The 72,089-nt window shown below is 37.6% G+C and overlaps 4 protein-coding genes across 5 annotated transcripts in view; 2 read left to right on the forward strand and 2 right to left on the reverse strand.

The window, feature by feature from the left end:
- Positions 1-4,388: 4,388 nt before the first annotated feature.
- Positions 4,389-7,582, reverse strand: LOC133606171 (dual specificity protein phosphatase 13A). The gene is made up of 3 exons (XM_061959854.1): positions 7,372-7,582; positions 4,891-5,108; positions 4,389-4,822 (listed from the first exon to the last, which is right to left on the reverse strand). The coding sequence occupies exons 1-3, from the start codon at positions 7,497-7,499 to the stop codon at positions 4,611-4,613; spliced, it is 558 nt and encodes a 185-aa protein (XP_061815838.1). The 5' UTR covers positions 7,500-7,582; the 3' UTR covers positions 4,389-4,610.
- A 4,675-nt stretch (positions 7,583-12,257) lies between these two features.
- LOC133606238 (dual specificity protein phosphatase 13A-like) lies at positions 12,258-14,565 on the reverse strand. The gene is made up of 3 exons (XM_061959978.1): positions 14,375-14,565; positions 12,515-12,729; positions 12,258-12,451 (listed from the first exon to the last, which is right to left on the reverse strand). Exons 1-3 carry the CDS (start codon positions 14,563-14,565, stop codon positions 12,258-12,260), a joined length of 600 nt encoding a protein of 199 aa, XP_061815962.1.
- Positions 14,566-20,315: 5,750 nt separating this feature from the next.
- On the forward strand, positions 20,316-43,829 carry LOC133606296 (sphingomyelin synthase-related protein 1-like). Its single transcript, XM_061960109.1, has 6 exons — positions 20,316-20,450; positions 31,667-32,296; positions 32,391-32,486; positions 36,473-36,590; positions 36,714-36,864; positions 42,691-43,829. Exons 2-6 carry the CDS (start codon positions 31,671-31,673, stop codon positions 42,993-42,995), a joined length of 1,296 nt encoding a protein of 431 aa, XP_061816093.1. The 5' UTR covers positions 20,316-20,450; positions 31,667-31,670; the 3' UTR covers positions 42,996-43,829.
- Positions 43,830-59,421: 15,592 nt separating this feature from the next.
- npy4r (neuropeptide Y receptor Y4) overlaps positions 59,422-72,089 on the forward strand; it is a 22,438-nt gene continuing 9,770 nt past the window's right edge. The window contains exon 1 of one of the 2 annotated variants that reach the window (XM_061954843.2): positions 59,422-59,577. The gene's annotated coding sequence lies outside the window, so the exon portion shown is untranslated. Of the gene's footprint in view, positions 59,578-59,927; positions 60,109-72,089 lie in introns of those variants that run through there. The other variant, XM_061954917.2, reaches the window with a different exon arrangement.

Below are 72,089 nucleotides of genomic sequence, written 5' to 3' on the forward strand. Positions count from 1 at the left end.
AAGAAAAGACCCCAATATTTGTACACAAGTGCAATTTTATTGACAGAATGTCATCGTGCAACGTTTTTAAACGTTTTGCATGTCATTTATTTGCCCAAAACTAGGTAATGTCAGGTTCAAACACTGATGACATCTATTAAACAGGACAAGAAGCAAAGAATCAAACAGAGACATAATTCAATTTGGCTCAGTGAGGAGAAACGTGTACATCTGTACCCTTGTACAGTGTCATTACGCTCTGCCAAAAGATTGCACACCACCTCCTTTTATCTGGACCTTCCCATACCACATGGCAACAGCTGTTTCCAAAGGGACGGGGTCGCAAACAGCCATCGCCTTTGATTACAAAACAGTTCAAAAGAAAAGGTCGGTTCAAAAAAGAGGTTCGTAAAAGAGCTCAAAAAAGAGGTTCGTGAAAGAGTTAAAAAAAAACGGTGCCTGGAGGGGAGTCAGGCCCTGCTTCCTCTCCGCTTTGTAGTTCTTGGGTCACGACAATATCTTTCTGTTGATTACAATACATGAAAGAAACAGAAACCCCTTCATCTTGCTTTCCATCCTACACAGTGGAGTTTTACAAGCCTTCTTCTTGGTAGGTTCAAAGACAGCTTTTGTCTTCTTGCCAGGAACTCATTTCAACACAAAGTATTGTGATTATTTAGATATAATTATTCTAACAGGTAACATATTTTTTTACGTTGTTTTTTTTAGGCTGTATGTGTGTATACAGGTGCAGACGATTGTCCTACTTAATGGCCAAATGTTCCTTTGTGTCTTTTTACCTAAGTGTACATTTTTGGTATCGTATTGGGTTTTGTACTTTCAATATTTAATGTTACTTTACGAAATATTTATTTTGTATGCATTTTTATTTGTATGCATGTCATGTGGCACACTGCAATCTACTATGTTCAGATAAATGCCATATGTTCTAAATTACTGTAGATAGTGGTTTTTCCCCCTTCAATCAGTTAACACAGGGGTCCCCAAACTTTTAGACAATATGATTTGCTTGCATGACTCGGAGACCCAGTAACAGGCGGTAGAAAATGAATTGATGGATGGGCAAAAAAGGACAGATAAAAAATAAAATAAAATAAAAATGTTTTACTTTTTTTTACCTGTAACAAGCAGTAGAAAATGGGTTGATGGATGGGTGAAAAAGGACAGATAAAAATAAAATAAAATAATGTTTGAACCTAGTAACAAGCGGTAGACAATGGATTGATGGATGGGCGAAAAAATGACAGATAAAAACAAAATAAAATAATATTTTAACCTAGTAAAAAGCGGTATAAAATGGATTGATGGATGGGCGAAAAAGGACAGATTAAGAAAAATAATTTAAAAAGAAAGAAAACATTTTTTCTTTTTCTTTTTTACTCGGGCCGGATTTTGGACGCTGGTGGGCCGTATCTGGCCCGCGGGCCGCATTTTGGGGACCCATGGGTTGACAAACATATTGACGTTAAAGGGGCTATCGAATGTAAAATAGTATAAAATAAAGAAATGAAAACCAACGTCACAGTTACTTTGCTGAGTAACTAATTACTCTTACAATGAGGTAACTGAGTTAGTAACTGAACTACTTTTTGGGAGAAGTCATTTATAACTGTAGCTAATCAGTTTTTAAGGGAAGATGACCAACATTGATAAAAAAAGACCCACAAAGGTCCCAGGTTCCCCCAAAGGTTAATCACAAAATGTATTTTGACCGTACATGCTCCTTAGCTGCACTTGTTTTGAAATGTGTCTATTATTCACGATCTCTATGTACGACCCGAACACATATGTTTGCCTTTTTTATGCATTCTAAGTGGTTAAATATGAGGTGGCTAACAATGCAGCTAATGGGAGTATAGTATACTATTCCGCCCATAAAGTCCTCTTATAAAACCATCCAAAAACCGCCAACAATACTCCATTTACATCTCATGACTTGAATATTAACCAAGTATTAGCAATATTTTTTATTATAAACACTCACATAAACTTTTTTTTTAGCGGCTGCTGGTGGTGCATCGCCTATAAATTGAAGAAAGTTCATTTTAGATTATAAATCATGACTCATCTGTAGAGTAGAAGGTTCTTGCCATAAACCGAAAAGTTGGTCAACTTTGACATCCAACACAGACTCGGGGATGGTGAAAATGACACGAAAAGATCCTTGTTTGCACATACCTATTTTTTTAACCCTCCTTGAGGATTGTGAATGTTTCTTCATCCAAACAGGAAGATATAAACATCCCCCCAGTCATCTCAGCGAGCGCAGACATTGTACAGTAAGCGATTGTTTTATTATGTTGTATATCTTTTTCTGTATTTAGCAATACTGTTACATGATGCTTAGTGCTTCACTAAAGCTGGATCTGTTTAGCACACAGCTTCTAAGACTTGTGGCTCATGTTCCTTGTATTTAAGCTAAAATATATATATATATAAAAAAATATACATAGTCGAGGTTACTGTAGTTTATCCATTATACAGTGCTCAATACCGGGGTAGAGTGGAATATACGTTAGGTCAGGAAAAAACACAGAGGCTATTTCATCCCTACAAGCCTGTTTCGCAGGTTTCCCTGCTCTCTTCCCTGAACAGCAGGGAAACCTGCAAAACAGGCTTGTAGGACAAGATATAGCCTCTGTGTTTTTTCCTGACCTAACGTGTATATATATATATATATATATATATATATATATATTCGATGAGATGGCGACTTGTCCAGGGTGTACCCCACCTTCCGCCCGAATGCAGCTGAGATAGGTGACCCCGTAAGGGACAAGCGGTAGAAAACGGATGGACGGATATATATATATATATATATATATATATATATATATATATATATATATATATATATATATATATATATATATGCAGTGTGTTATGTTAATGTTATATGTTAATTATATTCTCATTATTTATCATAATGTACTATCACAGCATTTGATCTTTTATATTTGGTTTTTTTTTTTCACCAATGTCTTTATTTTGAAAACATTGTGTGGAGGGGGGCGTGGCCTGCGGGCCTGCCGCGGAACGGGGTGTGCCAGGACCAGCCTCAAAGACAGCGACAGGTGCCTAGATGGCCCAGGTGGGCCTTGTTATCTAATCACCTGTCGCCTTTATTAGCAGCAGCCGTGATGAGACGAGTTAGTCGGGGTTGAACAGCAAAAGCCTCTGCACCTGTTATGAAAATAAAACAGTGTTATACCCTGAAATTCCTGGCTCTCCTGGCAGTGTGTGGTGGTCCGAAGAACCCACTAGAGGGCAACTTCTACACATTGATATACCAAAAATCACAAATTGTATTATTACAATCATTAGTAGTTTTGGGGATTTTTACATTGTTGTATAATATTGATAATTACTGTATGCAATACAGTAAATTATTATCCATCCATCCATTTTCTACCGCTTGTCACTTTCGGGGTCGCGGAGGGTGCTGGAGCCTATCTCAGCTGCATCTGGGCGGAAGGCGGTGTACACTCTGGACAAGTCGCCACCTCATCACAGGCCCAACACATATTTTCTTTAATTTTTGTAATTTGTAATATAATTCTTAAAAAGAAAAGCATAAATGTAAATATGCTTTGAGGCTACAATGTTGTAGGTCAGGGGTCGGCAACCCAAAATGTTGAAAGAGCCATATTGTACCAAAAATACAAAAACAAATCTGTCTGGAGCCGCAAAAAATTAAAAGCCATATTAAATACAGATAGTGTGTCATGGAATTAAGAAGACTTAAAGGAAACTAAATGACCTCAAATATAGCTACAAATGAGGCATAATGATGCAATATGTACATATAGCTAGCCTAAATAGCCTGTTAGCATCGATTAGCTTGCAGTCATGCAGTGACCAAATATGTCTGATTAGCACTCCACACAAGTCAAATCAACAAAACTCACCTTTCATGCACAACCTTAAAAGTTCGGTGGACAAAATGAGACAGAAAAAGAAGTGGCATAAAACACGTCCTAGAAAGTCGGAGAAAGTTATACATGTAAACAAACTACGGTGAGTTCAAGGACCGCCAAAATTAGTAGGACAAAACGGCGCTCGCCAAATACTCGAATCAGTGAAGCATGTTTAATATAAACATTGTGCTTTGTAACAATTAGGGAGGTTTGTGTCATGTTTGTCCTCCTACAGAAACCATATTAAAACAAAAATAGATTTTTTTCCCCTCATCTTTTTCCATTTTTCATACATTTTTTGAAAAAGCTCCAGAGAGCCACTAGGGCGGCGCTAAAGAGCCGCATGCGGCTCTAGAGCCGCGGGTTGCCGACCCCTGTTGCAGGTGAAGAGACATGAAGGAAAACCATTTTTTAATATTTTGAATATTCAATTCTTTTTTTAAAATATATATATATTACAGTTGCCTTTGAACGTCAATTAAAAAAACAAACAAAACAATGCATTGTTAAATATGTGTGCACTATTAAAAACATTAAAACAGTGTACTTTTCTAATATTTTCTTAAAAGGTTTTACAAAGTTTGTTGACATGTAATGACATCTTGTTGCATACAAATCATAAACATGAGGACCGTCACACACTCTGATGTCCATTCAGGGATGGAGAAGTTTAATGTGGTCATTGAGGAGGCCTCAGTGGAGGGGACACATCTTCCTTTTAAATGCCAGCTGTTCACCCAACTTGTGGAGGAGCATCAGAAAGTTCCTATTAGGGTAAATGGCTCTCTTTTGGACAACATGCTTCACAGCATCCTGGAGTGAGAGACGCTGCCGCATCATCAGGTAGGCCAGCACCAAAGTGGCAGAGCGACTCATACCCATAATGCAATGCACCAACACTTTTCCTAAAGAGGACGGAAATGACATGCATGGGAATCTAACACCTTCTGTGGCCGCGGCTCCGCATGCTCACCATGATCACACTTCAGGCCTTTATGGATGAAGTCTGCTGCGGATTTGAAGTACTGGCTCAGGTCAAAGTGGTCCGAGTCTTCCCCTGGTACACCGCAGTAAACACAAGCGTTGCCATAGAAACTTTGGTCACCGATGCTGCCTTGCTTGGAGTGAGCTGCGTTCAGGATGTGAGTGATGCCCAGTTTAGATAAAGTCTTTTTATTTTGTGCTGTAGCTCTGGAAAAAGCATACACAAACACACGTCTGAATATGAATATTCCTTTATTTGTTAAGCCTTGTGTACATTCTGCTGACTGTTTTGATTGTCATGCAGTCAGTTTTTGTTTATTTTTTTTATTTTGTGCTAAAGCAAATCATAGCCAGTTCACGTGTCACTGCTCAGGAGAATTCTAAATTAGGCCAATCAATTGGTTCGCTGCTGTTCAGAAAGGAAATACACGGAGGAGAATAACAAACATAAAAACTTATTTTAAATAAAAGAAAAAATACATAAAACTGTAAAAAATAAATTATATTTAAAAAATATAAATAGTTTTAGGGCTCTTAATATTTAGTCCCATTGACTTCCATTCCAACAGCATATTTTTTTAAATACTGCAATCTTGACAAGTTGACACATAATAATGCCTTACCCCATGCATGGATATTTAATGACTTTAAACCTCGACCTTCAAAAAAAGGGGGAAACCTGTTTGAGACGTCAAACACCATCTCAAATATTCCCCCATTGCACATCATTTTAAGAACATTTTTGAATACTGTGTTTATTTTATTTTATGTTGACAAAGTCAGAGATCCTTGTGACAAGAAAAGGCATAAAAATATAAGAATATTTAAAAAATATATATATAAAAACTACATCTGAGGCAGGGGTGACCAAATGCAATCGGGGGGGAGGGTTGTTTGCTTTAAAATTTTTTGCCCCTCTGCAAATTGAAAGAATAAAATAGTTTATTAATGAGATGTATTGTAAAATACATACACCTTGTAACAGACAGCTCAGCCGTGGATGTTTTGTTCAGATAGCTTAGCATATTGACCTATTGCACAGGTGTACAACTCAAGGTCAAACCAAACTGGCTGTTGCCAGAATTTCACCGTGAAAAACAGTCGTACAGTTTTTTCATTTACAGTAATGTTATGTAAAAAAAAAAATACTGCACATTTTACTGTAAAATTCTGGCGACTGGCCTGCCATTTTTGTGACATAAAATCTACAGTGTAGATAGAATATAAAATAGAATCATTAAATGCATAGACAATTGTGTAATATCATGAGGTGATTCCTAATACATTTCTATTTATTAATATATATATATGTATATATATATAATTAATTACATATACATACATACTGTATACATCTATACATATATTTATACATATATGTATAAATAGATATATATATGTACACACACACATATATATACAGTATATACATATACATATATACGTATATATATATATATTTCATCATATATAAAAACATTTATACTGTATACATCTATACATATATGTATACATATATACACACACACATATATATGTATACATATATACACATATATACACAGTATATTTAATCACATACATACATTTATACTGTATACATCTATACATAGATGTATATACAGTATATGTGTATATATATATATATACACATGTATATATGTATACATATATACACACATATATATACATATATGTATGTAGGTGTATATATGTATACATATGAACATACATACATATATACATACACACATAAATATATATACACATACACATTAATATATACGCACACACACGCATACACTTGTGTGTGTTTTATATATATATATATATATATACATACACATACATACATATACTGTATATACATATATGTATACATATATACACACATATATACATATATATGTATGTAGGTGTATATATGTATACTTATGAACATATATACATACACACATAACTATATATATATACACATACATACATATATACACACATAACACACACACGCGTATATATATACACACACAAACATACATATGTATACACACGCACTCACAGACATACACTTTTGTGTGTGATATATATATATATATATATATGTGTATGTGTATATATATACATATATAAATAAACATATGTATATATGTGAGTGTACGTGCGTGTTTGTAGACACATGTTTTTGTGTGTACATGTATGTAAATGTGTGTATGTATGTGTATATATATATATATATATATATATATATACATACATATATATATATATACACATACATATACATATATTTTTTCACATGAATAATAGTTAAGCGGCCCAAAAGTTACACAATTTATAGTTCAACCCAAATTTCCTGGAAAATAATTCCTCAAAGTCAAGCAAAATCTGGAGATCAAGCCATCACTCAGCTCAGTGAGCATGTAAAGAAAGCAGTAGAATATTGGACAAGCCATATTGAGGCAGGACTCACATGTTCCCTATGAACAGGTTGGGCCAGACTTCATCCACTGCTGCGAGCCCCAATGTGCAAGAATCCAAAATGATCTCCAGTTCTTTAATGAGCACCAGGTCGTATTGCTGCTGTTCGCGCCCTGACATTCTCGCCTCACACAGACAGGAGGACCATGGCGCGGTCGAGTCGAGTGCACGCTTGCTGCCAAAGACTGCTCGCTGCACAGTGAAGGACGTCAGCAGGTGCGTGTTTGAATGCCATAATTAGCTCAGTGTTCTCTCACTTTTGACGTTGCTTGATGGCCAAAGGTCAACGTCTGGAGCAGTGAGGTCACTCCAGCTGTACTGTATAGTAGATGCACGCAGTGAATGGGACAAAGGAGTATTGTTGAGAGGATTTTCTTGGGCGCAAGATCCTCTCTACAGCATTTTATATTTGAAATAAATAATGTCATTATAAACAAATATTTTCAAATTTGAATGAGTGACTTTTTAAAATAAACCCCAAACCCTCCTATGTTTGTGTTGGGAATTCTCATGAACTCACATGGCAGTTTTAACTTTGTTCACTAATTTCCTGTGTTTTGTATCGTTTCATTTCCCTTTTTCCGTTTTACTTCCTTTTGGATTCCTTGTTGTGCTGCACCTACACTTTCTGCCAGCACACCTGTTTTCCATTAGTTAATCTAGCCCAGGGGTCCCCAAATTACGGCCCGGATCCGGCCCGCCAGCATCCAAAATTCAGCTGGCGTGAAGTCCCAAGTTTAAAAAAAAAAATAATAACATATATTTTTTTATTTTTTTATGTATTTATTTGTATTATTATTATTTTTTTAATCTGTCCTTTCTACTCCATTTTCTACCGCTTGTTACTCTTGGTGTCTCCTAGCCGCTCAGGCAAATCATATTGTTTAAAATTGCATTTTTCCATCGATAACGTGACATCAAGTGCGCACTCTTTCAGTCAATTAGTGTGCGAGGAATTTATATATACTGTATATATATATATATATATATGTATATATATATATATATATATATATATATATATATGTATATATATGTATGTATATATATATATATATATACACAGCCCGGCCCCCAGCCAAATTGTTTTAACCCAATGCGGCCCCCGAGTCGAAAAGTTTGGGGACCCCTGATCTAGCCTATTTGATTTCACTTGTTGCTCCTTGCCAGTGCTGGATCATTTTGTTTTGCACTACATTTGCGCTACATTTGTTTAGCCTAATTAAACAGACTTATTGACTGCACATCACCTTCCTTGCTCTGCCTCTTGGAATCCAGACCATAGAGTGTAACAGGTAATGCTAATAAAAGAAATCAAAAATTGGACTACATTAATACAAAAATATAAATGTATTACTTTTTTTTTTACAGTACATACAGAATAAGTGGTAGAAAGTGTTTTTCTTTATTCAGAACATGCTACAAAAAAGAGCTTAAATGCTTCTGTGACGGAGCGCTTAACTCAAAACAATTGTATCTCAAATCATCGTCTTCCAGTGAAATTAATTGAGATCAATTTGATAAGTGCTGGGCCCCCTCAATACAACACAATTTTAACATGTAGCATGCCTTTTTACAGAAAAACAAACGTTTGGATAAGAAATGCCGTATGAAAAACCATACAATAAAATAATTGCAGCACATACAACTACAATAATTTTATGAAGTAACGTAATAATGTATAGCATTTACCTTGGAGAGTGGACTTCTACATGATCTCCTTCCAGTTGCTTCTCCGTCAAACACTATGAGCCACTTTTCCATTTTTTCATTGATAAATGTTCGCCAATTAGACATTATTTGAACATTTTGGCTGACTTTCGACTCATTCTGCTTTAGTATTGTGCAGACTAGCAGTGACAGTCGACAACACTTAGTCTTTATTGATGTATTTCTTTAATTCAGTGAATATCATTCACAGCACTGTCCCTCACACTCAATTTCTTCCTTTCCATGGCTGGAAAATAAAGTTATGTCCATCTCTAGCTATAAGCTACTGTCAGCGAGCAAGACCAGATGTTTTGGTCAGATCTTATGTGACATTTGCTAACTAATGGCGAGGAATCTTATAACTACAATTTTTGCTCGCAACATAAAGCATGACAATTAGCCAAGAGACAGTTTTTCTCTCAAAACACTCTTAAGTTGAAGTACCACTGTGTTACTATTAATTAAAATATGTTTAATATAAATTCCCTTTACACTGTTTTCCTCCATATCAGTTACTGAAATCGGGTGTTTAATGTCAAATCGTATCCCATAACATGCAAAATTGAATGTCATTAATATTATTTGTATATGATATTTTTTTAATGTAAGCACCTTTAACTTGGGCAAGCTACTTGGAAAATGTAGTAAGCTAAGCTGCAAGTTATTCTTGATTAAATGCAGCTAAGCTGCAGGGGAAGCTATCCCTGGAGAATTGTAGCAAGCTACACTACAAGCTACATGGCAAAAGTAGCTTGCTATATCAAAGCTACATTTAACGGCATTTCTATCTATGGTCCCACATGTATAATATTAATGTTAATGTAACTGAGAGTCTACAAATGGACCCAATAAGGGTCCATTACTATTAACTATCTGTCATTTAGCTGGGGACACCCTACAACTACCTCTAGGGGTCCCCGCACCACACTGTATCTTTTTTTTTAGTTTGCCTTTTCTTTGGCCCACTCCTATATTGTTATTCATTTTCTCTGCCTTCAGTAAAAAAAAACAGCATCTGTCTATATCTTGACAAAGAAAACAATGACTTTTGTGTTGTTTGGGAACAGTTGGTAATGGTTGTGTGCAGTACAACTTTTCATGAACTCAACTCACCCTAATGTGTGTTCCTAAATTTGTGTTCCACGTCTTAGATGTTGTTTTCTCCAAACGCATACATTTGTCTAAATATGGCCAAGGACACGCATTATTGCGGGTTTCCTGCATGTCATCTTCATTACTAAAGGAAACATATAATCTATCGGGACAGAGTCCCTCTGCCATTTTCAAGTATGTTTTTTTTTTGAGTCGTCAGCTTGTAGCGTCCATCTGTCTCTGACTCCCACGTCGTCATGTGACATGAGTGTCTGACTGTTTATAATTTTGCTTACTAGTTTTAATGACTCACCTTATCGGCACAGCGGTGGAGATGGTAAGCAGCACCAAGTTCCTGGGGGTGCAGATAACTGACAATATGACCTGGTCCCTACACACCGGAGCTCTTATAAAAAGAGCTCAGCAGCGCGTGCACTTTTTGCGTCAGATGAAAAGAGCACAGCTCCCTCCCCCCATTCTCACCACATTCTACAGAGGCACTATAGAGAGCCTGCTGACCAACTGCATCTCTGTTTGGACTGGAGCCTGCAGTGCCTCAGACTGGAAGGCTCTCCAGAGAGTGGTGAGGACGGCGGAAAAGATCATCAGGACTCCTCTTCCTCCTATCCAGGAGATTGCAAAAAGCCGCTGCCTGACCAGGGCTCAGAAAATCTGCAGAGACTCCTCCCACCCCCACCAAGGACTGTTTTCACTGCTGGACTCTAGAAAGATTCAGCAGCCTCCGAAGCAGAACCTCCAGGTTCTGTAACAGCTTCTTCCCTCAGGCCGTAAGACTCTTGAACGCATCATAATAATCCCTTCAATTCCCCCCAAAAATGGATTAACTCGCTGGAATATAAAGACAATACAACATATATCCATAAACGTGGATGCATATGCAAAAGTGCAATATATTTATCTGTACAGTAATCTATTTATTTATATCTGCACCTTTATTGCTCTTTTATCCTGCACTACCAGGAGCTAATGCAACGGAATTTCGTTCTTATCTGTACTGTAAAGTTCAAATTTGAATGACAATAAAAGGGAAGTCTAAGTCTAAGTCTATCTTGGCCAATCCTTAATGTATCGCCCAGACCTTAACTAAGTGTGACTCATCACACGAACCCCAACCAATCATTGTAGATTTTCTCCGTATGTATGGATGTGGTTGTTTATCCAGAACATTGTATTTTCTCCATATTTTTTTTTGGTCGAGATTTTTTCAGTCCATTTTCTCTCTTTGTAGCTTGTAGCTTTGATGTACGCTACCGAGCTACATGGGTCTAAAAGTAGCTAAGTGAAGTGAAGTATATTTATATAGCGCTTTTCTCTAGTGACTCAAAGCGCTTTTACATAGTGAAGCCCACTATCTAAGCTACAGGAAAAGCTACTTGTTAAAAAAGTAGCCAAGCTACTGGGAAATGTTGTTAAACTATGTAACTTAGCTACATGTAGCATGTTACTGCGCATCACTGTATTTTTGACATTTTTTCTGATATTTATTGCATTTCAAATATTTCATTAAAGTTAAAGTTCAAAGTTGAAGTCCCAACAGTAGTCACACACACACTAGGTGTGGTGAAATTATCCTCCACATTTGACCCATCCCCATGTTCACCCCCTGAGAGGTGAGGGGAGCAGTAAGCAGAAGCGGTGGCCGCGCTCGGGAATCATTTGGTGATTTACACCTATATAGTCATATTTTGCATTATTTTTGCTCTCTGAAAAAAACCCTAAAATGCAGTTGCTAGAGTTCTTAATAACAATAATTTACTTTTTTCACTTTTAGTTTTTTCCAGATCAGAGATCACCACCACAGCAAATTTATTACATTAATCTTTATGGCCTAGTTTCTAAGTCGGATGCCTTTCCTAATTCTTGTCCTACCATTACACCACCAGGTATTTGATAATAACCAACAGTGGACCATTTCAAACACTCAACTAAGTCACTATAGTAACTTGATGCCTTGCTCAATAAAAGTCTACTTTATGCACATTTAGCATTGCAATCCCCAATACAATCGGATGCTTTTATCTCTAACAAACGTTATCAGATCATAAAATTAATTTTTCATCTTTTGCTCTGCAAGGATTTTTCAAGCGTCATAAGCTGCCTTAGGAAGCCTCTGTTTGGAAAGATCCAGCGGTTCTGTAGCACATGTTGTATAGCGGACCTAAGACTGAGGTGATGGTGAATCATCAGGTAGGCTAGGACCAAAGTGGCTGAGCGACTCACACCTACAGCACAGTGCACCAGCACCCTTCCTGGAAAAAGAATGGCGAGATATTGGATGGTGTTCAACTTCAAGTAAGTGTCACATGGTATACCTCCTGATGTGAGGGCGAGGCCAATGAAGTCAGCAGCGGGGTGGAAGAAAGGTGAAATGTCGAAGGTGGGCAGGTCATTGGCTGGCACACCGTAGTATTTCACCGTGGTTCCGTAGAAGTCATCGCTGCCTTTGCAGCACAGTTTGCCATGTGATGCATTGAGCACATGGGTGATGCCCAACGTCCATAATCCGAATTTGTCATGAGACATACACCTGAAAAAACAGCATTGGACAAAGTCACTTTATTAGGTACACTTGCATGTTGGCTTTACAGTGTGGTGGCGTACCTAATGATCTGTCCTTTGAGTTCATACTGAAGGTGGATCCAACAAGAATTGCAATTCATATTTATTCAAATCTAAATAATTTTTTTTTTTAATTAATTCAAACAAATAAAATACATATATTTTATCTATTTAAATTTTTTTAAATTTTTTTTGGTTAGTTTTTTAAAATAATTTTTAAATTACAATTTATTTTGAGGATTCTAAGACGTTTTTTTAGGCCATCTCTACGTGTCCAATATTAATAATAATAATAACAATAATAGATTAGATTTACATAGCGCTTTTCTAAACACTCAAAGAGATTCGCAGAGAACTGAGAACCCATCATTCATTCATTCCACATTTACACATGGATGGTGGTAAACTACATATATTTTTTTTCATCAAGGGTCGCATGCTGAAAAATGAAAGAATGCAGGGGGCCACTGAAGAACATCTTGTACATTAAATATGCAATTCAGTAGGGCTGCGAATCTTTGGGTGTCCCACGATTCGATTCGATATCAATTCTTGGGGTCACGATTCGATTATAAATCGATTTTTTCGATTCAACGCGATTCTCGATTCAAAAACGATATTTTCCTGATTCAAAAGGATTCTCTATTCATTCAATACATAGGATTTCAGCAGGATCTACCCCAGTCTGCTGACATGCAAGCAGAGTAGTAGATTTTTGTAAAAAGCTTTTATAATTGTAAAGGACAATGTTTTATCAACTGATTGCAATAATGTACATTTGTTTTAACTATTAAACGAACCAAAAATATTACTTATTTTATCTTTGTGAAAATATTGGACACAGTGTGTTGTCAAGCTTATGAGATGCAATGCAAGTGTAAGCCACTGTGACACTATTGTTCTTTTTTTCTTTTTTCTTTTTTTTTTCAAATAAATGTCTAATGACAATGTCAATGAGGGATTTTTAATCACTGCTATGTTGAAATCGTTACTAATATTGATACTGTTGTTGATAATATTCATTTTTGTTTCACTACTTTTGGATTGTTCTGTGTCGTGTTTGTGTCTCCTCTCAATTGCTCTGTTTATTGCTGTTCTGAGTGTTGCTGGGTCGGGTTTGGAATTGGATTGCATTGTTATGGTATTTCTGTGTATTGTTTTGCTGGATTGATTAATAGAAAAAAAATTTAATTAAAAAAAATAAATAAATTATTTAATTATATATATATATATATTTTTTAAATCGATTTTTTAAATATAAGAATCAATACTAAATCGTTCAACGTGAGAATGGCGATTTCAATTTGAATCACACCCCTAAAATTCAGTATTTGTCAGTATTTGCTAAGCTATTGGGTAAAACACATCATCCTAGTTTTTGTGCTATAGGTGACAAAACAAATAGTTGTTATATTAAATAAACCTAATTAATAATTAATTCACTACATTTTCTGAAAAAAATTGAGGGCCGAGAATGGGCTCCAGGCTGCACTTCGGACATCCCTATTTTAATACAAGCCATATTTAATTTTTTTTTTATATGTCGTGAGGTCTGGACCGCAAATGACCCACGTGCCGCACTTTGGTCAACCCAGGGGTTCATAAGTACTCACATGTCTCCCAGATATAGGTTAGGCCAGACCTCATCTCCATGGCGACAGGAGCGTGGAGCTGCATGTAAAAGCTCAATCAGCTCCTCCAGAGAGGGTGTCCCCTTTCTTGTCATCTGGTTCCTTTCCGTCTCGTCGTCCCTTTCCTTCCTGGAGTCTTCAGTTTGACACTTTGCAGCTAACACACCACTCATGACTCAGGGGACGTTTTTGAATTGGACATAAAACTAAAACACACATCACTGCCCTGTGTGCACACTTTCACTCCACTTGATTGCTGCAGACAGGTGGGGGCATTTGGCAGCAGAAGGACTCCGATGGGAATACTTCTAATTACTTTAGTGAACTGGTTTGTTCTGGTAAATCTTAATAGGGTTTTGATCGTTTTTTCTCATCTTATCAGCAAAGAAAAGGAATTACTATGATGAAAAATTTAATGTTGAAGAAATAAGTCCAGCATATAATAAGGTGGTATGACTTATCGTTATTATAAATGCATAAAAATATAATTTCAGTAAAATAAGACACTGGAAGTGTACTTGAATATACAGAATTTAGGATTTACAATATTAACTCCATCCATCCATCCATCTTCTTCCGCTTATCCGAGGTCAGGTCGCGGGGGCAGCAGCCTAAGCAGGGAAGCCCAGACTTCCCTCTCCCCAGCCACTTCGTCCAGCTCTTCCTGTGGGACCCCGAGGCGTTCCCAGGCCAGCCGGGAGACATAGTCTTCCCAACGTGTCCTGGGTCTTCCCCGCGGCCTTCTACCGGTCGGACGTGCCCTAAACACCTCCCTAGGGAGGCGTTCGGGTGGCATCCTGACCAGATGCCCGAACCACCTCATCTGGCTCCTCTCGATGTGGAGGAGCAGCGGCTTTACTTTGAGCTCCTCCCGGATGGCAGAACCTCTCACCCTATCTCTAAGGGAGAGCCCCGCCACCCGGCGGAGGAAACTAATTTCGCTTGTACCCGTGATCTTGTCCTTACGGTCATAACCCAAAGCTCATGACCATAGGTGAGGATGGGAACGTAGATCGACCGGTAAATTGAGAGCTTTGCCTTCCGGCTCAGCTCCTTCTTCACCACAACGGATCGATAGAGCGTCCGCATTACTGAAGACGCCGCACCGATCCGCCTGTCGATCTCACGATCCACTCTTCCCTCACTCGTGAACAAGACTCCGAGGTACTTGAACTCCTCCACTTGGGGCAAGATCTCCTCCCCAACCCGGAGATGGCACTCCACCCTTTTCCGGGCGAGAACCATGGACTCGGACTTGGAGGTGCTGATTCTCATCCCAGTCGCTTCACACTCAGCTGCGAACCGATCCAGTGAGAGCTGAAGATCCTGGCCAGATGAAGCCATCAGGACCACATCATCTGCAAAAAGCAGATACCTAATCCTGCAGCCACCAAACCAGATCCCCTCAACGCCTTGACTGCGCCTAGAAATGATGTCCATAAAAGTTATGAACAGAATCGGTGACAAAGGGCAGCCTTGGCGGAGTCCAACCCTCACTGGAAACGTGTCCGACTTACTGCCGGCAATGCGGACCAAGCTCCGGCACTGATCATACAGGGAGCGGACTGCCACAATCAGACAGTCCGATACCCCATACTCTCTGAGCACTCCCCACAGGACTTCCCGAGGGACACGGTCGAATGCCTTCTCCAAGTCCACAAAACACATGTAGACTGGTTGGGCAAACTCCCATGCACCCTCAAGGACCCTGCCGAGAGTATAGAGCTGGTCCACAGTTCCACGACCAGGACGAAAACCACACTGTTCCTCCTGAATCCGAGGTTCGACTATCCGGCGTAGCCTCCTCTCCAGTACACAATATTGACTATGAACAATAAAACAATGAATATTGAGAATATATGAATGTTGCTCCTCTACTGCAGACCAACTCCTTGATCGACAGCTTTTATAATCGAGTAAGAACAACAAAGATGCAACAAACACAAACGCCAAGGGTAAAAACATCCACTTATTCGTAAAAACATCACTGTTCTGCAGACTTTTGCTGTAGAAATCTGCCTCCGTCTGACACTAGCTATCAGGATTGTTTTGCTCAGTAAATAAGCCCCACTTTGTTCGTGCCCAGTCTGCATGAAGTAGAGCCTCGTAAGTCACTCAGAAGTGCATATTTTAACCATTGGAATCATTTCTATAGTTAAAAAATATCTAGCAGGCTGTATTGAAATGGTAATTATGTTGCATTATGCCAGGTAGCCCGGTTAACTGCCTTTTTTAATGCTGTTTTGCGAGACCAGTGTCATGTGACTTCAAACTTGGCTGGTTCTGAGACAGGATTGATTGCTTCAGTCCCAATTTACTGTAAGTGAGTCTTGCTTTTTGAAGCAGCAAATGTTTCGACATTGAATTTTTCAGCAGATTTTTTTTACACTGAAATGTTATACACTGTATTAGTGTTGTCCTGATACCAATACCGGCACCAACATTATTTCGATACATTTTGGTAATTTTTGGTACTTTTCTAAATAAAGGGGACCACAAAAAAATTGCATTATTGGCTTGATTTTAACAAAAAATCTTATGGTACATTAAACATATGTTTCTTATTGCAAGTTTGTACTTAAATAAAATAGTGAACATATAAGACAACTTTTCTTTTATTAGTAAGTAAGCAAACAAAGGCTCCTAATTTAGCTGCTGATGTATGCAGTAACATATTGTGTCATTTTCCATTCTATTATTTTGTCAAAATTATGAAGGACAAGTGGTAGAAAATTAATTATTAATCTACTTGTTCATTTACTGTTAATATCTGCTTACTTTCTCTTTTAACATGTTCTATCTACACTTCTGTTAAAATGTAATAATCACTTATTCTTCTATTGTTTGATACTTTACATTAGTTTTGGATGATACCACAAATTTGGGTATCAATCCGATACCAAGTCGTTACAGGATCATACATTGGTCATATTTAAAGTCCTCATGTGTCCAGGGACGTATTTCCTGAGTTTATAGACATTTTTTTTTTTAAACGGGGCGTACCGGTACTTTTCAGAGGAGGTATAGTACCGAATGTGATTCATTAGTATCGTGGTAGTATACTAATACCAGTATACCGTACAACCCTACGCTGTATTTTAAAACACTGAATTTGTAAACACCCACATTTTGCTAACAAGTTTTTTTCAATTAAATTGTCAGCATAATTTGATGTAAATAAAAATGAATTCACAAAATTCAGACGCAAATCGGTAACATAAATTCAGTCTAAAAGTATACATACAGTCGTGGCCAAAAGTTTACATACACTTGTAAAGAACATAATGTAATGGCTGTCTTGAGTTTCCAATAATTTCTACAACTAATTTTTTGTGATAGAGTGATTGGAGCACATACTTGTTGGTCACAAAAAACATTCATGAAGTTTGGTTCTTTTATGAATTTATTATGGGTCTACTGAAAATGTGACCAAATCTGCTGGGTCAAAAGTATACATACAGCAATGTTAGTATTTGGTTACATGTCCCTTGACAAGTTTCACTGCAATAAGGCACTTTTGGTAGCCATCCACAAGCTTCTGGCAAGCTTCTGGTTGAAATTTTGGACTTGTTTCTTCAGCATTGCCCACATGTTTAAGTCAGGACTTTGGGAAGGCCATTCTAAAACCTTAATTGTAGCCTGATTTAGCCATTCCTTTACCACTTTTGATGTGTGTTTGGGGTTTTGGTCCTGTTGGAACACCCAACTGTGCCCAAGACCCAACCTTCGGGCTGATGATTTTAGGTTGTTAGGAAGAACTTGGAGGTAATCCTCCTTTTTCATTGTCCCATTTACTCTCTGCAAAGCACCACTTCCATTGGCAGCAAAACAGGCCCAGAGCATAATACTACCACCACCATGCTTGACGGTAGGCATGGTGTTCCGGGGATTAAAGGCCTCACCTTTTCTCCTCCAAACATATTGCTGGATATTGTGGCCAAACAGCTCAATTTTTGTTTCATCCGACATCACATGGACAAACGACATTCTGGAGGAAAGTTCTGTGGTCAGATATATATATATATATATATATATATATATATATATATATATATATATATATATATATATACATATATATATATATATATATATATATATGTATATATATATATATATATATATATATATATATATATATATATATATATATATATATATATATATATATATATATATATATATATATATATATATATATATATATATATATATCAGTGACGTGCGGTCACTAGAGGCAGGAGAGGTGGGGCCTCACCTGCCATCATGGAAAGAAAAAAAATTTAATTATTTTTTTATTTTTTATTAAATTGTTATATGTATCCAGTGATTATACTATAAAGTTATTTTCCATTTAACATCACCCGTTTTAGATTATTTTTATTTAAAATCGCTGAATTTTCACATTTGCCGTTCAAATACTGAGAAGAGACGGTGCGGTGAACAGCAGCCAGTTGAGGCACGTCACTGCGTTGTGCCTCACCATGGATTGCGGACTCGGCTAACTGCTGGCCTGCTGTGCAGTGAAACCGTATTGCTATATGAATTATATTATACATTTCCATAGTTTAGATAGCTGAGGTATATAATGTACAGTGTATTTTGTCAACAACCGTATGTGTGTCACGTATTTCTTGTGCTGAGCGATCATAAAACGGCTGCAAAAGACGCACTGGCTGAGGCTCGCAGTAATCCGTCTCCTGCACCCCCGCCGTAGAATGCATGGCAACCCCTGACGGGAGTGTTATATCAACTAAAGCCCACACTTAAACTTTCCACGTGCAAGATTGAATCTATTTAAAAAGTTATTTAATAAGAAGCCAAAAAGTGCAAAAAATATAATGTTCGTGTTGGAGGAGTTGTGAATGACTGCAGGGCCACAACATTAGGTACACCTGCAGACTGCAGGTGTACCTAATTCACAACTCCTCCAACACAAACATTATTGTTTTTGCACTTTTTGGCTTCTTATTAAATAACTTTTGTAACCTATTTTTATGGGCTTTCCTCTTTGTGATGTTAAGTTCCTGTTATGCGCTGTACAGTATATGCCTTGAGCTCTTATTTTGAAGGCGCTAAGAGCGGAAGTGATGACACGTTGGAGTGGAGCGGAAGTTTTTGAAAGAAGGTAAATAAAGTGGTTCTCGTGTAAACTGGAGCCTCCGTGTTTGTTATTTTGTAGTTTCATACAGTATAGGCGACATTTATAAACCCTCGGTTACACTTTTTTAAATAGATTCAATCTTGCACCTGGAAAGTTTAAGTGAGAGCTTTAGTTGATATAACACTCTAGTCAGGGGGTGGATTAATCCAGCACAACAGCGGCTCATGGACTTCATTTATAAATAAAGGTAAGACCATAATAACGTTTTTTTTTATTAAATGTGCTTTTTTGTGTGCTACAGTTTGTATGTGTAAAGTTAAAGTTAAGTTAAAGTACCAATGATTGTCACACACACACTAGGTGTAATGAAATTTGTCCTCTGCATTTGACCCATCCCCTTGATCACCCCCTGGGAGGTGAGGGGAGCAGTGGGCAGCAGCGGCGCCGCACCCGGGAATAATTTTTGGTGATTTAACCCCCAATTCCAACCCTTGATGCTGAGTGCCAAGCAGGGAAGAATGCTGGTATGAGCTTTTAAACATAACCCGTTAACTGCTGCCAATCAAATGATGAATAAGATACTCTGTAGAGTTCATATGTTTGTAAATCTGACTGTGATGAAGTCAGTGCCTCACCAGCCATCAACCTCACCGCACGTCAGTATGGGAAAGAAGACTGAACAATACATTTAAGTGAAGCCACATTTTTCCATTCATTAATTTCCTTCACATACCGTAAATCGTCTTTCTACAAACTGACCGGCAGGAGGCAGTGCAATTTGAGGCGCATCCTAATATGCTGTTGCTCTTTCTTGGCGTTATTTGTCGTCACTTCCTGTTTGCTGTTGCCTGGTTGTGAAAGTAAGTGGGCATGTTCGGTTTGAAACATTCCTGGCAATGCGAGAGGAAGACAGCTCGTCTCCTCCCTCTGACAAACACTGACTGTGGTTCTTTGGTAAGAAAAACTACTTTTTTCCCTTCCAGAAAGTGTATTCTTTAAACTTCCAAACGTTCGACCTCGCCTCATTTTTAACAGCATTTGTCGTGTTGTTTCTCCATAGTTGTTATGTTAGGAACTTGACACATTCATTGTTTGTGTTGTGGTTTATAACCGAGTATTAGTTCTATAATATAACAATGCTATAATATATAGTTTTAGTTTATGTATATTTTGCGGTACACAAAGTATTTTGTTACCAAAAGCCTCGTTGTGTAAGTGTTTCATTACATCTGTGTGAGTGTGACTCAACCAGCAAAACAAGCTGATTTGGCACTTGAGGTCCACATGACACATATTTGTTCAGAAATCATAGGGTAAAATGTGAAACAACTTTTTTCTTTTTTTTTTGACCAATACTTTAATCTGACTGGCATTTTTTATTTTGTGTGTGAGATTATGTGAGAGTGATACTTGTTTTTTCAGGAGGGTAAACTAAGCATATTTAAATTGAATTAACTGGAAGAGAGAATAAAGGGCAAATGGGTTCTTTTGGATTGGTATAATAAACTTACATTGGTCAAAAATTGAAATTAGGCTGTAGTTTTCTGTTGTTTGAGGAAACTATGAATTAACTGCTAAAATAAAAATAAAAATGTGCATGTGCCAAACATCAATTAGTATTCAGAGAAAGCAAACAGTACCATTTGATTTATGTGAACTGGCAGGGGATTAAAAAAATGTGTGATAATTCAGTTCCTCAGCCGTATTACCATGAACTGATTTTATTTGATTTTTTCCAAATATTTTTATTGAATTTTGCAGACAGTACAGTATGATGGATCATGGCAACAGCAAGTTGAGGTATCTGCACATTTTACAATATGTAACATAGTAAACCCCACCCCTTACAATACCCACCCACTTTAATTCCCAAGGTAATAGTCACCTAGTGCCCACAACAAATATAGACACACATGAATATATGCAAACTTAGATTCAATCTAACAAATATATTAAAGATAAACAAAAGATAAATAAGGTAAATAAATAAATAAATAAATACTACATAAGATGTGACCATGAACTGATTTAAGTGGACTTAAACAAGTTGAAAAACGTATTCGGGTGTTACCATTTAGTGGTCAATTGTACGGAATATGTACTGTACTGTGCAATCTACTAATAAAAGTTTCAATCAATCAATCAATTGTACAAATCCAACATTTTTTGCTGTGCTACTATTGCATCTTTGATTATTAAAATCTTAAGTCATAAATAACCACCTAATGCCTTTATGATGCATGACCGGGAGCTGATTGACTTATGATGATGAGTGTAAATTGTTGCTGCATACAGTCATGTTGTTCGGGACTTGCCAACCTTTGAGTCGAAGGGAGGATGCCCGGCGAGCTGACCTGTTGTCGTCTTATCTACAGGTCAAAGGGCGACGAGAGAAAACGTGAGGACAGTTTAGTTTCAACGACATCCATTTCTGTCTGTTCGAAGCAGAAAATAAATATGTGATTTGAGTTAAAATGGGAGGGAGGGTGATGTGTTTTTTTAATCTGATAAAAAAACATCATCAGTCTAATAGAGTTAGAGTTTGCCGCCAGTGTTGTTCCAGTCAGCAGCCTGAACCTAGAGGAGTGAACAGCCTGCAGTGCTCGTGCTGCCTCATTAAGTACACAATGAGATGACCATCACATGAAACACGTTGAGCAACTCCTACAGTACTGCTACAACACTAAAACTAATGTTGTCCAAGGCAAACAAAATGTCCGTTTGTATGCACTCTATGGCTTTAGAAGGAACTGATGTTTTTGGCCTCAAAAACATCATTCACTATTATTTACCATGAATTTATTTACGTGGACCCCGACTTAAACTAGTTGAAAAACTTATTTGGGTGTTACCATTTAGTGGTCATTTGTACGAAATATGTATTGTACTGTGCAATCTACTAATAAAAGTTTCAATCAGTCAATCAATCAATCAATGCCATCTGTGTACAGACCCTTAACGAAACACAATGGGTGCGGTGAAAAAAATCTAATATTACAGTATAAATATTTTTCTGCAATTGATTTAGCAAACAAAACCCAGTAATAACCTCAAACATTTCAAGTAAGCCATGTGCAAAAGCAAGTATAAAAGCATATAAAAAATGTAATTCTGAATCAGCAAATCTAGGTGGTTTGTTATTTGTATTTTTGCAGTGAGACATTTTTGTTATTTAAACAAACAGTTATTTGTGTATATGCTGCAAAAAAGTGCACAGTATTGAATGGAATAATTCTAGTTTTTCATACACTGAAATATTAGTTTTTGAAGTACAATCAATTGTACTTTTGAGAGGACTACGAAATGTGAATTACCAAAGTATCATCCATCCATTCATTTTCTTCCGCTTATCCGAGGTCGGGTCGTGGGGGCAGCAGCCTAAGCAGGGAAGCCCAGACTTTCCTCTCCCCAGCCACTTCATCCAGCTCTTCCCGGGGGTCCCGAAGTATCAATATCATTTTATTATTTTTTTAATCCAATTGTAATGCAAAGTATAATTTTTTTGATTTTTAAACCGACTTGTACTGGTATTTTTTTTATGGAAGCTCTTGTATGTATGGCACACAAACAGCTGCTTCAACAAAATCTGAGTTTGTTTTTATCATATTATTTGTATTTTTATTATATTATTTCATATATTCACCATTGACTTTCTCCACATTTTTTGTCATGCCAAATCAAAAATATATCTCATTAAGCATGTACACACTTGGGCTAATCATGCAATTTATTTTGACGGTACAAACTCTTTTACCTTAACCGCTATACGGTCAGTGATCGGATCAATGAAAAAAAATTAATAAATAACTTTAAAATACAGCCTAAAATACCTTTTATATAAAACTTTTACTTAGTTTCATACAAATAAATGACATGCATTCAAGTAAAACGTTTAAAACGATCCCGAATGACATTCTGACAATATGGTTGCATTTGTATGCAAATCCATCTGGTGGCACGCCAACAAATCACTTTGTTAAAGTACAGTGTTTTATGTTCCTATATTCAAACAGTGTTACTGTTCAAACTGTGTGTAATGTTACAGTGGCCAAAAAACACTACACTACTGTATTTTAAGGTTGGTGAATATGGTGGTACTTGGAGAGCCAAGTTTTTTCTGAGGTGATAAAGTTTTAGAACCACTCTGTTAGAGCAATAGAATGAATGTTATGGCAAGTTGAACATGTTTTGTTTATTTCAACAATTTTTGCTAAAATACGCATTGAGGCTTAAAATGTCTTTTATCCAATTACTCTATTAATCAAACAAACTGATAGATTACTTGGTTAGTAAAATAATCGATAGCTTTAGCCCTAATCATGTGGACTTTTTTAAACACAGAAAACCCTTCATAAGGCTTTGGTTCTATTTTCATATAGCATACTTTGTAAATGAAAGTTTGGGTTGAATAATGTAAACTGTGGTTATCGCACATCTTTCTCAGCCACAATATGTCCTGATTTAATGCTAAATTAACAGTGGGCTTAGTGATTCAAAGAGTAAGTAAGAAAAACATGTTGTCGGCGCATTTAACCATTTCAATGGTTTTGAATCAATCAATGAGCGTTTCATTTCATGTTTGAACAATAAGACCTTTGATAACTTGTGGTAAAGTGGTGATGACGCCAATAGTTAGAAGGTTGTAGGAGCCTTTATTCACATCTTAATGTCAGAGCTTTTTAACAAGGGGTCCGCTGAGTCGTGAAGTTTTTGGTTGACGTAGACAAAACATTTTGGGACAAGCGGTTGAAAATGGATGAATGGATGGGTATATCTTTCCATCTAGTCATCAGTTTTTGATTTGTAAAAATTTGTAAGACTGAAAATATAAACATAAAATAAACATAACAAAAGTATAACGTACATTGTGTATTTTACATAAATAATGTCCATTGTGTATTTTACATAAATAAAATAGAAGGTTTAGTGTTAATATATCCACACGATAAACTAAAAATGTTTACACATATAGAAATTACACAACAGTCACACACCAAACATTGAATGTGACTTATCACTGTTAGCGTTATTGCCCTCTACTGGTCAAATGTATCACTACATGTATTAAACGAGGTTTGATTGTTACTCTCAGACAAAAAAACCGACCACAAATAAAAAAGACATCGCAAAGTCAGCAATTTTTTTCAAGGGTTGAATGTGTAGTCTTCTTCTACTCACCCCCACTGCTGCTTCAATGTGAAGTGATGTGAATTATATTTATATAGCGCTTTTCTCTACTGACTCAAAGCGCTTTTTATATAGTGAAACCCACTATCTAAGTTACATTTAAACCAGTGTGGGTGGCATTGGGAGCAGGTGGGTAAAGTGTCTTTCCCAAGTGACTAGGATGGCAGAAGCGGGGATCGAACCTGGAACCCTCAATTTGCTGGCACGGCCACTCTACCAACCGAGCTATACCGCCCCCTGACACATATGCCTCGCTGTTGCCCCCTGCGGGGTAGCGGGAGTACTGGTGGTTTCATCATGCCTAGGGGGAGCTCCACAAACCACGTCAAACCCAGATTCCGATATAACAAAGGTCTTAACTCATTCTCCTTCTATGCCACATCAGAAAGTGCATCTCTATCCTCCTTCAAAACCACACTAAAAGAACACCTCCAGGCAGCTCCAACCCTATCCTAACCTCCTACCCCCACCACATCCCACCTCCCCGGATTGTAAATGATCAAATGTATATACTTGTTCGTATGCTTTCTGAGCTCACTATGTTCACCGCTCGCTGTACATATCCTACGAAGTGAAACCTACACTGTTACAATGTCCATTTCTCAGATGATATAATTGTTGATGACTGAAGTATGCTGATAGCAACCCAACCTAACCCCCCCCCTCCCAACCCCCTCCACATACCACACCCCGGATTGTAAATAATTCAATATATATACTCTGATGATGATTTACTTGTGTGATGACTGTATTATGCTGATAGTATATATTTGTACCATGAATTGATTAACGTGGACCCCGACTTAAACAAGTTGAAAAACTTATTCAGGTGTTACCATTTAGTGGGCAATTGTACGGAATATGTACTGTGCTGTGCAATCTACTAATACAAGTTTCAATCAATCAATCAATTTGTGTGATGTTCGGCGGGCCAAATGAAAAGCTATGGCGGGCCGGATGTGGCCCGCGGGCCACCAGTTGAATAATACTGCGCTACACTGTGTGCTCACTGTTTCAAGTCAGACAGCTCACACAGTTGGAAGATTACAGTATTGCCACTTTTGAGCTAACCTTAGAGATTTAATTGTGTCTTCCTCGCAGCAGCGTAACATGAAAGTGAAAATAAACATAAAAAGCTCAGAGAGGATTAAACGGCCACCAATATTAGCCGCTAATTTGTTACCTATTTCTTGACTATTGCGACCGATTTTGTCATTAAAGAAAGCTAGCAGGGTCATTGATTCTGTACCGTTGCAAGATGTAGTAGGAGAGAAGGGGTGTTATCCTTCCTGCCGAGCCTGGGACTATATTTTAAGAAGGTAGTTGAAAGACAACCACAAAGATTAAAGTAAGTGTAACTGAGGGCCATCTTGTTTTATGATTGTATCTGTATGTCTTATCAATGTTATTTAGTTCAATGTAGGGCTGCAGCTAACGATTATTTTTCTATCGATTAATCTATAGATTATTTTTTCGATTAATTGGTTAATCTATAGATTATTTTTTCGATTAATCTATAGATTATTTTTCCTTTTACCGATTATTTTTTTTATTTAAAATTAAGATGAAAAAAATAAATTTAGGCCAGTTTTTTCAAAAGGCATGGCTTTTATTTCCAAAAAAAAAAAGTATGGCCACTCAGTCAACATTGAAAACATGGCAAAACATTCTGTAACACTGTAAACATTTGTGCCAATCTAAATATTCTGGAGCACTGTAAACATTAAGTATTGCTTTTAAAATGTGCAAAATAAACATCCAGTCCAACACTATAACCAATTCTACTCATTCCAGTGAGTGACTAACAGTTGTAATGAAGAAAGGTTAGCATGTCTACATGCTCTGGGGTGAGGCTGGTTCTTTTCTTGTTTACAATATTCCCAGCAGCTGAAAATAGGCGCTCAGAAGGGGTCGATGTGGCTGGAACTGAGAGGTAAGACCGAGCCAGCATTGCCAGATTTGGAAACCTTGCCTGATGTTCTTTCCACCATTTTAATGGGTTTTCATCCTTGGAAATGGGGGATTCTCCAAAATAAGACACTAACTCGTTTCTGACCATTTCAGCATCATTACTGTCATTGTTGTCTTCCTCATTGTTGCTGAGTTCATCTGAATCTGAGCCAAGAAGTGTGTCTAGTAAAGATACAGGCCGCCTGTCAGCATCTGGTCTTTCCACTTGCATTGCTGTGCCCTGTTGAGCGTGTGTCTCCTTTTCCCTTCTTTTCTCCTCCAGAACTATTGCATGCAGCTTGTATTGAACTTTTAAACACTCATCTGCAGTCAGGAATTTCAGCTTCCTGAATCGTGGGTCAAGTGCAGCTGCTAATATGCACACATTTGGTCCATCATCTTTGAATGTGGTCTCGGCTTCCCACCTGGATGTTATCTCACGTGCAGCAGTGACCTGGAAACACTTGATTGATGCATTTTCAAAAGCAGTTTGTGTAGCCTTCCGAAGCCCTTTGACCAGCAGAGGGACAGCGGAAACTGTTACATAAGATTCTCCACTCAGGTACACAGTTGCACATTCAAAAGGTTTCAGAACTTGTTCAAGTTCTTCAAGCAAGCTCCACTTGTCAGCCTTAAGATCCAGAAAATGCTTCCCTCTTTGAGTGACCTCCGGATCTGACAGAGTTGCTGTTATTGGCCACCTCTGCTCAAGCAGGCGACTAATCATGTAAAAGGAACTGTTCCATCTCACAGACACATCTTGTATGAGGCTGTGGTCTGGAGAACCCATTTGTTTTTGCTTAACCTTTAGTTTTGTACTGGATAGCTCACTTTTTCTGAAGTGCTCGACCAAACTTCTTGCTGCTCCTAAAGCTCTGCTGATGTGGTTGTCCTTTAGAGCATGGTTAACTACAAGCTGTAGAGTATGGCCAACACATCTGAGGGATGAAACACCATGTCTTTCCTCAAGAACTCTTAAAGCTGCAACAACATTTGCAGCATTGTCATGTACAATGACTTGTACTAGTTTTATGTTTATTTCAAACTTATTGACAACATCCTCAATCCAAGAGGCAATGTTTTCTGCAGTGTGCTTTTCATTGAGGGGCATTGTTGTCAAGTTAATTGAGGTAAGCTCCCACTCATCATTAACAAAGTGAATGGTGACACCAAGGTAAGCTTCAGTGGCCATACTTGTCCATGCATCAGTTGTGAGTGTCAGTTTTCCTTTCACATTTTTCAGGATTGCTTTGACTTCATTCATTTTCTTTGTGTATTTTTGCTCCATAAGCTTAGTGAAGTGGGTTCTTGATGGTAGTGTGTAGCCAGAGTGAAACCGTTTGATCATTTTTTGAAACCCTTCCCCTTCTACCATATTTAATGGCCTCATGTCTATGACCATCATTTCCAGGACACCATCAGTCAGGTCAGCGGCCACTTGGGGTGTGCATTCAGTCCCATGCCTCTTTGGAAAAAAATCCTGGACACTGCTTTGTCGTTTGCTGCAACATAAGAGACAACAATTAATTTTCATTTTAAATATACCCAAATACAGCTTACTTTAATACAAAAGGTTAAACTACACACATTATCTTGTTAAATTGGTTTAATAACACAACAATGATAGTATGATTAAAGTGAAGTTAATTGTTCGTTTGTACATAGTATATGTAACTGTTAATGTTGTAAAAGGTATTTGCACAACTTATTAACGTTAGCGTTAAAGATAGTATATGTAACTGTTAATGTTGTAAAAGGTATTTGCACAACTTATTAACGTTAGCGTTAAAGATAGTATATGTAACTGTTAATGTTGTAAAAGGTATTTGTACAACTTATTAACGTTAGCGTTAAAGAGGAGCGCGTCTTTGTAAACACTGAACAGGCACGCCAAACGCGCCTCTCAGAGCGAAACGGTGCTTTAGTTTATGAATTTACAACGCAGATACAAATGACACATTCATGTTTTTTTGTAATGATGACAACGTATACTCACGGATGATTGACTCGTTGATGGTGATGGGAAGAACGCTGTCGGATGTTTTCTTTTTAGATGCTCGTTCATAGCCGTTGTGCTGCTGTGATACGCCATTTCCGCTCGACACAGTGTGCATAAAACAACATTATTAGGCCGTTTATTAAAATACTCCCACACTTTTGACGACTTTTGGCGTGTTTTTTTCCCCTCGCTCGCATCGTTTGCTCTGCGCTCCGCCATGACAGTGGTGTGACGTAAATATGCGACGCGCCGACGCACAAAAATGACGTCGACGTATTTACGTAACCGATGACGTCGACTACGTCGACGCGTCGTTTCAGCCTTAGTTCAATGCAGTCTGACTCTGCTTTTATCGTGAAGTCCGAGAGTGAGGTGGGCTTTGAAATGCTTGACTAAAGAATGTGTGGCATCACAATGGATATTTTGGAAGTTTTGTTTATTATTGTTTCATTAAATTGTTGTAATACATTTTTTTATTTGTGTATTCTAAATGTCCTTTATGTGTTTTTGTGTACATTGTGAGTGACTTAGGATATAAATTAATGAATATTTTAGGTATGAGATGATCCCACTTGCACTAAACACGACTTAAATCACTGTCTGCAGACTCGTTCATAATCTGAGGACCATCGGTTTATATTCTGGGGCTGCAGCGATTAATCGATACAAAAAAAAGATTGGATTCATTTTTGTTTCGATTAATCCTTTCATGAGTGTAACTAATAAAAATGTATAAAATCTGGACCACATGGATTGCCCGGTAATTTAAATACTGTACAAACAGCCTCTGCAATGGAGCGCACATGAGAGCGGTGTTTTCTTTTTTTTTTAATGTTAAAAGAGAAATTTCAACGTTGCTGCATTTGTTAGAAACCTGTCTATAGCGAGTAGAATAATTGTTGTTTAGTTGAACTATTGTCCCTAAAATACACATTGGAGTTTTTTATTCGAAAAAAAAAAATTGTCGCTCTGCAGCTAAATGAACACTTAGTGTCTAACAATCTCTGTGAACCTTTTCAATCCGGTTTCAGGGCAAATCACTCTACACTGAGACAGCCCTCGCAAAAATGACTAATGATCTACTGCTAACGATGGATTCTGATGCGTCATCTATGTTGCTGCTTCTTGATCTTAGCGCTGCTTTTGATACCGTCGATCATAATATTTTATTAGAGCGTATCAAAGCACGTATTGGTATGTCAGACTTAGCCTTGTCGTGGTTTAACTCTTATCTTACTGACAGGATGCAGTGCGTCTCCCATAATAATGTGACCTCAGACTATGTTAAGGTAACGTGCGGAGTTCCTCAGGGTTCGGTTCTTGGCCCTGCACTCATTAGTATTTACATGCTGCCGCTAGGCGACATCATACGCAAATACGGTGTTAGCTTTCATTGTTATGCTGATGACACCCAACTCTACATGCCCCTAAAGCTGACCAACACGCCGGATTGTAGTCAGCTGGAGGCGTGTCTTAATGAAATTAAACAATGGATGTCCGCTAACTTCTTCTTGAAAATGGAAATGCTGATTATCGGTCCTGCTAAACACCGACATTTATTTAATAATACCACACATTTGAATACCAAACAATTACACAAGGCGAATCAGTAAAGAATCTGGGTATTATCTTCGACCCAACTCTCTCGTTTGAATCACACATTAAGAGTGTTACTAAAACGGCCTTCTTTCATCTCCGTAATATCGCTAAAATTCGTTCTATTTTATCCACTAGCGACGCTGAGATCATTATTCATGCGTTCGTTACGTCTCGTCTCGACTACTGTAACGTATTATTTTCGGGTCTCCCTATGTCTAGCATTAAAAGATTACAATTGGTACAAAATGCGGCTGCTAGACTTTTGACAAGAACAAGAAAGTTTGATCATATTACGCCTATACTGGCTAACCTGCACTGGCTTCCTGTGCACTTAAGATGTGACTTTAAGGTTTTACTACTTACGTATAAAATACTACACGGTCTAGCTCCGTCCTATCTTGTCGATTGTATTGTACCATATGTCCCGGCAAGAAATCTGCGTTCAAAGAACTCCGGCTTATTAGTGATTCCCAGAGCCCCAAAAATGTCTGCGGGCTATAGAGCGTTTTCTATTCGGGCTCCAGTACTATGGAATGCCCTCCCGGTAACAATTAGAGATGCTACCTCAGTAGAAGCATTTAAGTCCCATCTTAAAACTCATTTGTATACTCTAGCCTTTAAATAGACCCCCCTTTTAGACCAGTTGATCTGCCGTTTCTTTTCTTTTCTCCTCTGCTCCCCTCTTCCTTGTGGAGGCGGGGGGGGGGGGGGCGGGGGCACAGGTCCGGTGGGCATGGATGAAGTGCTGGCTGTCCAGAGTCGGGACCCGGGGTGGACCGCTCGCCTGTGCATCGGCTGGGAACATCTCTGCGCTGCTGACCCGTCTCCGCTCGGGATGGTGTCCTGCTGGCCCCACTATGGACTGGACTCTTACTATTATGTTGGATCCACTATGGACTGGACTCTCACAATATTATGTCAGACCCACTCGACATCCATTGCATTCGGTCTCCCCTGGGGGGGGGGGGGGGTTACCCACATATGCGGTCCTCTCCAAGGTTTCTCAGTCATTCACATCGACGTCCCACTGGGGTGAGTTTTTCCTTGCCCTTATGTGGGTTTTGTACCGAGGATGACGTTGTGGCTTGTGCAGCCCTTTGAGACACTTGTGATTTAGGGCTATATAAATAAACATTGATTGATTGATTGATTGATTACTTGATTATTCGAACAAACTAATTGATAGATTACTCGATTACTAGAATAATTGCTAGATGCAGCCTTAATATTTTCAACTGTCTGTCAATAACGAGGTACCTTTTTAGAACACAATTGTATACAAGGTATGTAAGTCGGGGGCCCTTGCTCCTGTTTGGTTGGTCCCTGGCCTGGAAAACTTTGAAGACCCCTTTTTTGATAGCATCGGTTTTAGTTATCTGTATCATCAGAGTCCACTATGCTAATTGCATCACTGTGTGTTTGTTGGTACCTGCAGTGGCATGGCGTCTGAGCACGGTGCCAGCACATGGAGGTGCAAGCAGGTGGCCCAGTGGCTGCAGGAGCATGGATTTGATGACTATGTGAAGCTGCTTTGCTCTCAGCACCGCCTGGATGGACCTAGTCTCCTCGCTCTGACTGAGGCAGACCTGCGTGGGCCTCCTCTGGGACTGACTGTGCTGGGAGACATCAAGAGGCTGGCCATATCCCTCCGCCAGCTCCAAAGACAGAACCGAGCCCAGCTGGAAGAGCTTGGTCTCCAGACTGGAGACAGTCTTGCTGCTCGGCTCCCATTGGCTCCCACTGTGGCGACCGAGGGGAGCTGGGACATATCCGACAGGCGCTACAATGAGGGAGATTGTCCCGGGAACGGCACTGAGCTGCGACTGAGGAATGGCGGTCGATTTGAAAATGGCTTTGATGGGAAACTGCAATGTCACACTCACTCCAACGGGAGGTGTCGCCAGCACTTGGCTGGACGACTGGACCCAGAAGTCTGGAAGACTGTCTTAAGCGTCGTATACGTCTTTCTAGTCTGTGGCTTAACATCTTTTGTCATGGTTATTGTACATGAGCGCGTCCCAGACATGAGGACGTATCCACCGCTTCCTGACATCTTCCTGGATAGGTATCAGCTTTTTAAGTAACATTAGGTCATTGAATGTACCTTGTCCCCATATCTAATCTGTATGCTGATACTGATGTTTTTTCATTCCTGACAGTGTTCCCAGAATCCCTTGGGCTTTTGCAATGGCTGAGGCGTGTGGCCTCGTTCTGTGCTATATGCTTGTATTGATCTTGCTGCTTCATAAGCACAGGTAAGAATCAAACCCACACATTATGACAAGCAGAGGTGGGAATCTTCGGGCTCCTTACTATTCAATTACAATTACGATTGAGGATCTATGATTTGATTAAAAAACTATTATTGATACATCGTTCATTTTTGTATATTGATGGAGTTTTACATTTCTTTTCGTTTTACTTGCAACTTTAAAAAAAACAATTAATTTGTAATAAGAAACTGTTGAATTAATTCCTACATTTATAAAATTAATGAGAGCGTGTGCAAAACGGGGCCATATGTCCCCGAATATAAAGGAGCTGGTCGGATCTCTCGGTGAGGTGGCTCGCTGCAGTCTGCCAAATTTTAGAACTGTCTGCATTACTTTATGTACAATAAATACATAAATTATTGACGTTTAGTTATTGATTCTATAATTGTCCATGTCCGATTTGCGATGCATCTAAAAATCAATTACCTATAATGACAAGTATTGTTAATGCATACTATAGAATGAAAAGAGCACACTTTACAAAAATACAGCCCAAACTTGGGCATCCTAAGGTTTAGGTCTTTTACTTCCAAACCGCTGCACACATAAAGGTGAAAACTTGTCAAAACATGCACCCATACTCAAGGGTGTAGCACTATATTCTTGGCCCCAGACAGAAGACTCCTGAAGTTCCACCCTCCCCCTTTTCACCCAACCTCGTCGCTCCATACATGTTATTTTGACATGCACTAGAAAATGATTATTGCATGGATTTGGTTGAAACCAGCTTTTTAAAACATGTAAAAACCTTAATTAGTTTTTTGACTTGTAACAGGGGCAGCACGGTGGCAGAGGGGTTAGTGCATCTGCTTCACAATACGAAGCTCCTAAGTAGTCTTGGGTTGAATCCCGGGCTCGGGATCTTTCTGTGTGGAGTTTGCATGTCCTCCCCGTGACTGCGTGGGTTCCCTCCGGGTACTCCGGCTTCCTCCCACTTCCAAAGACATGCACCTGGGAATAAGTTGATTGGCAACACTAAATTGGCCCTAGTGTGTGGATGTGAGTGTGAATGTTGTCTGTCTATCTGTGTTGGCCCTGCGATGAGGTGGCGACTTGTCCAGGGTGTACGCCGCCTTCCGCCCGATTGTAGCTGAGATAGGCTCCAGTGCCCCTCGTGACCCTAAAGGGAATAAGCGGTAGGAAATGGATGGATTGACTTGTAACAGATGGGATTAACATATGTAGATAAACTTGCCTAAATACTTTATTGTTTGAAAAAAAATAAATTGTTTTTGGAGGGGTTTCAACACAAAAGTGCCAACAAATTCAATCTAAAGAACCTGTCATTCATTTATAAAGATAACTATAATTCAGTCAAGTGTTCCTTTACTTCAGAGTGTAAAGTAGATATTAGCTTATACAAATAGGATTATCATAATACAAAATTATCATGATACATAGTTATGGGCCTGCTGCAATTCAAAGCTTTGCAAGCAGCCCATATTATTATTCCTCATACTTCAACTTTTATTATAGTTCTTCTATCTTATTATGCCGCGCTTAATTCAAGACCAACTGGCCAACGAACCCCTACATATCTTATACCGTCGGAAAGGTCTTGCTCGCGCAGACAGTGACATTTATAGCTGGGAACATTTCATGTTACCATGACGACGCTATTTACTAAAAGAAAAAAGAAAATGGGCCAATTGATGTGGTGCATACCCTTTTGATTACACTGCTATACACCTTAGTCATATAACTTGGTATATGACACATGCAAACTGTTAGCATGCTAACATTATCTGTCAATCAATCAAAGTTTACTTATGTAGGCCTTAACAGATGTCTCAAAGGGCTGCACAAGCCACAACGACATCCTCGGCTCAGATCCCACGTTATCATGCTAACATTAGCAGTCATCAGCCAATTTTACACTTTTTTTAATGTACCTCCACTGCCATAAACCTTAGAGTCATATAACTTGGTATGTGACACATGCTAACTTTTAGCATGGTAACATTTTAGGCTAGCTCTTCAGCTCATTTTTTACGGTTGCTCATTTTGAGACCGTTTACTCCAGAGTTCTATAACTTGGTATGTGACACATGGTAAGTGTTAGCATGCTAACGTTAGCTAAAGCTAGCTCTTTAGCTCATTTTTTACGGTTTCACCTAAAACTCACATATTCAGACCCTCTGCGCCATCTTAAAAGTACGCCGACCCCCGGCCAGAGGAGCACGGCACAGATAGCAGGCCCATCAAAATGTTGTAGTTATTATAATGATTATATTATTGTTAGTGCATTTACTGGTGGTTAAGCATTCCCCCGTCTTTAAAACCTAGTGACGCCTGTTTCTAACTTTAATCGAGCACCACAGTTATGTTCCTTCCCCTAAAATAACAATAATCCCCTCCATTAAGGCAAATAAACGTCTTTTCTTAGTATCTTATGTAACATTATCACTGGAGGACGAGGCTAAACATGTTACACACTGAGAAAAAGCCGGAAGCAGGCATGCTAATAGCTAAGCTAACCGCTTAGCTAGCTTTGAACAACACCAAGAAATAAGTGCTTCGGAAACATTAAGAAGTGTAGATGGAATCATGGCACAACAGAAAGTAAGCAGTTCTTAACATGAAATTAACAAGTAGATCAATAAGAGTCTAGAGAGAGGATTTTATATAACAACTGTTGGTTGTCGATACCAAGGGTAGTATCAGTAAATGATCAATACTAGAGTAAGGTCGATATTTTTATTTTCTCAAAATATTTTCTTATTTTTTTGTTAATGTTTACAAACTCTATGAACCACATTCCTGGACACAGGAGGAGTTTGAGGGCCAAAGCAAAGGATGTAGTTTTGTTTTTTTAGGTAATTGTATACTCTGGACTTTGTTTTGATTAAACAATTGTTTATAATAAAAGAGAATAGGGGACTAGTTTAAATATTGTGTTGATATTGTTACACTGTCGATAGCATTTACCATAAATACATTGAAACTAGAGATGTTCGATAATGGCTTTTTTGCCGATATTCCGATATTGTCCAACTCTTAATTACCGATTCCGATATCAACCGATACCGATATATACAGTTGTGGAATTAACACATTATTACGCCTAATTTTGTTGTGATGCCCCGCTGGATGCATTAAACAATGTAACAAGGTTTTCCAAAATAAATCAACTCAAGTTATGGAAAAAAATGCCAACATGGCACTGCCATATTTATTATTGAAGTCACAAAGTGCATTATTTTTTTTAACATGCCTCAAAACAGCAGCTTGGAATTTGGGACATGCTCTCCCTGAGAGAGCATGAGGAGGTTGAGGTGGGCGGGGTTGGGGGGGGCAGGGTATTGGGTAGCGGGGGGTGTATATTGTAGCGTCCCGGAAGAGTTAGTGCTGCAAGGGGTTCTGGGTATTTGTTCTGTTGTGTTTATGTTGTGTTACAGTGCGGATGTTCTCCCGAAATGTGTTTGTCATTCTTGTTTGGTGTGGGTTCACAGTGTGGTGCATATTTGTAACAGTGTTAAAGTTGTTTATACGGCCACCCTCAGTGTGACCTGTATGGCTGTTGACCAAGAATGCCTTGCATTCACTTGTGTGTGTGTGAAAAGCCGTAGGTATTATGTGATTGGACCGGCACGCAAAGACAGCGGTTTTAAGGTTTATTGGCGCGCTGTACTTCTCCCTACGTCCGTGTACCACTACGCACAGCGGCGTTTTAAAAAGTCATACATTTTACTTTTTGAAACCGATACCGATAATTTCCGAACCGATACCGATAATTTCCGATATTACATTTTAAAGCATTTATCGGCCGATAATATCGGCAGCCCAATATTATCGGACATCTCTAATTGAAACATTTCAGTCAATACACGTGCTCATTGGTATGCATGCTATTGGTATCGGCCGATCTCACTCATCGATGATCGGTAACGTAATTGGCAGCATAAAACCTCTGATAGTAGCATCCCTAGTTTTCACATATCTCCTCCAAATCCCATCTTGTCTTACAGGTCTATTCTCTTGAGACGATTGTGTTCTCTGATTGGGACTGTATTTTTGCTTCGTTGCTGCACCATGTTTGTCACCTCCCTCTCAGTGCCCGGCCAGCATCTCAAGTGCGCCAGTAAGGTGAGAAACTTCTCCCATTCTGCAGAGATCACAAGGCGTATGTGTTGAAGATGCTAAAAATGTGCTATTGTTGCTGTGAGTCACGACATGCCCGCCGCTAACGGGGTCCTCTTGTTCCCTCAGACATACGGTGATTCATGGGAAAAAATACAGAGGACGCTAACAATCTGGGTCGGATTCGGGATGACTCTGACCGGTGTCCAAACGTGCGGTGACTACATGTTCAGCGGGCACACAGTCGTCATTACGATGCTCAACTTTTTTGTGACGGAATGTGAGTTTGTTTTATCTAACATCTATGATGTATGAGAAAGGGATACAGTCATTATTGAATTGTCAGACTCCAGTGAAACCAGACAAATGTGGTGTTATTTTGTGGCTTCTTCACCTGGACGCCTTTTTTTTTCAAGATATAAATCTTTCATAACCGACCGACCATTTGAGTTTTCAAAGAAAGTTCAATAATGAGCAATTAAAGGCCAGCTATGTACTCGCGGAAACAAATATCAGAATGAGAAATTCTTTATTTATCCACAAGTCACTTCAGGCAGGGTTGTTTTTATTGACAATGTTTCAAAATAAAATAAAACCAGAAAATGGGTCAAAATACAGCAACAACACACAATATGGAGATAAAAAGCTGAACTATTGATACTAATGTCTGATAATGACACAAATAATATATGTATTATTTTTCTTTAAATTCAAAAAATATATGAAGTGGTCCCTCGCATCATTTTACTTTTTTCTATGTGGCCGTTGGCGGACAGAGTTTAAACACTATTTATAATCTACTAATTCTACGTATTTAAACATTTTATTAGCATAGCTGTGCTTTTAGTCACATTCAAATATGCACAGTGAGACGTATGATGCAGCGTTGTATTTATTTTAGTATTTATCTTGAGTATTTTGCTCCGACACTAAACAGTTGAGCTGAAAGTGATTAAGAGTACCTTTTTATTTGTTGAACGTGCATCTTTTAGCAAGGAATGATTCAAGAAACTGCCGAAGACCTAAAACATTGTTTAAGTAGATTTTTATTTTAAAATATTTACAATTTTTAATGTACTTTATGTTATTAAAGGTAAGTAGATTTTTACTTTTAAAAATATTCAAAATTTTTTAGCTGTTTGTTATTATTTTGATTTATTTTATGACTTGTTACTGCCTACAACTATGCCAAATTTAAATTTGATGATGTTGAAATGATTCAGGTAACTTGTAGTCTAATGTAGAACACTATCATCTTCTATACATGTAGAAAATGTGGCTGTATTGAGAAAGTGTTTTAATTATATTGGACATGGAATGATAGAAATTTATAAAAATGTTTTTAAAAAGTATATGAAAGTTACCATTTTGTGCAATGAGCTCTAACTTAGAAACAAAAGTACATATCTTGTCAATGGACGTCCTTCGTCCCTGTATTTTTTATGACCGTGAGAATAAAAACTGTCTCTAAAATGTCATCGATCGATTTGCTGCTTCACAACAGTTTGTTACAAGATAAGCCAATCGATGCCAGCGTTTCTCATCTCTCACTTATGAAACTCATTGCAGTTCAACTTCAAGAGCATCTTTGTTTTTGTCCTTTGTCCTGGCTGTCACTCTGCCTCAGCTCGGTGGAAGCTCGATAAAGTTATCAGTTTAGCTTCTGGCGATCAGATTTTAAATGTGACTCTCTCTTTTTTTTTTTTTTTTTACCGTAGTGACATTTTCACTTTAACAAACTGGAGTAGTTTGGAACGTTTTGGAATTTTGCCCATTGTCCACAATCTTTTAGCCTTTTTGTGTGTGTTCTAAATAGAGAAAAACAGCTTGCAAGTGGCGGCTAACAATGCAGGTAATGGGTATACAATCTATTCTGCTTATGAAGCCCTCTATAAACCATCCAAAAACTTCCAACACTGTTGTATACATGCTGTAAGTACTGTATGTATAAAATGTAGTTATAGGCACATTTAATATAACGGTAGCGTTTGTTGCTATGATCTAAACATTTCAAATAAGAACATAAAGCAATGAGTCACAATGGGCGCTATCACTGGAATGCCGACTGTTGGGATTGTTGTATCTTTCAGCACTTTTGCTCTCCTTGAGCTATATTATATTGTGAATAATCCTCATTTCTCAGATAAAAAATGCTTCCTAGCGATGTTGCGATGGTCTTATGCTGCATTGCTAGTGGTCGGAGGAGCAGTGTGGGCAAGGTGGAGGGACCCAACGCCAGAAAAATAGTTCCTCTGTGTTAGCTCTTAAAATAACAATGTCGCTAGAGATTGGGTAATATGCAGGTCACAGCATGTACTGTAAATGTAGCGTTGATAGCTAGATAGATGGATACTTTATCCATCTACAAAGAGAAATTTGCATTTCCAGCAGCTTGTAAGGGTAGAAACAAACAGAGGCATGCAAGATTTAAAAAAGAAGTACCACATTTTCCGGCGCAACGGATTATAAGGCGTACTGCCGATGAATGGTCTATTTTTTACCTTTTTTATGTATATAAGGCGCACCGGATTATAGGGCGCATTAAAGGAGTCATATTATAACTTTTATTTAAATTGAAAACACTTCCTTGTGGTCTACATAACATGTAATGGTGGTTCTTTGGTCAAAATGTTGCATAGATTATGTTTTACAGATCATCTTCAAGCTGCGTTCTGACAGTTGCTTCAGGATGCGCCGTTTTGTGGGCGGTCTTATTTACGTGGCTCACCTTTGGCAGCGTCTTCTCCCTGTCATCTTTGTTGTAGCGGTGTAGCATGCAAGGACGGGAGAAGAAGAAGTGTGACATTCAGACTTTACTTAAATCCAAAATGTAGCAGCATCGGAAACAAAACACCGGATATGTGTCCCGTGAAAAACCGTCCAACCAGAACTCTAATAACTAAAGTTCCTTGGGTGAATAATGTAAATTCACTACACCGGTATGTTTTAGCGCTTTCATAGCGAGTTTACTGACAGATATAAGTAAGAACTTTACACTATTTTATGTAAAAAAATGGCAACAGCTGAGGATGAATGTTCTATAACAAGAAGATAGAGGAAAAAGAAGAAGCTTATCGACTACGGGTCGCCACGGACAACAAAGGCGGATGCGCACAATTTTTCAGGACTTATGCAGATCCCAAATAGAGATCAGCAGGTACTAGAAAGTAAGAAAAGTTGCTTTTGCATAATATTGCGAAACAAAACACCAGATAATGTCTTACCTGATACACACACCATAACAATACTCGTATGTTGAAGCACATCAAACGGTGCAGCAGACACTTATCTCTTATGTTTGACTGCCATCTACTGGTCACACTTATCATTACACCATGTACCAAATAAAACCGCTTCTAGGTGGGTAAGCTCAACCAAACGTATTCCTTACATTAGGCGCACAAAGTTATAAGGCGCACTGTCGGGTTTTGATTAAAAAAAAAAAAAAAAAAAAAGATTTTAAGTGCGCCTTATAGTCCGGAAAATACGGTAGTTAGTTAGTTGGTGAGTTTTGAATGTTGTTTAGAGGGCTTTACATAGGAGAAGATTAATTCCATTACCTGCTTAATTAGCCGCCTCAAATTAGCAGTTTTTCACTACCGTAATTAGAATGGTCAGAAAAGGGAAACATGTGTCTTGTCTCACATAGAGAATGATGTGCAACACCCCACCCCACCCCCTCCAAAAAAAAGTGATGTTCCCTTTTAATTGTACCTCACATCAACACACAACGACAAGCTCCATATTGCTTTCAAATGCATTAATGACTGTTGGCGACAATTTTTGGCTGTGTATTGAAGCATATTTAGTGCCAAGAAATGGCTGTTTACAGGCAGTCAGATGGTGTATGCGCCTGACTCAGACTGAACAAGACGAAGAAAACATGTTAGTTTTCACTCATCAGTGTGTTTTAGCACATTACTCTTGCTTCAGGCTTTGACCACACAGACACATGTAGGTCGATGTTCTTGACAATAAGGTAGGGTTGGACAATTAATCGAATCGAATCGAAATTAATGGGCCGTGCAATGTGCATGCAAATTCCTGAGCTTGTGACAGGGAAACAGTTGAGAAGCGAATGAGTAAAAAAAAGAGCACTTCTACTCGAAGTCGGGGTTGCTACTTTTTATTTGACACAGTGCTAGTATGTCTAATCAATAATAATGACACTCGGCAAAACAATTAAGGCATATGATTTCCGCTTTCACGTAACCTTGAAAGGAGTCACACAATTGGCCAATAAAACATATTCCTGTAAAACGTCAAATATCAGGGGAATTGACATAAATGTAAGTGAAAGGTTTTCAGTGTGAGCAGAGGGAACATTTTTTTGTGAAAATAATGTGTCTGGTTTGTACCGCTCATTCATCCCAAAACACTCAACCGCCCAACCCTGAACTAAACAATGTTGACAAGGCCCCTTGAAACAGCGACTAAACTACGAAGCTAAAGCAAGCAAGAACAATCCATACACCAACAACACATCTCATCTGCTTGTGTTGTTGTGAACGACATCGTCAATGCACCATTAATGTACAAACAGTGGTCGCAACTTTAGAGGCTCTCCTTCTTTTTTTTTCCCCCAGTGAGTTGTCTTTTTACGCATCAAGCTGAGAGCAGCAGCACAACACACTTCTCGTCTTAACAATAATAGGGTGGTGCACCACATTCGGTCTGACTGCGCTTAACAAAATAAAGGGTTCAAAAAATACCTTACACAAGCATAATGTACTTAAAGCACGTATTCATACAGTTACACAATTATTAGGCTTTAACCTAAAATGCCGTAAATGGTAAAAAACGAAATTAAAAACAATTAAAACGGAAAAACTTTTTTTTTAATTTTAGAGACTTAGACAAACTTTATTGATCCACAAGGGAAATTGTTCCACACAGTAGCAGTTACAAAGGATGGAAAGGGTAAAGATGGAAAGGATAATGCAGGTATAAAGTAGAGTAAAAATGTCCTATAAATATAAAATATAACATATATGTAATATTTACATATTATATATACAGTATGTAATATATACTGATATATTATTATATTATATTATATTTTTATGTATTAATACAATATATAACAAATCCCAATTACCATGTACAATATTACAGTATATGTAACAGCTGCAGCAAAAAAAAGGGCAGCATAAAATAGAGAGTAGATCCAGCAGAAAATATACATTATAAACAAAGAGAGGTAGTTAATATAGAAGCGGTCAGGTAATAGACAGATATCATCTATTGCTGTGTGGCGAGTGATTATACAGCTGGATGGAGTGTGAAATGAAGGAGCTCTTAAATCGAACAGGGTGGAATTGAAGCTGAAGGAGCCTGTTGGAGTATGAGCTCCGCTGTCCCTCAATTGTCTGTTGGAGTGGGTGGGCAGGGTTGTCCATGATGGCGAGCAGTTTGTTCAGTCCTCCTGTCCCTCACTGACACAAACGCCTCCAACTACATGCCAATAGTTTGGCTGGCTTTCCGGATCAGTTTTCTCAATTTGGTTTAAGTCCCTTTTGCTGGTGCTGCTCCCCCAACAAACCACTGCAAAGTACAGGGCACTGGCCACAACAGACTGATAAAAGATCTCCCAACAGCTTGCTGCACACATTTAAGGACTTTAGCTTCCTCCGGAAAAAGAGTCTGCTCATATCCTTCTTGTATGCAGCTTTCTGTTGTCCTTCCAGTCCAGTCTGCTGTTCAAGTGGACTCCCAGGTACTTGTACTGCCCCACTACTGCCACCTCCCTGCCCTGGATGTTGATGGGCTCCACTGTGGTCATTTTCTTCTTGAAGTCGATGACCAGCTCCTTGGTCTTGTCCACATTAAGGAGCAGTTTAATTTATAGATATACCTGTTATTTTAATTGTTGTGGTTTGTTCGTTACTAATTTATACCCATGTTTATACTATATTTAAAGTTGAGTCTTGGTGGTACAATAAATACTCACATTTTCAAATTACTGAATAATCGTGTTATTAATTACGATATCAATCAAAAATAATGGTGATTGTTATTTTTGCCATAATCGTCCAGCCCTGCAATAAGGTCAAAATAGATTAATTACTGTATATCCCTGACTTCATCCCCCTGTATTCCCTGACAGACACTCCAAGGGGCTGGAATATGATTCACACCATATCCTGGGTGTTGAACCTCTTTGGGATCTTCTTCATCCTGGCGGCACACGAGCACTACTCCATCGACGTGTTCATTGCCTTCTACATCACCACGCGCCTCTTCCTCTACTACCACACCTTGGCCAACACACGTGCCTACCAGCAGAGCCGCAGAGCGCGCATCTGGTTCCCAATGTTCTCCTTCTTTGAGTGCAACGTGAACGGACCCGTCCCCAACCAGTACCACTGGCCCTTCAGTAAACCTGCCTTCATGAAAACGCTGATAGGGTAAGGGGTCGGGGGAGGGGGGGTTAGCACCGCATGTGCATGGAAGTTGAAGTTCACACTCATTGGATTTTATTTTGGTTGGTTGGTGTTATGCATACGCAGCATGAAACATAGCGTTCACCCATAGGAACCCAAATATTTGGTGAATTTAAATGGATGCATTAACTAGATTACCGGTAAGTACCTTTTTGATTTTTTTGCACATTATATATTGAATATTTGGGGGGGGGGGGTTATGGGTCTTAAGGGTGCATGCACATTTCCTGGAAGGTTTACCTTATATAATCACTTTAATGTTCCACTTTTCATCCTAATCTAGGCTATTCATCACACTCAGCATTTGCTTAAATAAACTCGGGTTTTCACACAGCTAGAACACATACCTGTTTGGTAACTATTACCAAAGGAAACTTTTTATGAAGATCAACAAGATCAAATATATATATATATATAAATGCTGCATAATCAGATTTTATTTTATTTTATGTAATTTATTGTCGTCGCACAGCATGTTGATCATGTTAAGGAACTGAAGCTTTTTTTCTGTCTTACACTTGTGTTTACGCTAGCGTCTTGCAAACACAAATACATGTTTACACTGTCAGGGTTAAAAACACAAACTATGCACGGATGCATACTAATTGTTTACGATCATTGTCCTTATTTGCAATGCAGTGATAATCTTTGGCCAAAAGTTTACAACTTCAGGAAATTTGTATGTTTTATACTGACTGGTTGCACTAACGTTTTAGTTTTTTCGCATTAATGAAAACAAATATTTAAAGCATAATGTGTATTTTTTTATTGTTTTTAATTAATAATAAAAGTCAAGCTTGTATCTCGTGTGAAAGAGGTATATCTTCTAATGTCAACTGGTTATTTGGCATTTTACTATGAAATGTTTTTCTTTTTTTCCATTCTTGTGTTGTATTACGTAGAATAATGCGGCCTGGAGGAGTTGTGCCACAATATGGATGTGCAGTATCTCTCAAATGAGTATGTTATTTACATTTCAGCGACTCTTTTTATTATACCACAGTTGTCAAACTCAAAGCTGGCTCAGATGTGGCCTGCCACGTTATTTTGTATGGCCCGCAAAAGCCTGGAAATAATATGCGTCCATAAAATACGTTATCTTTTCTTGTATTTGTTTTTCGCATTTTAACAGAAAAAAAAATTAAATGAAAATTGAATACCTTTTAAACTTTAAAATCCAATATTGCAACAAATAGTATATGCTTCCCATACTTACTTCATACTTTCCCAAAAAATTTTTGTCAAAATAAAAACGAATACTTAAATATCTGCTTGATTTAGGATTTTCCATCAAATCGTACACTGTAGAAATGACAATAGATTTTACGGTAAAATTTACGGTGATTTTTACAGCATATTTCTGTAATCTGAAAAAACTACCACGTTTTTGGTTTTTTTAAAGGTAAAATTCTGTCGACTGATCTGCCAATTTTTTACCGTTAAAAACTAAGGTTGTTGATTTTACTGTGTATGACTGTTGATGCAAAAACGGTACCACATTTTTTACGATAAAAAGCTCGTAGGTGAGTGTTTTTTACATTTACCGCAATATGTTATAAAAAAACCCACTGTTTATTTTACAGTTAATTTCTGGTGACTGCAATATGTTGTAAAAAAAAAAAAAAAAACACTGTTTATTTTACAGTTAATTTCTGGTGACTGAGTTGACAGTTTTTTACTAAATGTATAGATTATTACAGTGTACATAGAATATACAAAACCAGTGAAGTTGGCACATTGTGTAAATCGTAAATAAAAACAGAATCCAATGATTGCAAATCCTTTTCAATCTAAAGTATATTCAATTGAATAGACTGCAAAGACAATATACTTAACGTTCGAACTGGAAAACAAAATGTTTTGCAAACATTAGCTCATTTGGAATGTGATGCCTGCAACATGTTTCAAAAAAGCTGGCACAAGTGACAAAAAAAGACTGAGAAAGTTGAGGAATGCTCATCAAACACTTATTTGGAACATCCCACAGGTGATCAGGCTAATTGGGAACAGGTGGGTGCCATGATTGGGTATAAAAGCAGCTTCCATGAAATGCTCAGTCATTCAAAAACAAGGATGGGGCTAGGGTCACCACTTTGTAAACAAATGCGTAAGCAAATTGTCGAACAGCTTAAGAACAACATTTCTCAACAAGCTATTGCATGGAATTAAGGGATTTCCCCATCTACAGTCCGTAATATCAGAAGGTTCAGAGAATCTGAAAAAATCACTGCACGTAAGCAACCTTCGATCCCTCAGGCGGTACTGCATCAAAAACCGACATCCATGTGTAAAGGATATCACCACATGGGCTCAGGAACTCTTCAAAAAACCACTGTCAGTTACTGCAGTTGGTCGCTACATCTGTAAGTGCAAGTTAAAACTCTACTATGCAAAGCGAAAGCCATTTATCAACAACACCCAGAAATGTCGCCGGATGTGCAGGGCCCAAACTCATCTAAGATGGACTGATGCAAAGTGGAAAATTGTTCTGTGGTCTGACGAGTCCACATTTCAAATTGTTTTGGAAACTGTGGACGTTGTGTCCTCCGGACCAAAGAGGAAAATAACCATCCGGATTGTTATGGGTGCAAAGTTGAAAAGCCAGCATCTGTGATGATATGGGGGTGTATTAGTGCCCAAAGAATGGGTAACTTACAAATCTGTGAAGGCACCGTTAATGCTGAAAGGTACATACAGGTTTTGGAGCAACATATGTTGCCATCCAAGCAATGTTATCATGGACGCCCCTGCTTATTCATAGTAAAAGAGTGCGGGTACTAGACTGGCCTGCCTGTAGTCCAGACCTGTCTCCCATTGAAAATGTGTGGCGCAATATGAAGCCTAAATTACCACAACGGAGACCCCTGTTGTGTGAATTATATTTATACAGCGCTATTTCTCTAGTGACTCAAAGCACTTTTACATAGTGAAACCCAATATCTAAGTTACATTTAAACCAGTGTGGGTGGCACTGGGAGCAGGTTGGTAAAGTGTCTTGCCCAAGGACACAACGGCAGTGACTAGGATGGCGGAAGCGGGGATCGAACCTGGAACCCTCAAGTTGCTGGCACGGCCACTCTACCAACTGAGCTATACCGCCCCTGTTGAACAACTTAAGCTGTACATCAAGCAAGAATGGGAAATAATTCCACCTGAAAAGCTTCAAAAATGGGTCTCCTCAGTTCCCAAATGTTTACGGAGTGTTGTTAAAAGGAAAGGCCATGTAACACAGTGGTAAAAATTCCCCTGTGCCAACTTTCTTGCAATGTGTTGCTGCCATTAAATTATAAGTGAATGATTATTTGGCCAAAAAAAATGTCGTTTCTCAGTTCAAACATTAAATATCTTGTCTTTGCAGTCTATTCAATTGAATATAAGTTGAAAAGGATTTGCAAATCATTGTACACGGTGGCAGAGGGGTTAGTGCATCTGCCTCACAATACGAAGGTCCTGCAGTCTTGGGTTCAATCCCGGGCTCGGGATCTTTCTGTGTGGAGTTTGCATGTCCTCCCCCTGACTGCGTGGGTTCCCTCCGGGTACTCCGGCTTCCTCCCACTTCCAAAGACATGCACCTGGGGATAAATTGATTGGCAACACTAAATTGGCCCTAGTGTGTGTGGATGTGAGTGTGAATGTTGTCTGTCTATCTGTGTTGGCCCTGCGATGAGGTGGCGACTTGTCCAGGGTGTACCCCGCCTTCCGCCCGATTGTAGCTGAGATAGGCTCCAGCGCCCCCCGCGACCCCAAAGGGAATAAGCGGTAGTAAATGGATGGATGGATGGATGTATTCTGTTTTTATTTACGATTTACACAACGTGCCAACTTCACTGGTTTTGGGTTTTGTAAATAGATTTTTTATTTTTATTTTATTTTATGTAGGACCCCCCAGGTCCTACATAAGTTAAAGGTACAGTCACAAATGGAAAATAATTAGTACATCATTTTCTTCTCAACATAGGCAGATAGTAAACATACACCCGGAATAAATATAAATAAAATAAATGAAATGAGAAAAGAAAAAAAAGCTGGTTTATGAAAGGTGAGCTTTTCATGTGTCCTGTAGCGTCTTTAATTTAGCTATGTAGTCAACCACACAGCCCCAAACAGAATAAAACTTCCCAGGCGCTCCCATAAGATTGAACTTTATTTTCTCCAGATCTAAATACATCATAAGGTCTTTAAGCCATACGGAGGCTTTGAGGCAGACTGGTGACTTCCACTCCAGCAAAATTCTCCTACGTGCTAATAAGGATGCAAAGGCGATACTATCCTTAAATTTTCTCCTCATTTGGGGATCTGATACCGTCCCAAAAATAGCCATTTCTGCATATGGTGTCAGATTTAAATCCAATGCCTTAGCAAGGTGTTTGAAAATAGTTGTCCAATAATCCAGCAAATGGGGACAAGACCAAAACATGTGCGTCATGTTTGCAGGTGACATGCAACATCTGTTACAAGTATCCGAGATATTGGGGTATATTTTGGAGAGTTTGGAATTAGTGAAATAAATACGGTGGACAACCTTAAATTGTATTAAATTAAGCCTTGAACAGGATGTACTGTTGTTAATTCGGGTTAAGGCAGAATCCCAATCTCCATCATTTATAGATCTGCCAAGCTCTTCTTCCCAATTCTCTCTGATTTTATCAAGAGACGTTTTACCAAACTGGGATATTAAGATGTAGATTTTGGAGATTAGGCCTTTCTGATTTGTGGGAATATCTAAAATTGAGTCCATTAGCGAATTAGGTGGAGTATTAGGGAAAGAGAGACTATTTGATTCAACAAAAATACAAACCTGAAAGTATCGAAATAGGTGAGATTTTGGTAGGTCAAATTTTTCACACAGTTCACTGAAACTAGCGAAGACATCACCAATATATAAGTCCTTTAGCCTGCTAAGGCTTGACTGCTTCCATAGAGAAAACGCTACATCTGTGCTAGGAGGGAGGAAGAGGTGGTTATTATGAATGGGGCTGTGGTTGGATAAGCCCTGCAGGCCGAAAGTATTTCTAAATTGAGACCAGATTCTAAGGGTAGAAATGACAATTGGACTACAAGTAAATTGGGATGGTCGATAAGGTCATTTTGATGTAAGCAGATCCAAGAGAGAGGTAGAACAGGAACTAGCTTCAGACTTGCACCAGATTAATTCAGGTTCTTGGATCCAGAGAGTCATTTTGTGTATGTTAGCTGCCCAATAGTAGTGTTTTAGATTAAGGAGTGATAAACCACCTACGGACCTATGCCTTTGCAGGAACTCTCTCCTAATCCTGGGAGTCTTGCCTTTCCATATAAAGGATGAAATTAGTTTGTTTATTATGCAAAAAAAGGAATTGGGTAAAAAGATAGGCAAACATTGAAACAGATACAAAAATCGAGGAAGCACATTCATTTTGACGCAGTTTATTACCCTGCCAGCTATGGTTATGTGTAAATCATTCCACCTTTCCAAATCTAATTTAAGTTTGTCGATTAGAGGTGGAAAATTGTCCTTGTAGAGAGCTGGTAGCTTACTACAAATATGTGCACCTAAGTACTTGAAGCTGTTCCTAGACATCTTAAATGGGAAATATCCATCAGGGATCTCAAGGGCCAAATTATTCACAGGGAAGCATTCACTCTTAGCGAAATTCAATTTATAGCCAGAGAATGATCCAAAATTGTTTAGCAATTCAATAATCTTTGGAATGGTAGAGATTGGATCAGATATAAACAATAGTAAATCATCCGCGTATAGAGAATGTGTGTGTTCTAGACCGCATCTATGGAAATAGATTTGATTAGAAAAGGGAAGGTGCAGCAAAACAAGTTGTTCAACAGAAAGTCGAACCAAAATAAGAGCATCAGGACAGGAAATGATACAGACCACAGGAAATTAACTGACAGTCCAAACCCATGTGCGATCAAGACATCTTTTTTAGCTCATTTCTACCATAACAGTTTTCATTACTTCTTGCAAATTTCCCCGGAGCGGAGTGCAGACGTGCCATCTGCAAGCAGTATTAACTTTAGGTCTTCGGGGGTTTTACGGATGTCGTTTGGTTGAATAGTTTCAGTCCCAGAAATTGATCCCTGGAGTGCACCACAAGATGCATCCAAACACTCCAATGTGCGATATAGCCTCGAGTATTGCTGCTTCCTGTTGGTTAACACCTCCAAGATGCCTAGGGCCATGTTGAGGAAGGTGGAAAAACACAAGAAATGCCTAAAATGATCAAGGCAGTGTTAGATAACAATGGCGTTCGCACTCAATTTTGAACACTTTCATCACAATTTGGCCTTGCTCACTGTGAGGTCTCCTCGCTTGTGTGCCAACTATTAAGACAATATATGCTGTGGGTGGACTTCTTTATAGTAGACAGTAAATCCAAACGGCTATACACTAACTACGCCAAAGTGTTCCAAGGTCCATGTCTATGGCATTGTCCCTTGAGAGGATACAATAAAGTAAATGCTGTCGCTCATCTTCTCACCCTGATCGAGACTGTTGAGTCGTAGAATGTTGCTCAACATTCCATTCCTCACAGTTTATAACAATTTATCCGCCAACAGCTACTATAGTGATCTGTGTCGCCATGACAATGATTGCAAGAGACCCTGCTCTGCCTATAACAGTGGTTCTTAACCTTGTTGGAGGTACCGAACACCACCAGTTTCATATGCGCATTCACCGAACCCTTCTTTAGTGAAAAATAAAATGTTTAGTTTTTTTCAAATTCAAGACAAAGTTATATGCTTTTGGTAACACATTAGTATGGGGAACATATTCTAAGTAACAAAGACATAATTTAGAGTTATTTGGTTAGGGTTAGGGTTAGGGCCAGTGTTAGAGGGTTAGGGTTATAATAAGGCCATGCCGTTTAAAGCATTAATAAGTACTTAATAATGACTAGTTAAGAGCCAATATGTTACGAATTTGCATGTTAATAAGCAACTAACTAATGGTTAATATGTTCCCCATACTAAAGTGTTACCATGTTTTATTAATGGTGCACAAAATGAACCGTGCATGAACATCACCTTGTTCAAACAACAAAACCAACACAGTGCATAAACTCACAACAAATTACACACCTGCAAATCAGTGTGACTTCTGCTGTTGCCGTATCCGTAATACGCCCGATAGGGAGAAGTTTTTATTTACACGATGAGTCGGGTGTGTGTTGACCTCCGCCGAACCCCTAGGGTTCGATCGAACCCAGGTTAAGAACCACTGGCTTATACTATAAGCTCATCCAAAATATTGGTCATCCAAAAGCACAATTGCTACATTAATGGTGCTATATAGACCAGGGGTGTCAAACTTGTTTTCATTGAGGGCCACATCGCGGTTATGGCTGCCATCAGAGGGTCCGCTTGTAAAAGCGAATAATATATGAATTTGCCTATGCATTTAAATATTATATATATATTTGTATGCACATTGTAATATAGAATATGTGGATTTTACAGTAGAAAACTCAGTACCCAGAAATTTACTGTAAAATATACAAACTATCCGTACTGTTTTCCTGCGCCATTTTTCGAATGTTTCCGGCAAAGGAGACGACGTCGTCACGTGAGCTGCACATGACACATCATTGGCTAGCTTACCTCCACCTCATGAGACGTAGCCTCAGCGCCGCCCTGGCGCTGTTTTGTACTGTTTTTGGACTTATTTTGATTATTGTTTCTCAGCTGTTTGTAAATGTTGCAGTTTATAAATAAAGGTTTATAAAAAAAAAAAAAAAATTTAAATAAATAAAAAAGCCTCTGCGCATGCGCATAGCATAGTTCCAACGAATCGATGACTAAATTAATCGCCAACTATTTTAATAATCGATTTAATCGATTAGTTGTTGCAGCCCTAATATATATATATATATATATATATATATATATCAGTGATGTGCAGTCACTAGAGGCAGGTGAGGCGGGGCCTCACCTGCCATCATGGAAAGAAAGAAAATGTAAAAAGAAAACATTTTTATTAAATTGTTATATGTATCCAGTGATTATACTATAAAGTTATTTTCCATTTAACTTCACCAGTTTTAGATTATTTTTATTCAAAATCGCTGAATTTTCACATTTGCCGTTCAAATACTAAGAAGAGACGGTGCGGTGAACAGCAGCTAGTTGAGGCACGTCACTCAGTGCCTCAACATGGATTGTGGACTCGGCTAACTGCTGGCCTGCTGTGCAGTGAGACCGTATTGCTATATGAACTATATTATACATTTCCATAGTTTAGTTAGCTGAGGTATATAATGTACAGTGTATTTTGTCAACAACTGTATGTGTGTAACGTATTTCTTGTGCTGAGCGATCATAAAACGGCTGCAAAAGACGCACTGGCTGAGGCTCCAGTAACCCCGCCTCCTGCACCCCCGCCGTAGATTGCAACCCCTAACGGGAGTGTTATATCAACTAAAGCCCACACTTAAACTTTCCACGTGCAAGATTGAATCTATTTAAAAAAGTTAATTCATAAGAAGCCAAAAAGTGCAAAAACAATAATGTTCGTGTTGGAGGAGTTGTGAATGACTGCAGGGCCACAACATTAGGTACACCTGCAGACTGCAGGTGTACCTTATTCACAACTCCTCCAACACGAACATTATTGTTTTTGGCTTCTTATTAAATAACTTTTGTAGCCTATTTTTATGGGCTTTCCTCTTTGTGATGTTAAGTTCCTGTTATGCGCTGTTATACAGTATATGCCTTGAGCTCTTATTTTGAAGGCGCTAAGAGCGGAAGTGATGACACGTTGGAGTGGAGCGGAAGTTTTTGAAAGAAGGTAAATAAAGTGGTCCTCGTGTAAACTGGAGCCTCCGTGTTTGTTATTTTGTAGTTTCATACAGTATAGGCGACATTTATAAACCCTCGGTTACACTTTTTTAAATAGATTCAATCTTGCACGTGGAAAGTTTAAGTGAGGGCTTTAGTTGATATAACACTCCCGTCAGGGGTTGCGTTAATCCAGCACAACAGCGGCGAATGGGCTTCATTTATAAAAAAAAAAGGTAAGACCATAATAACGTTTTTTTTATTAAATGTGCTTTTTTGTGTGCTACAGTTTGTATGTGTAAAGTTAAAGTTAAGTTAAAGTACCAATGATTGTCACACACACACTAGGTGTAATGAAATTTGTCCTCTGCATTTGACCCATCCCTTGATCACCCCCTGGGAGGTGAGGGGAGCAGTGGGCAGCAGCGGCGCCGCACCCGTGAATAATTTTTGGTGATTTAACCCCCAATTCCAACCCTTGATGCTGAGTGCCAAGCAGGGAAGAATGCTGGTATGAGCTTTTAAACATAACCCGTTAACTGCTGCCAATCAAATGGTGAATACGATACTCTTTAGGGTTCATATGTTTGTAAATCTGACTGTGATGAAGTCAGTGCCTCACCAGCCATCAACCTCACCGCACGTCACTGATATATATATATATATATATATATATATATATATATATATATATATATATATATATATATATATATATATATATATATATATATATATATATATATATATATATATACACACACACACACACACACACACATATACATACAGCCCGGCCAAATTGTTTTAACCCAATGCGGCCCCCAAGTCCAAAATTTTGGGGACCCCTGTATTCAAGTTTAAAAGGTATGCAATTTCAGTATTTATTTTTTTTTCTGTCAAAATGGAAAAAACATCATTAAGTAAGAAAATATTTTATTGACGCAAATTTCCAACATATTACAAGCATTAAAAAAATGTCCAGGCTTTCACGGGCCATATAAAATTACGTGGCGGGCCTTGAATTTGGCACCTGTGCTCTCGAATGTGCTTAACCTTCTCTTCACTTTGTACAATGTGCTCTTCCTACAAAGAGAAATCAAGTGTAACATTGCAAGGGAGGGTGTCAGACAGCAGCTCCAAAGGCTTGCCCGCATTTCGGAGCGCGCATCAGCGACTCACCGACCGGCGAATAAAACAACCCATCGCCCGTCACTGGTGAGAGACTTTATAATATGTGTGTCAACAAATGTATGGAAATATGCACGCAGATGTACCGTGTTTACTCTTCCGGGCTTCCCCCCTCCAACTGTCGGCGTGCCGGCTGAGACCGGTTATCCTCACATCATTCCTTCTTCTCGAAGAGCTGAGTATCAAAGATTTTAGAAGAAAAAAAAACTCTCCAAAAGGTGGGTTGCCTTGACAACAATCATTAGGCGTGATACGGCAGCAGTGTCGCTGCTTATGTGCCAAGATTGGAAGCTTGATTTCTACTGGGAGAAGGACACAGTGGATAAATGAGATCGTAATAAACAAGAGTTTACACTACATACGGTACAGTAGTTGGAGAGATGACAATAAAGTGTGCTCTATATTTTTTATGTGTGCATCTTTGACAGTCTGGCACATAAAGGAGTAATAACCCACCGTGTCAGTTGTCATTGAGGTCACATCCGACACAGGCTCAGGATGCAGAAAGTAAACAAATAAATACAGAAATTAAAACTCCCAGCTGAAGGCCATATTACTTCATATATTCTAATCAGAACTGGTGGGAAAATGTTAATTCATATATTTTTTACTATAAATTGTATTTTGTTTCATTATTTTTCACACATGTTCACCATAAATGAAGTCACAAACTAAAACTATAGCAAGATTGCAGTATTCTAACATTCAGAAAGTCACATATATTTATTTTTATTTTTTGATTCACATTTTTACAAGTATTTTCATTTTATTTAATAAAATATCAAATTCATTTTACAGTAGTACCTCAACTGGGTTTTTGACGGCGCTTTCAACTCAAAACGGTACAATTTTTAACGTGCCTTTTAAGGAAGAAAAACTATACCAATGGAAAATACTACTAACAACTACAATAGTTTTATGAAGTCATGTAATAATAATGTACACCATTTTCCTTCTACAGTATCTGCTTCCAGTTGCTTCTTCATATTTTCATGGATAAATGTCCGCTGTGTATTATTTTAACCTTTATGGCTGGTATTAGACTCATTCTGCTTCAGTATAGTGCAGACTAGCAGTGATACCCTCGAATTGCTTCGCCAAGTTAGCGAAATGTTGGGTGACGTTTTTAATGATTTAATTTTTTAATTCAATGGATATCATCCACACCTCCTTGCCTTGATTGAAAAACATAGGTGTGTCCATATTGGTATCAAACATGCATTTCTTTAAATTGTGTTTAATAAAATAGGTAGCTCACATGTATTTATTTTAAGTTTTCCATTTGAATTAAATAAGTAAGATGTAGGGCGGCATGGTGCCGCAGTGGTTAGTGCTCGTGCCTCACAGTGGGAAGGTTCTTAGTTCGATTCCCAGGATTGGGGTCTTTCTGTGTGGAGTGTGCATGTTCTCCCCGTGACTGCGTGGGTTCCCTCCGGGTACTCCGGCTTCCTCCCACCCCCAAAGACATGCACCTGGGGATAGGTTGATTGGCAACACTAAATTGGCCCTAGTGTGTGAATGTATCAAGCTTTATTGCAGACTCCAACGTCCAAATAGACATACAATCACATGCAGTAAATAAAAACAAAAACTACAGTCTAAAAGGCGTTTTATCACATAGTTTTAAAAAACAAAAGTTTTGTGCATATTTAGTGAAAGGTATCTAATACATAAAAGTGTGAATGGTTGTCTGTCTGTGTTGGCCCTGCGATAAGGTGGTGACTTGTCCCCGAGAGGGACAAGCGGTACAAAATGGCATTTACATGTATTCATTTTCATTTCGGTGGCACAGGGGTGAAGTGCCTCACAATAAAAAGGTATTTGGTTCAATCCTGGGCTCGAGTTCTTTCTGTGTGGAGCTTGCATGGGTTCCCGCCGGCTTCCTCCCACCTCTAAAGACATGCACCTGGGGATAGGTTGATTGGCAACACTAAAAATTGGCTAGTGTGTGAATGTCAAATGTTGTCTGTCTATCTGTGTTGGCCCTGCGATGAAGTGGCGACTTGTCCAGGGTGTTACCCTGCCTTCTGCCTGAAAGAAACTGGGATAGGTTCCAGCACCCCCGCTACCCCGTGATGGACAAGCGGTAGAAAAGATGGAAAGCTTTTTGTTTAAATTTCTAATTTGAATTAATACAGTGCGTAACTGACGCACATGTATTTCTTTTAATGTTTACATTTCATTTTATCTTAAAAAAAGGTATTTAATTAAATAAGTAACTCAGACAAATTTATTTATTTACATTTTTCATTGCATTCAATAAAATATGTAACTCATGTACATTAATTTTTCACTTTTCATTTTATCTAACGAAATAGTTAACTCACACATGTATTTATTTTCATTTTTATTTTTCATTTTATTTAATAAAATAAGTAACTCCCATTTATTTGTCATTTGCCCCTTTTTTATATATAACAGGTAACTCACATGTATGTATTCTTTTGATTTTAAAGAAATAATTGTATTTATTCAAATAGATAACCTACACACATTTATTTTCAATTGTATTTTTAACTTTATTTAATAAAATAAGTAACTCACATTTACTTACTGTAATTTCCCCCTTTTTTATATAGCAGGTAAATCACATTTATGTATTCATTTGATTTTAAATAAATACTTTTATTTAATAAAATAAATAACCTACACAAAGTTTTTATTTACATTTTTCATTTTATTTAATAAAATAAGTAACTCACATTTATTTGTCATTTCCCCTCTTTTGTTATAAAACAGGCAACTTACATTTATGTATTCATTTGATTTTAAATAAATACTTTTGTTTAATAAAATAGATAACCTACACACGTATTTATTTTAATTTTAATTTTTCATTTTATTTAATAAAATAAGTAACTCACGTTTATTTGTCATTTCCCCTCTTTTGTTATATAACAGGTAACTTACATTTATGTATTCATTTGATTTTAAATAAATACTTTTGTTTAATAAAATAGATAACCTACACACGTATTTATTTTCATTTTAATTTTTCATTTCATTTAATAAAATAAGTAACTCACGTTTATTTGTCATTTCCTCTCTTTTGTTATATAACAGGTAACCAGTGTTGGGACTAACGCGTTACAAAGTAACGCGTTACTGTAACGCTGTTACTATCGGCGGTAACTAGTAATCTAACGCGTTATTTTTTATATTCAGTAACTCTGTTACCGTTACTACATGATGCGTTACTGCGTTATTTTGCGTTATTTTTTATGTAGTATCGGCTAGAAACTGAGAAGATCTGAGTGTTGCAGCGCTGCTGAAGAGGCGACAAAAAAGAGGCGTGCCGCGCGCTGTCTGTGTGTACGTGTGTGTGTGTCTACTATCAAGACGTCATGGCGAACCCCGAAGCCGAGTTTCTTAAAATGGAGATATTTTCAGTACGTTTCTTTTATCGACCACAAAGAAAAGAACATTTTAGTTGAATGTAAGTTTCAAATATGCTGAAACAGCGACAAAAACAACATGCTTCGACGAAGCTAGTAAAGAGACACACACTCACCTCCACCTCCAACAGCGGCTGGATTTTAATGAGGCACTGCACACTGAAGGTACACACACTCTGTCAATTCGCTTATATACTCTTTCATTTTAAACTTTTAGAGTGTTTGATTATCACATCACTCTAAATGTTTAGACTATAAAGTTCACAAACCTAAAGAGGGATACTAGTGGGCCAGGCTAATATTTCCTTTTCTCTAAACTAAGTGGGGAAATGTGTAGAGTGTTCTGGGCTTCAGACGTGATTTTATTTCAGAATTCCTTGAGAAAACGCCTGGTTAGGCTTTATGTATGTAGTGTGTGCCTTTCTTGTTTTACAGCTATGTTGTTATTATGCTGTTTGTTACTTATGTATGTTAAGTTGCAGCTATTTAAAATAGTTTTGTCAATTTGTTCTGGTCTGAAACAAATTGGCCCTTTAAAACATATCTTTGTCTTTGTGTGTTGTATGTAGAGCACATTGCTTAGCAGAGTTCAGTGATGCAAATGCATGTCAAGTTGATCAACAGATTGTATTATTCTCCAGTGCAATAACAGTACTAAAATGAAGGCTAAAAGGGCATTAAATGGGGCCTTAAAATTTTTTTTTTTAAATATATAAGTAACTAAATAGTTACTTTTCACAGTAACGCATTACTTTTTGGTTTAAGTAACTGAGTTAGTAACTGAGTTAGTTTTGAAATAAAGTAACTAGTAACTGTAACTAGTTACTGGTTTTCAGTAACTAACCCAACACTGCAGGTAACTTACATTTATGTATTCATTTGATTTTAAATAAATAGTTTTGTTTGATAAAATAGATAACTTACACACGTATTTATTTTCATTTTTATTTGTATTTGTATTTAATAAATTAGCCCTAGTGTGTGAATGTGAGTGTGAATGTTGTCTATCTGTGTTGGCCCTGTGATGAGGTGGTGACTTGTCCAGGGTGTACCGAATGCAGCTGGGATAGGCTCCAGCACGCCCCGTAGAAAACAGATGGATGGATGGGAAATAAGTAACTCACATTTACTTATTGTCATTTTCCCCCTTTTTATATAACAGGTAACTTACATTTATTCATTATTCATTTGATCTTAAAGAAATAATTTTATGCTATGAAATAGGTAACTCAGATATATGTATTTTCTTTCCTTTATTAAAAAAATTTTTTTAACTCACATACATTTAAAGTGACATGTATGTGGGATCTGAGCTTGTGGCTTGTGCAGCCCTTTGAGACACTTGTGATTAAGGGCTATATAAATAAACTTTTGACTGCCCGAATGCAGCTGAGATAGGCTCCAGCAACCCCCGCGACCCCAAAATGGACAAGCGGTAGAAAATGGATGGGTGGACATTTATGTAATTTTCCCTCTTTTTCTATGTATAACAGGCAACTTACATTTATGTATTCATTTGATTTTAAATACATAATTTTGTTTATAAAAATAGATAACCTACACACGTATTTATTTTTATTTTTATTTGTATTTAATAAATTAGCCCTAGTGTGTGAATGTGAGTGTGAATGTTGTCTATCTGTGTTGGCCCTGTAATGAGATGGTGACTTGTCCAGGGTGTACCCCGCCTTCCGCCCGAATGCAGCTGGGCTATATAAATAAACTTTGACTGCCCGAATGCAGCTGAGATAGGCTCCAGCAACCCCCGCGACCCCAAAATGGACAAGCGGTAGAAAATGGATGGGTGGACATTTATGTAATTTTCCCTCTTTTTCTATGTATAACAGGCAACTTACATTTATGTATTCATTTGATTTTAAATACATAATTTTGTTTATAAAAATAGATAACCTACACACGTATTTATTTTTATTTTTTATTTTTATTTGTATTTAATAAATTAGCCCTAGTGTGTGAATGTGAGTGTGAATGTTGTCTATCTGTGTTGGCCCTGTAATGAGATGGTGACTTGTCCAGGGTGTACCCCGCCTTCCGCCCGAATGCAGCTGGGCTATATAAATAAACTTTGACTGCCCGAATGCAGCTGAGATAGGCTCCAGCAACCCCCGCGACCCCAAAAACGACAAGCGGTAGAAAATGGATGGGTGGACATTTATATGTCATTTTCCCTCTTTTTCTACATATAACAGGCAACTTACATTTATGTATTCATTTGATTTTAAATACATAATTTTGTTTAATAAAATAGATAACCTACACATGTATTTATTTTTATTTTTATTTGTATTTGTATTTAATAAATTAGCCCTAGTGTGTGAATGTGAGTGTGAATGTTGTCTATCTGTGTTGGCCCTGTAATGAGGTGGTGACATGTCCAGGGTGTACCCCACCTTCCGCCCGAATGCAGCTGGGATAGGCTCCAGCACCCCGCTAAGGGACAAGCGGTAGAAAATGGATAGATGGATGGGAAATAAGTAACTCACATTTACTTATTGTCATTTTCCCCCTTTTTATATGACAGGTAACTTACTTATTTATTACTCATTTGATTTTAAAGAAATTATTTTATGCAATGAAATAGGTAACTCAGATTTTTCTTTTCTTTATTACATTTTTTTTAAATAAAATATGTAACTCCCATACATTTTAAAGTGACATATATGTGGAGACTGAGCCGAGGATGTATGTGACTTGTGCAGCCCTTTGAGACACTTGTGATTAAGGGCTATTAAAATAAACTTTGATTGATTGAGATAGCTGCAACTCACCCTGTCTACTTAATGACATTATGCATACAATATAAAGCATTCCAACCCATTGCCTGAGACCTGCATGCGGTGACCTCAATATCTTAGGGTAAAAAGTATAAATATTTCATGATGTTGTGTATCCTGGACGGTTGGACTAGTGTGTGCATCACTCTGTACTCCCAATTTCCAGTCCAATTTTACAGCAAGGTGTCATTTCCAGGGTGCAATTGAATGAAATCACCACAGTGTGACAGCAGAGCTCGGTGCACAGGAGGGTCTGGCAACCCTGAGGGTTCTATCAGCCCAATAATAGCCAAACTCCTCTCCCCATCGCCTCTCACTGAGGCATTGGGCTCCCCAGGATGATCTGCTCCTTCTCCAACTCTGGATTCACACCTGCTTGGAGCATCAAATCCCCCAGGTGAGTGGGTTTTTTTTAACCCTGCATAACAAATACAGTGATGCTTCCTTTGGCTGTAGAATATCTGCATGTTTTCTTTGCAAATGTTGACTGATTCTAACAACAAGGCGGCAACCACGTGCATGCTTTCTAGGAATATGCGACCACTTTCTGCAGGAATGCATGCATTTATAATAAGTTGCACAGACTGTGATGGGAGCACAGCTCATGAATATGTGTGGCGTGGTAATTGCAGGAAAGGTAACAAACAAGAAGCCCCAGCTGTGGATAATGAGGCTGGGATTATTATCTCAGGTCAAGCAGTTATCTGGCATCTTCATGCAGGAGTTGCAGGGGAAGGGGATGGGGAATTGATCAGAATAGCACCAGTGGCAGGAAGCATGCATGTGGAAAGATTGGGAGAAAGAGTTGGACATGTGAGTGCACATGAATTCACAGATAAGCCAAGCAGAAGTGCACTGGAGGAAGAGCAGATGTGGAGTGACTGGGATCACAATTTACAGATTACAAAAGGTCTGGAACAGTAAAAAGGTGGGTTTGTTTGACAGCTCGGCACGTACAGTAGTCCACCTTGGGTTTTTTCACAATATGATCATTGGAATAAAAAATAGCAAAAAGATGCAGACATACAAAATATGTTTTCAAGCTAATGACAATATCTAATGTATTTTATATGGTAATTTGTGTCTTATTCATCTACATCTGTAGTCATCCATACAGCTAAAGATTGGAAAAATATGCAATCATTAAAAAAATAGCCTTTCAAACCAATGATCAGATTTGACTGTACTTTATGATTTAGATAAGTGTTATGGTTATATTTGGTCTCATTTTGAGCTGGGCTGGTAAACAAATATGTATTTTTTTTCTTCTTCTTCTTGACTAATATTTTTCTTTTTTTTTATGATTATAATTTCTCCTACCCTGATTGTATTTTATTTATGCAATGCAATGCATGACTGTAATCATATACAGTATATAGCCAGATTATTATTTTTTTTAATGAATCAGATTTAATTTTATTTAATTTTTCCATTTCATTTCATTATTTCATTTTATTTCTTACAGCTTGGGAAAAAAAAACCGTAATCACGTATTTCACCTTTATTTTATTTTATTATTTTATTGTATTTAATTATTATAGTCTTATTTTGTCCGAGTCTAATATGCAATGAATAACCATAAGAGTAAAGATGCAGTCAAAAAAATAACCTTCCTTTACTTTTTATTTTATCAATGTCATCCATCCATCCATTTTTTACCGCTTGTCCCTCTCGGAATTGCAGGAACTTTTTTTTTTTTTTTTTTTTTTTTTAACTTTATAAGTTAATTCTTTTTAATTTCATTCCTTATAGCTGATATGCATGGGGATGGATGGAACAAAGAAGGTTTCATTTCATTCCAACTCACAATTTCATTTTATTTCCATATATACTGTGTATATATATATATATATATATATATATATATACATATATATATATATATATATATATATATATATATATATATATACACATTAGGGCTGAAAATCTTTGGGTGTCCCACGATTCGATTCAATATCGATTCTTGGGGTCACAATTCGATTTTAAATAGGTTGTTTTTTTTCGATTCAACGCGATTCTCGGTTCAAAAACGATAATTTTCCGATTCAAAACGATTCTCTATTCATTCAATACATAGGATTTCAGCAGGATCTACCCCAGTCTGCTGACATGCAAGCAGAGTAGTAGATTTTTGTAAAAAGCTTTTATAATTGTAAAGGACAATGTTTTATCAACTGATTGCAATAATGTAAATTTGTTTCAACTATTAAATGAACCAAAAATATGACTTATTTTATCTTTGTGAAAATATTGGACACAGTGTGTTGTCAAGCGTATGAGATGCGATGCAAGTGTAAGCCACTGTGACACTATTATTTTTTATTTTATTTTATTTTTTTATAAATGTCTAATGATAATGTCAATGAGGGATCTTTAATCACTGCTATGTTGAAATTGTAACTAATATTGATACTGTTGTTGATAATATTCATTTTTGTTTCACCACTTTTGGATGGTTCTGTGTCGTGTTTGTGTCTCCTCTCAATTGCTCTGTTTATTGCAGTTCTGAGTGTTGCTGGGTCGGGTTTGGTTTTGGAATTGGATTGCATTGTTATGGTATTGCTGTGTATTGTTTTGTTGGATTGATTAATTAAAAAAAAGAATATATATATATATATATATATATATATATATATATATATATATATATATATTAAATAAAAAAATTAATTTAAAAAAAAAAATCGATTTTTGAAAAATGAGAATCGATACTGAATCGCACAACGTGAGAATCGCGATTTGAATTCGAATCGATTTTTTTCCCACACCCCTAATATACATATACATATATATATATATATATATGCGATATAAAATCCAATCCATTATTATATATATATATATATATATATGTATGTGTGGGGAAAAAAATCACAAGACTATTTCATCTCTACAGGCCTGTTTCATGAGGGGGGGTACCCTCAATCATCAGGAGATTTTTTTAAAGTTAAAAAAATCTCCTGATGATTGAGGGTACCCCCCCTCATGAAACAGGCCTGTAGAGATGAAATAGTCTTGTGATTTTTTTCCCCACACATACATATATTGCGCTCTACTACGGTATAGAGCACTATTTTTTGGATAACCTTATTAAGACATATATATATATATATATATATATATATATATATATATATATATATATATATATATATTGGATTTTATATCGCGCTTTTCTATTATTAGATACTCAAAGCGCTCACAGATAATATACTATACTATACTATATATACATATATATATATATCTATACACTATATACAGTATATTCACTATAAATATATATGTATATATATATGTATATATATATATATATATATATATATATATATATATATATATAATATACACTATATATATATATACATATACTGGGTATATATATATATATATATATATATATATATATATATATATATGTATATATATGTATATATATATATATATATATATATATATATATATATATATATATACTGGGTATATATATATATATATATATATATATATATATATATATATACACACACACATATATATATATATATATATATATATACTGGGTATATATATATATATATATACACACACACACATATATATATATATATATATATATATATATATATATATATATATATATATATATATATATGTGTGTGTATATATATATGTGTGTGTATATATATGTATATTTTTTTTTATAATGGTATATATATATATACATATATATATATATATACACACATATATATATATATATATATATATATATATATATATATATATATATATATATATATATATATATATATATATATATATATATATCAGTGATGTGCGGTCACGGGGCCTCACCTGCCATCATGGAAAGAAAAAAAATGTAAAAAGAAAAACAATTAATTCAATTGTTATATGTATTCAGTGATTATACTATAAAGTTATTTTCCATTTAACTTCACCAGTTTTAGATTATTTTTATTCAAAATCGCTGAATTTTCACATTTGCCGTTCAAATAGTGAGAGAAGACGGTGCGGTGATCAGCAGCCAGTTGAGGCACGTCACTCAGTTGTGCCTCAACATGGATTGCGGACTCGGCTAACTGCTGGCCTGCTGTGCAGTGAGACCGTATTGCTATATGAATTATATTTTACATTTCCATAGTTTAGTTAGCTGAGGTATATAATGTACAGTGTATTTTGTCAACAACTGTATGTGTGTAACGTATTTCTTGTGCTGAGCAATCATAAAACTGTTGCGAAGACGCACTGTGTGAGGCTCGCAGTAATCCCGCCTCCTGGTGCCGGTTAATGCACCCCCGCCGCAGAATGCACCCCCCGACGGGAGCGCCACACCAACCAAAGCCCACACCCAAACCCTCCACGTGCAAGACCGAATCCACCCAAAAAAAGCCAAAAAGTGCAAAAACAACAATGCTCGCGCCGGAGGAGCTGTGAACGACTGCAGGGACACAACATTAGGTACACCTGCAGACTGCAGCACGGATTTCATATTTCATTCATTCACAACTCTTCCAACACGAACACCACTGTTCCCGCACTTATAAGTAAAGGTAAGACCATAATAACGTTTTTTTTTTTAATTAAATGTGCTTTTTTGTGTGCTACAGTTTGTATGTGTAAAGTTAAAGTTAAGTTAAAGTACCAATGATTGTCACACACACACACTAGGTGTGGTGAAATTTGTCCTCTGCATTCGACCCATCCCTTGCTCACCCCCTGGGAGGTGAGGGGAGCAGTGGGCAGCAGCGGCGCCGCGCCCGGGAATAATTTTTGGTGATTTAACCCCCAATTCCAACCCTTGATGCTGAGTGCCAAGCAGGGAAGAATTCTGGTATGAGCTTTTAAACATAACCCGTTAACTGCTGCCAATCAAATGGTGAATAAGATACTCTTTAGGGTTCATATTTTTGTAAATCTGACTGTGATGAAGTCAGTGCCTCACCAGCCATCAACCTCACCGCAGGTCACTGGTATATATGTATATATATGCATACATATATATGTATGTATATATATATATGTATATATGTGTACATATGTACTGTATATTTGAATATGTATGTATGTGTATATATGTAAATATATTTTTTATGTTTTTATGTATGTATCCATCTATCCATTTTGTGAATCTTCGGGTGTCCCACGATTCGATTAAATATCGATTCTTCAGGTCACGATTCGAGTCAAAATCTTTTTCTTTTTTTTTCAATTCAACACGATTCTCGATTCAAAAACGATTTTTTTCCCGATTCAAAACGATTCTCTATTCATTCAATACATACCTGTAGGATTTCAGCAGGATCTACCCCAGTCTGCTGGCATGCAAGCAGAGTAGTAGATTTTTGTAAAAAGCTTTTATAATTGTAAAGGACAATGTTTTATCAACTGATTGCAATAGTGTAAATTTGTTTTAACTATTAAATGAACCAAAAATATGACTTATTTTACCTTTGTGAAAATATTGGACACAGTGTGTTGTCAAGCTTATGAGATGCGATGCAAGTGTAAGCCACTGTGACACTATTGTTCTTTTTTTTTATTTTTTATAAATGTCTAATGATAATGTCAATGAGGGATTTTTAATCACTGATATGTTGAAATTGTAATTAATATTGATACTGTTGTTGATAATATTCATTTTTGTTTCACTACTTTTGGATTGTTCTGTGTCGTGTTTGTGTCTCCTCTCAATTGCTCTGTTTGTTGCAGTTCTGAGTGTTGCTGGGTCGGGTTTGGTTTTGGAATTGGATTGCATTGTCATGGTATTGCTGTGTATTGTTTTGTTGGATTGATTAATTTAAAAAAAAAAAATATATATAAAAATTTAAAATAAAGAAATTTAAAAAAATAAAATCGATTTAAAAAAAAAAAAGAGAATCGATTCTGAATCGCACAACGTGAGAATCGCGATTCGAATTCGAATCGATTTTTATATATATATGTGAATATATATATATATATGAACATATGTATATACAATATATGTGTATATATAAATATGTATATATGTACATGTATGTATATGTGTATATGCATATGTATATTTGTATATGTATGTATGTGTATGTGTATATATTTAAATATATATATTTTAATGTTTTTATATATCTATATATGTATGTGTATATATGTATATGTATGTATGTATATTTGTATGTATGTGAATATATATTTTAATATGTTTTTATATATGTATATATATGTATGTATAATATATGTGTATATATGTATACTTAATATATGTGTATATATGTATATATATAATGTATATGTGTATATATAATATATGTATATTTGTATGTATGTATAATATACATACATACAAATATACATATATATACATTGTATATATGTGTATATATAATGTAGGTGTATATATGTATATATAATATGTGTATATACTGTATGTATATGATATATGTGTAGAAATATATATATATGTATATAATATATGTGTAGAAATGTATATGATATGTGTATGTAAGTATATATGTGTATATATGCATATATGTATATATATATATATATATATACAGTATGTATGTATATGTGTGTATATATGTATGTATATATATATTTATGTGTATATGTATGTATTTATGTATTAATTTATATATGTATATATGTTTATATTTATGTTTGTATGTATGTATATATTTAAATATTCGTACATATGTCTTTATACATTTGTATATGTGTATATATTTGTATATTTATATATGTATATATGTGTATATATTTGGGTCTATATATGTATGTACATATATATGTATACATGTATGTACGTATATATACATATATGTATATAGGTATGTACGTACATATACATACATGTATATACATGTACATATAATTATGTATCTATATATGTATGTATATGTATATATGTATATGTGTGTATGTTTATGTGAGCGCCTCACCTGCCTCCCCTGACTGCACGTCACTGATACATACAGTATGTATACACATACATGTATATATGTGAGTATATATATGTATATCTGTTTATATGTGTATGTACATATGTATGTATGTATACGTATGTATATATGTGTATATTTGTATGTATGTATGTATATATACATATGTATGTATGTATTTATGTATATCTGGATGTATATATACATATGTATGTATGTGTCTGCATATATCCATCCGTTTTCTACCGCTTGTCCATATATATATATTTTGTATATAATATGTTATATTCATCCATCCATCCGTTTTCTACCGCGTCTCTCTATACATATTATATATATTACATATATTATTTATATACAAAAATACGACACTTTTTATATATATGTATGTATTGTGTGTATTTATTTATATACATTATGTATGTGTGTATATATGTATTTATTTGTATTTTATTTCACTTGATTAAAATGTGATATTTTAACTTTATTTAACGCATTTTGTTTGTCATTTATATAATGCGTGACTATCATATTAAAAATACAGTGATAAAACTAATCTAGAATCCACCCATCCATCCATTTTATTTTTATGTTAATGTCATCTCTACAGTTATATGCTGTCTTATTTGGATTTCAATTGATATTATTTCAAAATAATTGTATTTCACTTTACTTTCATATGCTGATTGTCTTTTTATGTTCCATTCTTGTTAAAGTGCTGGCTATTATGTGTCTAAATGCATGACTGTAGTCAGGAATAGCTGGAGTTAGCCTTCCCTGAATGTGTGATATTGTCATTGGTGTGAAAACAGTTCTAGTTTAGTCATCAGAGAACTAATAAGAGACACGACGGTGCCAGTGTAGGCTTAAATTCATTTAAAAAAAATATTGTTTTAAAAAATACATACTTACTCTACACAACACAATTGTTCTTGGGAGATACAACCAGTGGAACAAAGTGGGTGTGGAGGACAAGTTATCAACCTCCACAATTCCTCCACATTCATCTTCATTTAATTTCCTGTCACCGAGGGCTAATTCATCAGTGTTTAATGGCTGCTCTTAACAAGAAAGGGAGAATATGGTGGACATCGTGGTGCCAGGTCACATTGCTCCTTGTGTAAAGACTGTTCCGTACAGCCTGGATGTGTTTGCAACACTCACATCATTAGAACAGAGAGGGTCCAAGGTTGTGGAATAATGGGAGGATTTTTCTTTCAGAACTTCTGCTCTATTACTGTATGGCTGTTTTTTTTGTCGATCACCCCCCCGCCCGACATGCAGCTACATCAATGCTCTGCCACCCAGCCTGCAGCTCGCTCGACGCACTGACAGCCTGCGTTAGTAATGATGCACAGTGAAGTGACTGATAGCCAAATGCATGCGGATTTAATGGAAAATGACAGGCTCATTTTGTCCGCCGTGCTGTTTTTTCTGTCACATGCTGGCAAAGGTTCCAGGCAAGAGAGAGCGAGAGAGGGGCATAATCCATTTTTAGGATTTGGACAATGTCATGTCCCTTTTTGTTTTGACACATCGTGCATCAACTTACTTTGAAAACAGAAGTCTCTGTTGGCGCGCTGCACTTGCGCGCTAATTTCATCGTCGGCATGCTTTTTATCTTCGGCCTTCAGGACCTAGGTGTCAAAGTTAAGCCCCGCGGGCCAGATCTGGATTAATTATCTATGGCTAATAGGATATTTGATTAGTTATAGAATCGCCCTGCAGGCCACAGCCGCCTGCTGCTGTTTTGCACGCACCAATACTCCATTCTCCACAATGCAACGGTAGCCCGGCAAGTGGGCCTTGGCTTTATTACTCATCAGCATTCAGGGCAGATGTCAACTTTCAGCAACCCCCCTCCTCAATAATGGCTAATTGGAAGGTGGACGGTTTCAAGCCAGGTGGGAGGCAAAGTACATGTTCACGGAGGTAAAAGGCAAACCTGTGTGCCTCCTGTGTGGAGAAAGTGTGGCTGTATTGAAAGAATATAATCTAAGAAGGCACTATGAAACGTCTAAAGTCGGGACGCAGGGTGGACCGCTCGCCTGTGCATCAGTTGGGGACGTCTCTGTGCTGCTGACCTGTCTCCGCTCAAGATGATCCTCTGCTGGCCCCCCTATGGACTGGACTCTCACAATATTATGCTAGATCCACTCGACGTCCATTGCACCGGTCGCCCAGTGGGGGGGTCCCCAGATCTACGGTCCCCTCCAAGGTTTCTCATTGACATCCCATTGGGTTGAGTTTTTTCTTGCCCTGATGTGGGATCTGAGCCGAGGATGTCGTTGTGGCTTGTGCAGCCCTTTGAGACACTCGTGATTTAGGGCTATATAAGTAAACGTTGATTGATTGATTGATGGTTTAAGACAGTGTTTTTCAAACACTCTGCCACGGCCGTGAACAGTGACGTGCAGTCAGGGGAGGCAGGTGCCATCATGGAAAGAAAAAAAATGTAAAAAGAGAAAAAAATTATTAAATTGTTATATGTATCCAGTGATTATACTATACAGTTATTTTCCATTTAACTTCACCAGTTTTAGATTATTTTTTATTCAAAATCGCTGAATTTTCACATTTGCCGTTCAAATACTGAGAAGAGACTTGTGGTGAGTCAGCAGCCAGTTGAGCCTCGCCATGGATTGCGCAATGACTCGGCTAACTGCTGGCCTGCTGTGCAGTGAGACCGTATTGCTATATGAATTATATTATACATTTCCATAGTTTAGTTAGCTGAGATATATAATGTACAGTGTATTTTGTCAACAACTGTATGTGTGTAACGTATTTCTTGTGCTGAGCAATCATAAAACAGCTGCGAAGACGCACTGGGTGAGGCTCGCAGTTCTCCCGCCTCATGGTGGTAGAGGGCGCTAGTGATCCCAGGGATCATTCTTGCGACTACTCGGCTGCAGAATAAGTGACAACAAGCAGCAACAGTTAGCAAGTCAAGTGCAGCGGCAGCGATCGTTTATTTTTTCCTCTCGCCTGGACTTTTAACATGGAGGATTACATATCTAAAATAAAACAGTTTTCTAAACTGGACTTTCAATCGAAGCAGGAGGTAATAATTAAAGGAAGATCTCCATCGAGACAGAGAGACTTTTAAAACTGAAGAAAGATAAGGAAGACTTCTATAAACAAGTTATCGATGCTTTTGTTCAGAAGGAGCGGCGCATGGACTTCATTTATAAGTAAAGGTAAGACCATAATAACGTTTTTTTTAATTAAATGTGCTTTTTTGTGTGCTACAGTTTGTATGTGTAAAGAATGCTGGTATGAGCTTTTAAACATAACCCGTTAACTGCTGCCAATCAAATGGTGAATAAGATACTTTTAGGGTTCATATGTTTGTAAATCTGACTGTGATGAAGTCAGTGCCTCACCAGCCATGAACCTCACCGCACGTCACTGGCCGTGAGATATTGTCTGGTGTGCCGTGGGAAATTATGCAGCTTCACCTAATTGGTCCAAAAAATATTTTTTGCTAATCAATAATTACAATAATGTGCCGTTGTCTAGTGCAGTGTTTTTCAACCTTTTTCGGTATGTAAAAGGTATGTAACGCTTAAACCAAAAATTAACAAAAGGCAAGTCCCTGAAGCAGAGGGATGGCTATGCAAAACAAAAGTACAACTGAACTGGCTACAAAGTAAACAAAAACAGAATGCTGGACGACAGCAAAAACTTACAGCTTGTGGAGCGGAGACGGCGTCCACAAAGTACATCCGTACATGACATGACAATCAACAGTGTCCCCATAAAGGATAGCGTACGCACAACTTAAATAGTCTTGATTGCGAAAACAAAGCAGGTGCGGGCAATAGAACTCAAAGGAAGGTGTGACACTGCTACAGGAGAACACCAACAAAACAGTAAGGGTCACCAAATTATCAGCGCAAGACAGAAACTAAAGCACTACACACAGGAAGCAACAACAAACTCAAAATAAGGCATGACAACCTGGTGGAGTTTCATTTTTTAACATTTTCTGTTCTTGTTCACGAGTGAGGGAAGAGTGGATCGTGAGATCGACAGGCGGATCGGTGCGGCGTCTTCAGTAATGCGGACGCTGTATCGATCTGTTGTGGTGAAGAAGGAGCTGAGCCGGAAGGCAAAGCTCTCGATTTACCGGTCGATCTACGTTCCCATCCTCACCTATGGTCATGAGCTTTGGGTTATGACCGAAAGGACAAGATCACGGGTACAAGCGGCCGAAATGAGTTTCCTCCGCCGGGTGGCGGGGCTCTCCCTTAGAGATAGGGTGAGAAGCTCTGCCATCCGGGAGGAGCTCAAAGTAAAGCCGCTGCTCCTCCACATCGAGAGGAGCCAGATGAGGTGGTTCGGGCATCTGGTCAGGATGCCACCCGAACGCCTCCCTAGGGAGGTGTTTAGGGCACGTCCGACCGGTAGGAGGCCGCGGGAAAGACCCAGGACACGTTGGGAAGACTATGTCTCCCGGCTAGCCTGGGAACGCCTCGGGGTCCCACAGGAAGAGCTGGACGAAGTGGCTGGGGAGAGGGAAGTCTGGGCTTCCCTGCTTAGGCTGCTGCCCCCGCGACCCGACCTCGGATAAGCGGAAGAAGATGGATGGATGGAACATTTTCTGCTGGTGGTGTGCCTCTGTATTTTTTTTTATGAAAAAAATGTGTCTTGGCTCAAAAAAGGTTGAAAAACACTGGTCTAAGAAGCACAAACACAAAGACAAGAATATGGACATGGAACAAGGCTAGGCAGGCTCTGTTTACAAAAGCCACATCACAAAGCTATGGTGTCGTTTTGACAACTGACACCATGTTTAGTTGTAATTGTAACATTTGAATGATGATAAATGAATGTGTTGTGGCATTATGCGGATTTCACCAATGCGGCGGTTTGTGGAAAAAATCGGTTGCTTTTCCAAGCATTTTTAATAAACTGCCAACGTTAGAATGCTAAACAGGAAGTGCTTAAAGTTTAATGAGTTTGTAAAAACACTGAGACAAAGTCTAAGTTCATTCTATTCTTCATGGTGTTTTTGAAACTGCACCATTTTTTCCCCTCAGAGTTTTCAACTTACGTCAAGTGTTTTGCCAAGAGGATTATTTGTAGTAAGTACATTTTCAGAATGTACTTGTTCTTTTTTTGGCCAAAGTAAGACAAAGAAAATAATCTGAAGTTGTCTTTATTTTTATGTTATTAGGCCATGATTTTACCAGTCCGGCCCGCGTGGGAATAGATTTTCCTTCATGCGGCCCTTGAGCTAAAATTAGTTTGACACCCCTGAATTACAAACCCCGTTTCCATATGAGTTGGGAAATTGTGTAAGTGTAAATATAAACGGAATACAATGATTTGCAAATAATATTCAACCCATATTCAGTTGAATATGCTACAAAGACAACATATTTGATGTTCAAACTGATAAACATTTTTGTTTTGCAAATAATCATTAACTTTAGAATTTAATGCCAGCAACACGTGACAAAGAAGTTGGGAAAGGTGGCAATAAATACTGATAAAGTTGAGGAATGCTCATCAAACACTTATTTGGAACATCCCACAGGTGAACAGGCAAATTGGGAACAGGTGGGTGCCATGATTGGGTATAAAAGTAGATTCCATGAAATGCTCAGTCATTCACAAACAAGGATGGGGCGAGGGTCACCACTTTGTCAACAAATGCGTGAGCAAATTGTTGAACAGTTTAAGAACAACGTTTCTCAAAGTGAAATTGCAAGAAATTTAGGGATTTCACCATCTACGGTCCGTAATATCATCAAAAGGTTCAGAGAATCTGGAGAAATCACTACACGTAAGCAGCTAAGCCCGTGACCTTCGATCCCTCAGGCTGTACTGCATCAACAAGCGACATCAGTGTGTAAAGGATATCACCACATGGGCTCAGGAACATTTCAGAAACCCACTGTCAGTAACTACAGTTGGTCGCTACATCTGTAAGTGCAAGTTAAAACTCTCCTAC

This window comes from Nerophis lumbriciformis, linkage group LG02 (genome assembly GCF_033978685.3).
Source record: "Nerophis lumbriciformis linkage group LG02, RoL_Nlum_v2.1, whole genome shotgun sequence".
Taxonomy (NCBI): Eukaryota; Metazoa; Chordata; class Actinopteri; order Syngnathiformes; family Syngnathidae; genus Nerophis; species Nerophis lumbriciformis.

Excerpts from the sequence above, each read along its gene's own strand:
- LOC133606171 (XM_061959854.1), bottom strand. The coding sequence starts at position 7,499 with ATGTCAGGGCGCGAACAGCAGCAATACGACCTGGTGCTCATTAAAGAA. Across the intron at positions 5,109-7,371 it reads AACCTGTTCATAGGGAACAT|AGCTACAGCACAAAATAAAA; the intron begins GTGAGTCCTGCC and ends TGCTTTTTCCAG. Across the intron at positions 4,823-4,890 it reads AGGCCTGAAGTGTGATCATG|GAAAAGTGTTGGTGCATTGC; the intron begins GTGAGCATGCGG and ends CGTCCTCTTTAG.
- LOC133606238 (XM_061959978.1), bottom strand. The coding sequence starts at position 14,565 with ATGAGTGGTGTGTTAGCTGCAAAGTGTCAAACTGAAGACTCCAGGAAG. Across the intron at positions 12,730-14,374 it reads AACCTATATCTGGGAGACAT|GTGTATGTCTCATGACAAAT; the intron begins GTGAGTACTTAT and ends CTGTTTTTTCAG. Across the intron at positions 12,452-12,514 it reads CCTCGCCCTCACATCAGGAG|GAAGGGTGCTGGTGCACTGT; the intron begins GTATACCATGTG and ends TTCTTTTTCCAG.
- LOC133606296 (XM_061960109.1), top strand. The coding sequence starts at position 31,671 with ATGGCGTCTGAGCACGGTGCCAGCACATGGAGGTGCAAGCAGGTGGCC. Across the intron at positions 36,591-36,713 it reads ATCTCAAGTGCGCCAGTAAG|ACATACGGTGATTCATGGGA; the intron begins GTGAGAAACTTC and ends TTGTTCCCTCAG. Across the intron at positions 36,865-42,690 it reads CAACTTTTTTGTGACGGAAT|ACACTCCAAGGGGCTGGAAT; the intron begins GTGAGTTTGTTT and ends ATTCCCTGACAG.